The sequence below is a fragment of the Nasonia vitripennis genome, chromosome 1 (assembly GCF_009193385.2).
Source record: "Nasonia vitripennis strain AsymCx chromosome 1, Nvit_psr_1.1, whole genome shotgun sequence".
NCBI lineage: Eukaryota > Metazoa > Arthropoda > Insecta > Hymenoptera > Pteromalidae > Nasonia > Nasonia vitripennis.
The window spans coordinates 20,327,895-20,399,983 of record NC_045757.1 but is presented as its reverse complement, the minus strand read 5'-3'; the positions used below and the strand labels follow the sequence as shown (position 1 = coordinate 20,399,983).

The following is a 72,089-nucleotide window of genomic DNA, read 5'->3' as shown; positions in this document are numbered from 1 at the left end:
CCGAAATTTTAATCTGCCCCCTTTTCTTCATTACAAGCACGCATTTTGTGGTTTGCCCTGGAACTAATTTTAAATGTTTACACTCGGGATTCTGAGCTAATTGGCGATTTATTAAATGATCCAACTAGAGTGATAATATTAAAAAATGAAATATTTACCGTAAAAGGTTACCTTTGCTTTCATTTTTATGATCTAGAAATGTTTCTGATATGATATATTATCGGGGTATAACACTACGGTGCATAATATTATAAAGATTGTAGTGTCCGGACGAAGGTAAGGAAGAAGAATGCTTTCTGGATATTCTCTTTATTGATCGACACGTTGAGTGTTACACAGATGAGCGCTCGATCTGGTCTGAGCTCCTCGCACGTGGGCCTCGCGCCTCGCGGCAGTCCCTTCAGTGGGCGCTGGTACGTAGCGCCATCATGTCTCGCTACTTAGTACTAGTTCGCACATACATAACAATCCTCACGCCTTAATTTGGCAATTATAAATTAAGTCTCTCGGGTGCTCGACGGTTTCGAGTAGAACGTCTCACGTTCTGTGATAGCCCTGTAGAAGCAATAGTTGCATTCGGTTGCTCGTTAATGTTTACAGTTTCCGTACTCATGGGCTCGGATTGAGATGCCGTGGCTTCTTTTGCAATTCCGAATGATTGATGTTTTACAAAGTTGCTGTTCGATATAATAGACGGTTCTTTACAAAAGCTATTAGGTATTAGAAATCCACTATTAACATTGTCGGTTGCCACGTTACTTTGGGCGTACATCGGATTCTCGTACGGTCTCAGCTGATCGGTGTGGCGCTTCCACGTTCGATTATCATTCGTGCTAACAGAGTACGTGACTGGTCCTAGCTTATCTACAACTTCTGCTACTCGCCACTTATCCACCGCGTAATCTTTTGCCATCACTACATTGTTTTTCTTAAATTCTATGTTTCTATTTCCTTTGAAATTCCTACATTGCCGCTCTTGGCTGCGTTCGACATTTTCGCAAGCTACTGAACTTATTGCGCTAAGACGTGTTCGCAATTTTTTACCAATTTGAAGTTCATCCGGGGATACGCCTGTCGTTGAATGTGGCGTTGAACGATAATACAGTAAGTATCTTAGTAACGCGTCCTGGCGTGACAGTTTATCTTTACAAAGTTTCTTAAACTTATTTTTAAAAGAACGCACTGCGTTTTCGGCCGCACCGTTTGATGCGGGGTGGTAAGGAGCAGTTCGGTTGTGCTTTACGTTATTATTGTCCAAAAACTCTTTGGAAGCTTCCGACGTAAATGTCGGTCCATTATCCATTACTAAAGCGTTAGGAAGTCCCCATACACTGAAATACTCCTTAAAAGCCCCGATCGTATTTTTCGCTGTGATATCAGACATTTCCTTAATATCAATCCATTTAGAATGAGCGTCAATTATAATAAGATACATAAAACCATTAACTGGTCCGCAAAAATCTGCGTGAATCCTCTGGTTAGGTTCTTCTGGCCATTCCGAAACGTGCAATGTTGATTTGGGTGGGTTTTCGGCTACTTCTAGACATAGTTTGCAAGATTTCACTATATTTTCAATTTCATGGTCTAATTTAGGCCACCAAAAATAAGACCTAGCCAGAGCCTTCATTTTAACAATTCCCGCATGTGCGCTGTGTAATTCTTGTAAATAATTAAAACGCAACACGTACGGTATAACTAGCCTATAACCCCACATAATACATCCGTTTTCGATTGAAAGTTCAAATTCTCTATTCTTAAACGCTTGTAAATTATCATCTACTTTCTTCGGCCAACCATTAGACATGAATTCATACACCTTCGTTAGTATAGGATCTCTCGATGTTTCTACTCTAACAGTGTCTACGTTAATGGACTGAATGTCGTCGCTTACATAGTTCAAATACGTATATTCTTCAGATTCCTTGTGCTTTGCCTTAAACTTGTCTACTAACACGCGTGACAAGGCATCAGCTGGGCCGTTATATTTACCATTAATGGGTCTGATACGAAAATTATACCCTGACAGAAATATTGCCCATCTCTCTACTCGGCTAGCAGCCATCTGAGGAATACCTTACTTTTTTTTTTTTTACATGGCATTTGGAACTCGAAAGTTCATCGCCTCATCTACGCAAGTCTTCCACGCTGCCCTATCTTGTGTCAACCCCACCCAAGATGCACCTCTCCGATCGACACCCATCCGTCCTATTTCTACTAGATCCGCTTTTACGTTGTCCTCCCATCTACGTCTAGGTCTACCTAGAGGTCGCGTTACCATCGGCCTGCCCTCCATGACACGCGCTACCGTACGGTCGTCTCCCATTCTCGCTACGTGCCCTGCCCATCCCAATCTGCGCGATTTTATTATTCTGTTAATATTTGGTGACGCGTACAGATTGTGTAACTCATCATTGTGTAGTCTCCTCCATTCCCCGGTTTCCTCATCTTTCTTCGGCCCGTATATTTTTCGCAAGACTTCATTTTCAAATACCCTAAAACGGTTGTCCGCCTGCTTAGTGAGAGACCACGTTTCGCACCCGTACAGAACCACCGGCAGTATTATTGCCCTGTATATTCTTATTTTAACGTTTTTAGACAACAGCCTCGACTTAAGTAAATTACTCACGGCGTAGAAGCAAGCTTTACCCGAATGGAGTCTCTTATTTATTTCGACATTAATCTCGTTTCTATCATTTATGGTCGTACCCAGATACCTGAATTCGCTAACCTTTTCAAAAGTAAAATTCCCAACTCTGAGATCTTCCTCCCCTCTGCAGATGCCTAGCTTATCCACAATCATGTACTTTGTTTTTGATTCACTCACTTCTAACCCTGTATACTCCACCGCTTTTATGAGGATTTCCGCGTTTCTTGCTACCGTTTCCCTACAATCCCCCAGTATATCCAAATCATCTGCGTAGCCTAGTATCTGCGTTGTTCCATTAAGCGTTGCGCCCAGCTGGCTAACCTGCATTTTTCTAACGGCATACTCTAACGTTAAGTTGAACAGCACCGTAGAGAGCCCATCCCCTTGTTTTAAATCATCGCGTATCATGAAGGGTTCTGATACATTACCGCCTACTCGGACCTTTCCCGTGCTTCCGTTCAGACATATTTGAATTAATCTCACGAGTTTTTTCGGTACACCGAGAAGTACTAGAATTTGATACATTTTGCTTCGCTTAATAGAGTCGTACGCTTTTTTAAAATCTATAAATAGTTGGTGTATGGTTTCGCAAAATTCGCACTTTTTCTCTAACAACTGTCTTATGGTAAACATTTGATCGCTCGTCGATCTGTTGCGCCGAAATCCGCACTGATAATCTCCTACTATATCTTCCGCGAATGGAGTGAGTCTAGCTTCTATTACGTTTGACAGAACTTTGTAGCACGTTGCTAAAAGTGAAATACCCCTATAGTTATTGCAGTCTGTCTTATCCCCCTTTTTAAAAATCGGTATAATGATAGATTCCTTCCAATTTTCGGGTATCGTTTCATTTTTCCAGATGGCACATACTAGTTTATAGATTTTGAAAGTGCGCTCGACACCCCCATATTTGAGTAACTCAGCTGGTATAGAGTCATTTCCCGCGGCTTTGTTGTTTTTTAGTTTTTTAATCGCGGCCTCTACTTCTTGGTAGCTCGGTTCCTCCACGTGGGGTTCAGCAGTGTGAATTTCGTCCCCTAATTCTTCGCTATTTTCGTGCACGTTTAATAATTTATCGAAATAATTTTTCCACAGCGACAGTAATTCGTTGTCATTTGTTACGAGGTCCCCGTTTTCGCCCTTCATCAATTGCGATCTACTCCTAAAACCCTTTCTGATGGCGTTAATCCCTCTGTACATTTCGCGGAGGTTATTTTCCTTACTGTTAGTTTCTATTCTCCTAATAAGTTTCTTTTGATACTCCCGCTTCTTATTTCTGTAGATCGCGCTCGTCTGTTTCCTTACGTTAGAATACTCTTCTACGGTCCTATCGCTTCTATTTTGTAAGCTATCTAATTTAGCCTTTTTGCGCCTTTCAAACCAGAGTTCGCACTCTTCGTCAAACCATGGTTTGCTCTTTGGCTTTTTCTTTTTACCCAGTACTTTGTTCGCGGCCTCTTTTACCGATTTTTTGATGTCCCCCATAAGCTATTCGGTTCGTCATTCCCCTCCGGCGAAGTGTTTGCTTCTTCAAGTGCCTGAAACCTGTTATTAATTTCTATCTGGTACCTAATTCGCTCTGTTCTATCTCGTAGTTTCTCAATATCGAAGCTTTCTACCTTGTTTGCTCGCTTACTATTTTGATTCGCTACTAGTCTAGCTCTTAATTTGGCTACTACTAGGAATTGGTCCGAGTCGCTATCTGCCCCTCTGTAAGCCCTTACGTCAAGAACATTAGTATGACGTCTTTTTTCAATGAGGAAATGATCAATTTGGTTCTGTGTGGCCCCGTCCGGTGATGTCCACGTTGCCTTGTGTATGTTCTTGTGCTTAAAACACGTAGTTTTGATTATAAGATCTTTTGCCGCCGCGAAATTTATGACCCTAATACCGTTATCATTGCTGGCTTCGTGCAGTCTTTCCTTACCTATAGTAGGCCTAAACATTTTCTCCCTACCTATTTTAGCATTGAAATCGCCTAATACTATTCTTGTGTCGTAAGACGCGAACTGGTCGATTACCTGCTCTAAACTTTCGTAATAGAGATCCTTAGCTTCTTCTTCTTTGTCCTCCGTAGGACAGTGTACATTAATAAATACATATCTATACCATTCACCTTCGATAATGATGTACGAGAGCCTATCATTGACGGATTTGAAACTTTTAACCGAATGTATGATGCTTTTGCTTACGAGAAATCCGGTGCATAGAGATCCCCCACTCCCTGCCCCATACAGGTACGTGAAGTTACCCGATGCTAGTACTCCGCCATCTGGCCACCGCGATTCCTGTATTGCTACCAAATCTAGATTGTACCTATCAGCTTCCTTTACGAGTTCTTTAAATGCACCTGCTCTGTATAGACTGCGAACATTCCAAGTTCCGACCCTTAAGTCCCTTTTGGTTCGGATTTGATTTTTTTGAGCCATGATGTTATGTTAAACCCGCGCGCTTCGGATCCTGTTCCGATCGCAGGTGAGTCCACCGTTCTAGAGGTGATAACCCCCATACCTCTCTAGAACTAAGTATGAGAGCTTTCCGACTTTGACGAGGACAGTGTCAATTCGTCGTCAGACACACTACGGTTTCATTCTCGCATCCTAACGCCCCCCTGCAAGGCAGCGCGCCTTTGCTGGCATCGTTACCGCGTAAGACCAGGTGACGAATCATTCTACACATCCCCTTTCGGGGCAGTTGTCATCGCTCCCGCATCCTCCTCGGCAGCAGGATTTTTGCCCATTTTTGTAATGTGTGATGAAAGAGATAGATTGAGAGATAAGAGATAATGTGAAGTGTTTTTGTTGTTGTGGTGCTTGCGTAGTGTTTCTAGATGAATGCGTTCGACAGTGTGGGCTCATCACACCCACGCCTGTTCCTATCGGCTGTCCGCGGCTGCTTATTCAATTTATTCGCAGCTAACCTCTTTCTCAGGGGCTGTTCCTCTATCCGCAACCTAAGGACGCGCTGTGTAGTGGTGATAGGCACCCACCCGTCCGATCTGGACGACAACGCCCAAGACCCGCTTAGGGTAGCGGCATTGTAACAGAGGAATACCTTTCTTAGAGCCGAGAATAAAAGATAATGGCCTGTGGTCAGTTTCAAGCGTAAAATCACGCCCATAAATATACTGGTGGAAACTTTTAACTCCAAATACTATCGCTAGCGCTTCTCTATCAAGCTGTGAGTAGTTACGCTCCGCGCGCGTCAGTACCCTCGACGCGAAAGCAACTGGTTTTCATCACCATTGGGAAAGATGTGAGATAGGACGGCGCCAATCCCCTTTGGAGATGCGTCACAAGTTACTTTGATCGGAACTTCAGTGCTGTAATGCACTAGCACATCATGTGACATCAAGCATTTTTTTGCTGTCTGAAACGCAGCTTCACACTCTTTAGTCCAGTCCCATTTTACATCTTTCCTTGTCAGTTCACACAGTGGACTCACTACTTTTACAAAATCCTTAATGAATTTCGCGTAGTATTGCTCCTAAAAACGACTTTAATTCCGCTACTTTTGTAGGTGCCTCCATTTTTAAAATTGCCTTGATTTTACTTTCAGACACATGTAACCCTTTTGAATCTAATTCGTAGCCTAAAGACTGTATTTTCTGCTCACTAAACTGACACTTTTCTAATTTCACTGTTAGTCCGGTTTCTTTAAAACGATTTAATACTTGCGTAAGTTACTGTCATGCTCTGCTTGCGATTTTCCCGATATAAAAACATCATCAAAATATACCGCTGTACCTTTAACGCTATCTAGTAGTTTTTCCATTTCTTTTTGAAATAAACCCGGTGCAGACGCGATACCGTAACTTAGCCTGTTGTACCTAAAAAGTCCCTTGTGAGTTGAGATTGTAGTTAGATTTTTTGACGCCTCATCCAACTCGAACTGTTGGTAAGCGTGCGCTAAATCAACCTTAGAAAAAATAACTCCCCCTAGCAATTTACTCAATAAATCTGCTACCTTTGGAATCGGGTGCCTAACTACAATTAACTCTCCATTAACCGAGATTGAGTAATCTCCGCATACTCTTATCTCTCCATTTGACTTAATTACTGGGACAATAGGAGTTACCCAGTCTGAACTATTGATTGGTTCAATAATGTTCTCGCGAATTAATCTTTCTAGCTCCTTATCTAACGGTTTGCGCATAGCGAACGGTACTGGTCTCGGCTTGTAGAAAACTGGCACTGCATTGGGCTTTAAGGGTAACAATTTGCCGCCTCTATAAGTACCAAGTTTGCCTGAGAACACGGAATCAAACTCCCTTAACAAGTCTGACATACTGATGTCGGATAACGTGTGGATAGTGAGTACATTAACCCCTTCTTTATCCCCGTTTACCTGAATCATACCTAGGTGACGTAGCCATTGACGTCCTACAATCGGTGTATCACTATCGCTAGGTAACACAAAGAGTTCTAAAACTATGCTTTTTTTCTTATAAATTACTTTAACCTGTACAGTTCCTAATGGAAAAATTTTTTTATCATGGTATGTTTTGAAAACACGTGGCGTTTTCTCAAGTTTGAGCTTTGACAAATTCTTCGAATTTTTATAAACTCGCGACGAAATGGCTGTAATCGGTGAGCCCGTGTCAACTTCAAATTCCACCATGGCCCCCTCAATCATTATTTGCACACACAATGGTTTAGCGTCGTCATGTTCGTGAATTGCGTTGATTTCCTCTGATACAAAAAATATATCATCGAACATTTTACCCAACGACTCTACTTCTTCTACGTAATTCTGTTTTTCGTCCGATCCCGTTGAATTACTCTTTTTATTTTTGTTAAACTTAGTCGAATTCCGCGAACCCGCTTCCTGAGTATCTCTATTTCTACACACTCTACTAAGATGACCCGCTTTTCCGCAACTGTAACATTTGTAATTCCTAAAAGTACAGTCCGATGCTCGGTGATTCGGTCTACCGCAACAATAACAATTCCGCCAATCGCCGCTGGTCGCGCGCGTTTGTTTACCTGTCGTAACCTTCTTATCTGCTACGTAGTTGACAGTGTCCGCCGCCACCGACGCTGTCGTCCCCATCTCTGCTGCGTCCCGACCTGCTGACTCCAATGACGCTGCTAACTCGATTTCCCGATGATACGTCAAGTCTGTTTCGCCCAGTAGCCTCTTCTTGATCGCCTCGCTTGCCACTCCTCAAACGAACTGGTCGCGAAGGTGACTCTCCAAGTTGCTGCCAAATTCGCAGAATGTCGACATCTTCTTTAAGTTAGCCACATAACCTTTGATGTCTTCACCCTGAAGCCTGTACTGTAAGGCACTTTCGCGCCGTTGCGAGAGTCCGCGCTGAGCGGCACGGGCGCGGGCGCTCGAGTTCCCCCTCTCCGCGGCGGCTTTGGCGCTGCTTCGCGCGAGCGGTTAAAAGGAGCGGCAGCTCGCGCGGAGCGACAGTCGCTCTCCGGCGACCGGACGGTCTGGACGGCAGCAGCCCCGGACACGCTCTCAGAGTCTGGAAGGCCGATAAGCCCCACACTCACCTCGTGCGCCAACGAGTCTGGAAGGCTTAAGCCCCGGACTCACCTCGTGCGCCAACGAGTCTGGAAGGCTTTAGCCCCGGACTCACCTCGTGCGCTAACGAGTCTGGAAGGCTTTAGCCCCGAACTTCGTTACCAAGAGGCGCATCTAGCGGCTTATAGCCCCGGATACGAACCCAACAACCTCGAGCTCGCCCACTTACGACGCGTTTAAACTCTCTTTATTTAAGGAGCCCTTCAAGGATCCTCTTCCAGAAAGCCGCCATCAATCCCTTCACCACTAATAATCGGCAATTGGCTATCGCGGCATATCGAGTCGGTTACCCTGGCGAACTCGCTTCCCAGAGAAATTACTCGACGGCGTAAGGAACCGAAGCTGGAGAGTCTCTCAAGGTCGCAGAGAGAAATTCCCGGCTTCTATAACTCGCGGATAATCTAGATAATTCGAACACAATTCGGTCGAGCGAAAGTTCTCGAATCGTGCTCGGACCGTGCCCTTTCCCCTCTCCGGTAACCGCGCACCTAGCCGCCGTAAGAGTAAGGCCTCTCTCTGAGGTCCGCGCTTCGGGAATAAAAATGAGGCCAAACGCGAGTCGTTATCAGTTTTCGGCAAACAGTCATGCCTGCTAGAACGCGGAAGCCCCAACATCGCCCGGAGGGCAGCGCTTTAAGCGGAATCATCGTAGGACGAGGCAGCAACGTAGACGGGCACGTGCGGAGATTACCCGTGATCGCACACTCGTCTTCGTGCCCGTAACATCGCCCGACGCAGCCCGCGAAGACTCGCCTACCATACAAGTCCGCAGCAAGGTCGTGGTGGTAGATCCCGTCAAGGCCTCGCCTTCGGTCGAGCTACCACCCGAAATTATTGGTTTTGAGGTGCCAAGGCCAACATCTCCGCTACCGACGCCTGAGGAGTCTTTAAGACGATCCCGGACGTCGACACGGGGTGCATAACCTTGTGCGCTTCCCCCGGCGAGGACGAATCTGAGGAACCAGAACCGATAGGGATAACGCGTACGCAAACCCGGCCCAATATCATCGTGCCTCCCGCTCGAGCACCTTTAGCGGAGACACCTCGAATTGCTCGCTTTAAAAAACCGCGATCAAACAACACGCCGCAGAGGGACCCGCGTATCATCAACCAGGCCAAGAGGAGGGTGCTCCTTGTTTCCCCGGGCACTAAGCTAAAAATCATCCAGGCGCACGAGTTGCCTGCGCCCCCAATAAAGAGAAAGCGCTAAAACTACCCTTCAATCAAAACAATCAGCCCTTTTCAGGACTACCAACAAATAACGTAAAAACTTCTCGTTTTCTCCTCCTACTGACTGTCTAACTCGTATCAACCCGTTCGCTGCCTATATTCCTTGAATTTATAGCGTTCCGCTATTACACTCGGTGCTGGTTGTAGGTGGTCTTTCATTATCTTGGCTAGTTCGATTATTGACATGTGCGACGGTATCCTCGGCGTACACAAGTTCCGCAGCAATGTGTACCCGTCCTTTCCAAGAAGCGTGAGAAACAAAGACACATGCTTCTCCGCCGGTACCTCGTTTGTTACACAGTACGGTTCTAACCGCTCGTACCACATTTGTCAATCTTCATCCATCGAGAATTCCGTGATGCTGCCTATTGTACCTCGCACCAACGTCGTGTGTCTTGCATTGCTATTACCTAGCTCAACAAGCTGTCTTGCCGCTTCAAGCTTTTTGTTATCTTCTTTTACCTTTTTGTCTAATGCCTGCAGTTCAGCTATCTTTTGGTCTACCTCCTTCTTTTGTTTGTTCAGCTGCTGTCAAACGTTCAATCTCTTCTTTTGTGGACATCTTGATAGGTATCCGTGATTCCTATTACTGTGTCTCACGCGTTTACGAAGTTAATCCTCGTCGCCAATGTAGTGTCCGGAGGAAGGTAAGGAAGAATGCCTTCTGGATATTCTCTTTATTGATCGACACGGTGAGTGTTACACAGATGAGCGCTCGATCAGGTCAGAGCTCCTCGCACGCGGGCCTCGCGCCTCGCGGCAGTCCCTTCGGTGGGCGCTGGTACGTAGCACCATCATGTGTCGCTACTTAGTACTAGTCGCACATACATAACAAAGATCATCTACTATATACACATATTTTAGGATTTTACAAATCATATTTTATAGATAATCAATCTGATGATGAACTTTAATATTTGTAGGGCAGGTATTTCTACAATCCATAATACAAAGAAGTATTTGGTAAGATAATTAATTTGCGCGGCGCACGAGCATTTATTTTTAACGAAATCAACAAATTTCCTCCGTCGTAACTACTTAAATACTCAAATTTCCAATCGTACACACAGCAAATTAAAATTTATCGATCGCCTAACATAAAAGTTTATGTAGCTAGGTATACTCGAGATTTTCCGCAAACCGTAAACAAGTCTCCAAAACAAATCTCATCTATTTCAAAAAAATTTCCATACACTTCGAGCTCAAAGTAGCAATAAACGACACGAAAATTCGCGCAAAATAAGCAAAGTCCCGGAGCTATCATCCGCGCAGCAGTTGGCACATTATAACTCCGCACGGCGCTCGGAGAGAGCACATAGCGGAGCCGATATCCTTGCCGCACATGTATGTGTGTGTTATCCGCGAAGCGAAGCCTCATAACTCGTCCAGCGATAATGTAACGTACACAAGTCACGCCTAGCTCGGCCCTCCCCCCGCGACCTTCTTATTGCGGGATTATTGCGCTCGCGCGCACTGCTACCGTAACTTACGAGGACCTTCGATAGTATACTTAGGTATAAGTTGCGCAAGTGCAGGGCGTCGAGGCAAAAAGTTCGCAAGAGCGAAGGGTTTAATTGCCGGGAAGGGAAAAAGTGCGGGTGAGGGATGTTACGATTTCGTAAGTGGATGCTGAATTAATGAGATTATAGGGCTCACTGCTGCTGCTCTATCTAGTCTAGTTTATTTTGGAATTATTGTGTAATAGGATCATGCCGAGTATATGGATTTCTCGTGTATGCAGTGCTAGTGATTTAAATGATAGGCCTTTATAGGATGGCTACTTTGTTAGTTATGCGCGTGTGTGTTGAGGTCAAAGGCGTGATTAAGATATGTTTAAATTAGAAAATTATTTGCTATTCTTTTATTTGTATTAGTAAGTATACTGCAAACATATGGGCAAATTTATGTTTTCATTATAAATAATTAATGCTTTTAATTTGATTCAGCTTATGATTTACTATTGTAAGTGTAAAACAAATTTTTTCCGGTATTCACGCTCACTTTGTAACAAATAAAACATTGTTTTTCGAGCATTCGCGAATAGTAACGTAAGCTGCTCGTGATTTAGGTTATCTCTGTATTATAAAAAAATGAAGCATACTAGAGTACAAATATTTAAAATTCTGTACCTATGAGGTCTATCTTGTAGCAGAAAAAATTAACAATGAATTTCATTTGGGTAAGTTTGATAGTATTGCATATTTTATAACATTTTGCAGCTGACAATAAAAAAATACTCGAATTTCTTAAAAGCTCTGGCAGCACTTGAAGCGGAAGGTATCATGGAGGTGATCTAGATGTAATAAATTCATTCTTAGTTTCTATTCAAATATCTAGTTATCCTTCGTTTGTGGAGGTGCATTAATAGATGAAAATCATGTGCTCACGGCTGCTCATTGTTTAATTAAACCAACTAGCGAGTTTATCAATGTTCCGTACAAAATAAAACCTCTTTCAGTAGATCTGAACGATACCGAAAGTGGTATCACCATTGATGTAGATATGATAAAAATTGATAAAATTTATGTTTTGAGATCATATTATTTACTTGATAGCAAACGTGATATTGCTGTTTTGAAGGTAAGTTTTTGATTTTTCAGTGAATCGTTGTCAATAACACTACAGAGATAACTTGCTGATAAAGAATCATTTGGTTGTGGGTGGAATACGCGTCTAGAGTTCTGATATCGAATGTTAAATTACGGCCAATCAGATAATAAGCTGAGATTTGCTCAAGCACAAATTCTCAGTAAATACGAATGTCAGAAATTTAAACGAACAATAAATGATTTTCAATTTTGTGCTAAAATTATCGAGCGCGATAAAACATTACCTCCAGGAACTTGCATAGTAAGCTTTTTCCTTAATAAAAAATATAGATGCTTAATAAGAAAAAATTGCTTATAATAACTTTGAAAACATATGCTTCATTAAAGGGTAGAACTAGTAATCCTCTCGTAATCGATAAAATGGTTGTTGGAGTTTTGGAGATGGATTGGTCGGCAGAGTGTGTCGACTTAAAAGATGTATTTACATACTCCAAAGTATCTGCTTTTGCCTTTCATCGACAATGACGGTGAATGATATTGTCGCCAAAGATATGCGCGTTCACAAATGTTCTGATAAATTTAATTAGTAACAAATTCAATAAATAACGATACGATATTATAATACACTTTGTTATTATAATTAAATTATATACTTGTAAAAATATTGTCATTAAAACCTGCACCATATTTTAAGTTTCGCTGCAAAACTTGGAAACCGCAAATGACTATAATAACTGTGTATTAACAATGTAACTATATTGAAGGACATTATGTAGGTATTTCATGAGTAAATGATCGTAAAAACGAATTTGTGACCTATTAACTTTCTCGATTCGTAGTAGGAAAATTCGTACCAAGTTGGTTCCTGGATAATGTAAGAAAATTTCTTCATTAACTTCTAAGGAACGCGATATTTGCTGAAGTCGCAGGAATGTTTTATAAGATATTTATTGTCACTTGTTCGTGGCTGCTTTTCCTGGCTAACAATGGTAAGAGCTATATAACTTTAATGAAAATTTATCTAATTATTTTAAACAAAACAGAAATAATCTTCTGCCCTTATGCATTTGCAGCATATGTGACTCTGGAATTAGCTGAAAGTCTAATCTTCCCCTTATGTGGTGGCGCAACAATCGACGATCAATTCATACTAACTGCTGCACATTGCGTCATTACCAATGGTTAGTTTATAAATTTACCTTTCAAAATTGTAGCTTCGTGAGATCGACGTGGAGAAGATCTATGCTCACGCAGCTTTCGCACCACCTCCTCTTGTAAATGACGTTGCAATGTTAAAGGTAAATTTTCGATTACTGATGTTCTTTTTTACTCTTGAATCGCGCTATTCAAGGTTGATTTCTTGATTAAAAAAAGGTCTAGGTCTCGGCGCTAAGTCTCCTTTAACGAAATTAAATCTGTCTACATCTGATGAATCATATGTAGATCAGATAGCTGTAATAGGTGGTTTTGGCTAGACTAACGTAAGCGTTATCGTACATCCATTGACAAATAGAAATTATCCATTTGGAGGTGGTCAATCGGATAATGAATTAAGATTCGCTAAGACACGGATTCTTCGAAACAGCGAGTGTAAGCAAACGACTCGGCTTTACAAGATAGCCGATTCGCAACTTTGCGTTAAGATCATACAGTGTGGCGCAACTCTACCAGAAGGCATATGTTTATAATGCTATACTACTGTATAATTACAAAAATACTACTATTACCACTTGTAACATGTTTTGAGTTTCACTGTTACACCTAAAAACATCGTTTACGAGTAATTACGTTTATATAAATTATATATTGTGATTATTATAGACAATGTCTTATTAGTTATTATTCTAAGAGTCTGAATTAAATTTAACTCGAAAAATTTTGTACGTGCCAACACTTTGTGATAGTGATATGCAAGTTTTATATTTAAACCATGTGACGAGATTGGCCGTATAATTTCGAGATCAAAATATTCTCGCCTCGCTCTCGTTGCCTGAGTCGCACTAGAGAATAAAAGCTAATGCAGCTTGTGTATTTATGAAGGTAACGAAAGGGGGAGATCATCTCAGTCAGTAACGTAATTGCCTGTTGGCTGTTCTGCGTGGACGACACAACTGACTACTCGGTTCACTACCGCAGTGCGTACCAAGGCTTAAGCCATATGAGTAGTTTAAATAATGAAACTAAAAGTTAGTTTATGTTGTTTGTCTCAGTGCTTTCATTCATTCTCGTAAGTGAAACGATACAACGCTTATCGAGAAAAATCGTCGACGATGAACTCGAAAATCAAAACATCGTAATATGCCATCTTTTTCCAACACAGTACGAAAGTTAGTAAATAATTTGGTTAGCACTACAAGCAAATTTTTCTTTCTATTTCTAGGTAACACGGCAACCATTGATATTGCAGCAATGTTTGACAAAAGATTTATTTTTATTTTTTCATCGCTGTTTTTTCTGGCTAACAAAGGTAAGATTTTTGATATTATCAACTAAAATGTTTTTAAACTACTATGTACAAGTATAAATATACTTACGCTGTTTTATTTTTACAGCATTTGCAACTCTAGAACCCGAATTTCTCTCAGGAGGCGAATTGGTAACGACAAATCCATATCTCGTCTCCATAAAACTCAGTGCTTCTCCCGTATGTAGTGGTGCAATAATCGACGATCAGTTCATACTTACAGCTGCGCATTGCTTTATTAATAGGAATGGTCGTTTTATAAATTCACCCTTCAAAATTGTAGCTGCGTGTGTGGATTTAAATGACACAAAAGATGGCATTGAGATCGACGTGGAGAAGATCTATGCTCTAAAAGCTTTCGCAGCAAATTCTTATGTGAATGACATTGCAGTGTTAAAGGTATTCAAAATTGTTTAAGTGATTTTCAACCTTTTGATCGTATAGTTTACTGTTAATTTCGTAGTTAAAAAGCGGCTTGAGTCTCGGTTCTGATTTCCCACTGACGAAAGTAGATCTGCCTACATCCGACGAGTCATACGTAGATCAGACGGCTGTAATAGGTGGCTTTGGCTGGAATGATATCAAAGTCGTCGTTCATCCTCTAACAAACAGGAAGTACTCGTTTGGTGGTGGGCCATCAGACAATAAATTAAGATTCGCTAAAGCAAGGCTTCTTCCTAAAAGCGAGTGTGAGCAAATCACTCGACCTTACAAGTTAGTCGATTCGCAATTTTGCGCTAAGATCATAGAACGTAATGCCACTTTGCCAGGAAGAACATGTTTGGTAAAGCTGTTATTTTGTATTGATTACATTATATTCCTTAATTTTTTATCATTTTTACATCATACTGTATGAAGGGCGACAGCGGTGGTCCACTAGTGATGTTGAATACCGTCATTGGGATCTTGAGTACGGGCCCTGGAGGATGCGATGAGCACAACGAAGCGTCCAAATACACAAAAGTATTCTCCTTTTCGAAGTTCATCGAGAATGCCAAGAATGATATCATCAACGATGAAATCCGCGTTCAAACTTGTCCAAATAGATAAATAATAACAAGAAATCATAAATAACAATTAATAATATTGATCAAAGTTAGGACGACTTCAATCAAACATATAAAACACACTACTATATTAAAAAAAGTGACGCTCCTTCGAAAGCAATAAATCAAGAGCGCATCAATAAATAGCGATTCCCCAACACCAAGGCGAGCAGCAAAATCTCGCAAAAAATCCAGAAGCTACAGCAGACGCGCGACTCTAAATAAGTATACACCCTAGCGGAGCCTCCTCGGAAGCTCATATTTCATACATCACAGCAATTCCCGCGCTCTCGCACAAGAAAACCCACACGCCCGATCCAAAAAGCAAACAGCGCGAGAGTTTAACGAAATATCGTCGCTCTCTCGGACTTCCTAGACGCTATGGGCTCTTAGTATCCTTATCAGGCGTCTCGCGCGGTGCACTATCGCCTCGGCTATTACCGATCGCTCCCTTTTTGCTCCTCGCTTCACACAGCAGCGGCAGCGGCGGCAGCAGCAGCAGCAGCTCTTTATACACATCCTTGGGGCCGTTAATACCCGAGAGCGTAGCGCGTAGTAGTTCACCTGCCACGGAAAATAATGAACCGCATTCCCGCGGGCGGTTGGACGTGTTACACGAACGTACCATTACGCACCTACACCCCGATATCGCCGCCGAGTGTTTGCTCTCTCTCTCTCTCTCTCTCGCGCGCGCGCTCGCGCTCGCGAGAGAAATATTTATTGGTCGAGCGGATAGCAGCGGTGTATATAGCTATGCGTGCATGTGTGCAAGCGTGGCGTGGTATATTATTGAGAGAGGCATGGGGGTGAAAAACTCGCGAGAGATTAGAGTTGATGGGTGGAAGGGTAGGGTTTTAGAGCGAGAGACACGGAAAATCGGTAAGGCGTAACGCACATTACCGAGCTGATTTCGCGAAGCTTCGGCTATTAATGGGGGTAGCTGATTAATGCGCGGGGAGCCGGAGTATATCACTCGATTGGGAAGTAAAAATCATAATTTTAAAATAAGATTAATAACGCTGCAGAAGGAAAGGGCAGCAGCAGTGCACAAAGAACGACGCAGTCCGGAAAATGTGGGATCGAAAAATAGAGAAGGATGAATAAGCGGAGGGCATAGTTTATCAAACGAAAAGCTGCGCTACAAGGCGCGCGAGAGGCGGAAGTGCGACTGAGAGGGAGAGAGAGGCTAAAAACAGGTGAACGAATAAGACTACACGAAAGCTCGAGGAAGTGAACACGACATTAGCATAAAAGAGAGACGTTTGGAAATGGCGAAACACGAGTTTAGCTGCGCGTTAAAAGTGCGCCAGTGCGAGGATTTTATTATAGAGAGCCTCCACGGAGAGACCTTTAACTTTATGCGCTGAAACACCTGTTGGCATTTCGCGCTTGAATTTTAATAGATACTGCGTTCCACGCGAGTTATTTATAGAGCGTAATAGAGTTCCTGCGTGTATTTTTAGACCGGAATCGTGGACCGGATTTGTTTGATTTATCGTAAGAATGCTTGTGCGCCGAGTATGCATTTTCCTTTCGTTGATTTTTGTTTTCCCTGTGATAGAATCCGGAAGTTACATCTCGAAGACATTCTCTGTATAATAATGCAAGCGAGGGTTATCGCAGAAAAATTTTCATAAGGACATTCCATGAAATTCGAACAGTAGCAGCGCTGAAACTATCCTTTGTTTACGAGTCGACTTACTATCTCTAGGATAAGGGAAACATCGAAGCACAGGTATGCACTCGAATCGAGAGCGGCAGAGGACGAAGAGCGAAAAAATACGAGCAAATTACGGACTTTGCGTTTCCAGGTTGACACGGACAACAGTAGCCAGAGCAAATCGATCCTGCAAGCAGATAAGACAAGAGAGGTAGGTACATTACCGCGATAACGAGTTTGGTATTTCAGCATTGCGTATACAGAAATCTAATTGAGTCTCGGCCTTTTCTCCTTAAATTGTCCTAGTCGGAAAGGGTCTTCCCTGTTCTAAATTTTTGCCTCCAGTTCTTTCTTCCAAGTTAAGTCATTGTTTATCATAGCAATATCCTTACATTAATCCATATCAGTTATCTTGATTTATATAGGCTCGATAATTCAAGCATTTACATAATTATTCTCTTAATGCAACAAAATTTTCAAGCTTGTTTATCGGAATCCGCATCGTAAACATGAACCAGTGAAAGTGATCGAAGATATCGGTACTAATAGTAAGATGTTAAACACGCATCACGCAGGTAATTCTCTCAATAAAACCATCATTACGAAACGTATTATCAGCGTCATTAGTTTTCATTTCGAAAATTTGCATAATCATTTCCAACAATCGCGCATAAAATCACCGCGGATAACCACACAAATCGTCCAACAGTTTATCGATTCGTGTTGCAAGAAGATGTATTTTCCATCGGATAAGCCAGCCTCGTTCGCGAAATATTTCCCAACCAAATTTTCCATCCCCCCGATCGGCTCGATTACGTAATCAAAATTCCTTCCCCGCGCAGTGTCTCCTCGCATATTCTTATCTCCTCTGTCCAGTGTGCCGCGCTTACGCGCGCGTCCTTCGGCGCAGTTATTGGTATGAATGCGGGGGAATGTCAGTTTCACTCCGATTCTCTCCTTTCCTCGTTCCTCTTTGTATTGTGCGCGCTACTGCTGCTGAATGTCTCGGGCTCTACTGTCCTGCCAATCCAACCAGGCGAAGGCGGCGGTAGCAACGCCCGCTGTGGCTCGCGTGCGCGCTTTAAAATGTGCGAGGGACCGTTTGCGTTTGAGGAGAGAGCCGGCCAGTCTTCTTCCTATCTTGCTTGCACAATGGGAGTGTACGTTATCTCAAGTGCACGTGAGTAGTGAGAGATATTCTTTTTTTTTTGCTTTTCAGCCACGAGTGCTCGACCGAGTATGAGTTCGAGGTCTCAGTTTCGTTATGTAAACGATGAGGGAATCAAGAGATTGTCAGTGTTCTTATCGTAACAAAACGACAATTAAACACTTTCGCAAAATGAATCAAAATTAATCACCAACAGCCGTGAAGATGAGATAAGTCCGAAACTAATAAGAATAAACAAAGGGGAACATGCGTGCTCCTACCATTATCCCCATTTATACAAACGCGTAGTGGATATCTCTCGACTGGCTTTGTACCTAATAAGGTCTCCTCTCCGCGTGTCTGCCGAGGCGAGGGTGAGGGCAGATCCTCTTTCTCGCGCGGGTGAATAGTCTCGGCGTGGAATCCGATCGAGCAGGCGCCAACAATGCCGGACCGCCGCTCGAACTGTCGCGCGCGCGAGCGACGACAACGCGTTAACGACTCGTTTCCATGTAGGGCAACCAACCTGGACTGCTTCGTGTGTATATGTATACATATTTATATATGTATATACCCACCTGCTACCCACACGATGCCAAACGGTAGTCGCGGATATAAATTAATAGAAAGAACGGGGAGGTCGAAAATGGAAAGAGCAGCCGTTGGTGTATACAGTTCAAACGTAGAAATGAAGAGATAGGGAGATATTGAGGAGTGTATAGGACGTTATTAGGAGCAAAGAAGCGAGAGGAGAGTTGGGAATGCGGAGTTCGGGTAGAATGAGGAAGAGTTGGAATAAACTTCTTCTGCGAGACTGACTTTTCTTCATTTAATTATGTGATTAAAACGTGCAAAGGCTGGCAGTGCACTGCGTTAATAAGAGCGACATTTTTCGTAGAATTCTTAGATTGAGATTCTCGTCGTATTATAGATTTCTTGGATTTGTTATATTGATCAAAATAAGGACTGTAAAGTAATTAAACTGAGAATCTATAGTAAATTATTAATAATAAAATAATTAGATAAAATTATTAGATTCAAAACAGAGAATTTTAGACCGCGTATATCGTAGTGCACTATTACAGGCGAACAAGAAAGACCCGCCAGCGTGACAGCACGGAATCAGCCGTAGTATATAGCACCAAATGATAATATTATAGCCAGGAAACAACGCAATTTTCTTTAATCTCTGGCTAGCAAAGATAGGTGGTACATAAACACTTTTCTAGCTTAATCTGTGCTCCAAGTGTATATTATAATAAAGCGGGATCCAACATATGCCAAAGCCGCCGAATAATTGTTGGACCGTTGCTTAGGCTGCTCGTGCTTTAATTAACTCAGTCACCAAGTCCACTGTGACTATAGGTTATAGACTAAAATCAGCAGCAGTATCTTCATCAACTTCTTCGGCAAACTGTAGGACACAATAATTATACTACTAACTATATGACACAATACGCGCTAGTCCATAAACCTCTTTAAAAACTCGAAACCGTTTACGTAAAATCCCACTTTCCATTTCCGCATCTCTGGAAAAAAATGGCAGCTCGACCTTTCCAGCCCTATTCCGAGAAAACTCTTCTCGCTAGTCGCGAGTAAATTATATGGGAAAGCAATCATGGAAAAACGAGTAAAATCATGCAGTCTAATCTGATGAAGCTCACCGAGTGCGTGCTCACGTTTCTCGCACTGATCCTCTCGTTTAAATACCTAAATTACGCGGCGACTCTGATAAGCCATCGACACGTGAAAAGAGCCGAAGAAAGTTTAACACGCAGATAGGATCGCCGTGTGTATACGTGCGTCGTCGAGACTGTGGTGCAGAGAGTCAAGTAGGCCGAATTACAATAAATGACTATTCATAGGAGAGGGTCGCTGAGGCTCGTACGTCACTTAACGACGTATAAAACAGCGATGAATGTTCGGAGCGTGGGTGTCGGCCAATTTGGGTACCGTTAGTACCAAAGTATTATGAGAGAGGACGAGGAATTTTGCGGTTTTTGAGTATAGCTTAGCGGATATTATTGTTAAAGCTTCGATAAGATTTGCGGCTTGGGTGTAAGTATAGTATTCTAACGCTTCTTCTTTTGCACTTAAAATGTGCGCACTCTATAGAATTGGGTACTTTGCATTCCAAAGATCGATAATTCATCGATGAGAATTCGAAACATTTATCTTTTATAAACATTAAATTTTAATAAATATAATATATAAGCTTATAAATTTATCAAATGCTCATTAATCATTGAACCAACTTGTACCAATTTTGTCCTTGCAGCAACCGATCCGCAATTTTACCTCTTTACCTTCCTCACAGTTCTCTTGAAATCCTATTCGCTCATATGAATAACTCCTTTTTTCGTGAGTCTTCGATCAAAGTAAACGTGAAATGAACAAGACACTGTTTCGTAGCGAGTGATTGAAAGACGAGTGGGGCTGTTTATTAGACGTAGGAAGGAGACGCGTACGGAGAGATGAGAGGGGGAGAAAAAATTGAGGAAAGAGTCACTCTCGCGGTTACAAGCCGGTGCAAGATCAAACTCATCCATATTAACCCGTCGACTCGCTGCCGATCTCTGTATCGCTCTTCCGGGTATGTACACAACTCTACTGGTGATTCGACAGATGGACCACCTTCTAGCAACCGTCACCGAGGATGTCGTTCACTTTGTGTATTTTTTCTCTTGGACATCTCATGTCTTCGACTTTCTTTTAGCTTGATAGAAATTTAATGTTCGAGTCAATTCGGTGGGAATCTTGCGAGCTCTTCTGAAAATTTTAATTGTTATTCCAACGCATCAACTGGTGACGTAAATTACGACAACAATACGTAAAAATCATCGTATAGCTTCTATCACCGCAAGTCTTTCTATAATTACCGATCCATCCTCGCGATGTTTCTAAACAATGCAACCTTTTCGAAATGTCAAGCTTATATACCAAAACTTCGCATGTATCGAACACCTGCAGCTATCCACGATCAACTATACGACGATCAATGCCTTCTCTGTGCGCGGTCCCGAGACACCCTGGCTGACTTTCTCGAGAAAACATACACACTCCAAGTATACTGCAGTCGCGCGCGGCAATTTCGCCTCCATCTAAGGAATTCTCCAGAATGTGAAATGAAGCAGTTGCGCAACGTTTTTTGTCCTGCGCGACGCGCACAACACACGGCGACCGATAAATTTAGATAAATTATCGTCAGGGGAGTCATTTGCCGCGAGTAGGCAAAATGAATTCATCGCGCGAGAGAGTTTCTTAGCTCACCGCTGGAGGCTTTCCGCAAGGCATCGATCACCCGATCATCCATTCGTCGTGGGGGTACACGGGAGCGTCATTACTCCCATGGAGTATAGTGTACCGCCGATGGACGAGTATATAGAAACGACGGCATTGATTGGATATAGGTGTATGTGTACGTACTACTGGGCATTAGTCGCCACTGTGCGAATTATCCGGGAGAATCTCAGGCATCATGAACGAGCGCCGGCGGGGAGTCGCGACGGACGCATACACGGCGTGAGAGGAATTATCGTGTATAGCGCGAGAATTTCAAAGGCACTTGGATTGTATTCGTGGGTGCCTATCTGTTCGAGATGTTGCGCAATGTCGCGACTTGCGGCTTATATGGCGGGTTGGAAAATGTTGAAGAGGTTTTCACAATGAAGGATACTTTTCTCGGGATTCCTGTACCTTGTACATTTTTCGTACAATCGAAAAATTCACTTTCTATAATTGCTTCTAATCAGTTTTCTCTCGTCGGCAATAGTATAAATTGAGTACATTTATTTGATAAAAATTGTCAGATGAATTACATAACAGTTTTAGAGTCTCTCTAGGAGAAAGTATACGAACTATTTGAAAAAATTTGCAAAACTTATTATATAGACGCTGTGCCATGAAGAGATGGCATATGCGAGAAATGAAAAAAAGTATCGTCTGGACAACGTGATTTGTTCCGCGTCGGCGCGAAACGATGCATCAAACAAAAGGTTCTAACTTCGCGCGCATAAACGTTTCTTTTTTCTTTTCGTCCACCCTCTCTCTTGTGTTGGTACGCGCGGTTCCGTACTTTTATGACGGAAGCGCGCCTCGTATGCGACCTTTGACCGGCCACAAACTTGGCAGCAGCAGCGACACTCAGTTCTGCAACTGAGCGATGTGCCGTCTCCTACACGAACCTGCGCTGCAAGAAAAAAAAAGAAAGACACGAGGAATGAAAAGGAAAGAGGACTTGCACTCGCGCGCGGGAGAAGAGATGACCGAGAGAGAAAGAGGCAAAGTGGAGAATGAGAAAATAGAGGAGAAATGAAAATGATAAACGGAGAGTCTGTTAAAGAGACAGTGGGAAAAAAGCGAGAGTGCAGTATTATAAAAAGGTTCGAGTTTATCATGCAGCAAACACATTGGTCTTTGATTAAATAGAGATTAAATAGAAAATAAGTATCATCGGGTGGCTGAAAGAAAAATCAAGATTATGATTTTTACGAGGCTGCGCTGTTGTCTTAATAATTGATGCCTGCATCGTTTTAGTTATGCTGACTATATAAACGTTAATAATGTTAAAGGATGAAAGCGATATTTTTGTTCGGCGGAAATTATTGATAAAAATTCATTAATATATTTTGTTTTCATTACTTGTATTAATAATAACTGTTTTTTGTAAATCATAATTTGTTTAATACTTAGTAAATTCTGTTTAATAAAACTTATTGATATTCACATATATTACGATGCTCAAAAAAAGTTTTGTCGTGTAACACCCCGTACAAGCTCAACAAAAAATTTATAAATATTAAATACTAAATTATATGAAACAACATTTTAGATTATACAAAAACATCTTAGGCTCCCCCACTCCAAATACGAAGCTACGCGCTACAGCTGACAGCTGAACTCAAAGCAGCAGTACAACAGCAGCGCCACAAGCCAGCCAGCGGCAACAGCAACAAGCAGCAAGAAAGCGGGGAGAGCGCGCAACACGCGCTTATATCTATATAGCCCGAGCGGCGAGCGCAGCGGCGCAATTATAATGAGAGTAGGTAGGAGTAGAGAGCAAGCGGTGGCGCGGCGCGCGCATTATATTATAAGTGTGTAAATGATTTTTGTATATAGGTGTGAATAAGTGTGTGCAAGTATGAATGTGAGAGTTTTTCCGGCGGCTCGATCCGCACTATCTCCGTGGCCTATAAAAGGACCCGCACAACCCGTACTAGCTCACTAGCCGAAGCGCAACTTAAGCGCCTAGTCCCTGCTCTTGAGCAACTTATGCCTTGAGCAGGTAATAGACTGTTCAGCAAGAACAACGGTGTGCCACTGGTAGTTTTGGCGAGTCGCGACTCGTAAAATTGGTCGCTTACGCGGGACACCAGCAAAAACGACCGAACTGATTCTTTAAAACTGCTGAACTCTACGGTAATCTTGGCTAGTCTTCGTATAATGACGGATTACTGGTGCGAGTTCAGTTAAAATGGCTGTTTTTTTTCAGTGTACTGGTCATTCAAAGGTACAGGGTACTTAGTTCACGAAATATCCACTTGGTGGTTACTGGTTTACATCAGTCGCAAGTGAAGTAGCGAACTGAAAGCTTCGTAAATGTCTCGTCACTTTGGTATTCCTTTCTACAAACAAAAATCTTTTGCCTGTTACTAAATATTTCCGTAGAAGGGAACAGTTGATGACTCTATGACGAATTATTTGTGTACCCGACATCAATTGGGCCGATAATACAACTCAAACAGATTCTTACTTGCATCTTTACTGCATTCCAATTTTTATTCGCTATTTCAAGTGCAGTATTTGATCCAGTCATTGCCTTTTTGACAATAGCTTTACTCTCTAGAAGTAAACTTAACATTTTAATATAGTTTTCCTCAACCGCTAAAAACAGTGGAGCATTCGATTCTGGTGTTTTTCTGCTGATAATGACCACGCTTACCAGCCGCCCGCCCGCTGAACAATTTATAGCCAAATGTGCGATTTTTTTGCGTGGGTAAGAAAATTTTAAGATTAGTGAATTTTTTGACAATATTCGTCACAGTCGGCGAGATATTAGGCAAAATGGACCAAAGCCCGACTTGTGACGGTCACGCTAACCAAGCGAGATACGTTGAACAATGCGCAGACCACAGTGCGCATTCGCTCGCACCTAATCTCTCATCGTCGCTCTTACCTAAAAAAAACCGTTGCCAATTCATTGGCACGTAGCTTCCTCCAACTAAATTTATAGTTCCAATAGAGAAAATATTATTTAAATATACAATGTTAATGCTTTTTTAAATATTTTCAATCTAGATTATTTTGCTGAAGAAGCAATTAAAAAATAATACAAAATATTGTGGATCTGAATAAGTTGGAATTGAGTACAGGGCAACTACAAAAGAAAAGTTTTATTTATATTTCAATTGTATTATTAATATTTTACAATATGTCAATGTTTGTGATTAATATGTTGCATCAAATATCTCTTAGACGTAAATTTTCGATCACAAATGGTACAAACTGAACCACAAGTAGCAACGTGTCGTTTCATTGATCCTTATATATTTTTTACACTTTTCGCACCTCATCCTTTTAGAAGAGTGCACATCTTGCTCATGTTTATATAGATTATGCACTTGTTTACCACATGTTCTGCATGTTTGTTTCTCATTGTCATGAAACTTTATTTGACGACTCCAATTGCTTTTTTTTGCAAATACTTTTTTGCATTTATCACATGTGTACAATTGTTCAACTAATTCATGTACCTTTTTCATATGTTGAGTTAATTGAGTTTTATACTCAAACCGTTTGTTACAGTTTCTTTCAAGGCATGAGTGCAGTTTTCGTTTCAATGGAGTAATATTATAAACAATCGAATTATCTTTACCAACTTCTTTACGCTTATTATCTTTGCAATTACAAACCGGTGAATCATATTCAGCGTTCCAAAGATCGCTGCGGATGTTCACAGCTTCTGCAACAGAACGTTCTAAATTCAAAACAGCGTGGTACACACCACTTCGAATAAAAAATAAATCCCCTGGATATTATTGTACAACAATTTTGTATAATATGCCCCATTTTTTTAATAATGATGGGGTTATCATATAAAACTTGTGCTCGAGGGTTTGAGAACACACACATTTATTTTTAAATTTGGTCAAATGCTCAGCAAACATTTTCGTTAACTTTCCTCTGAAAGCTCTGTCAATTACTATCCACAATTTGGGTTCCCCGTCCAAGTGTACATGGAGACTGCATAAACTATCATCTTCGGTATGCAGTGCAGTGCAACTCTTTTTTAATCCAATGTACAGCATTGAAGTATTTATACCTGGAAGTAGTTCTCTTTCCTTTCGGCTTATAAGACTATTGAGAAAACTAAGATCTTGACATGCTTACCTCAAAAGAGAAGGTATAAGCACTACAGAAGGAAATTAGCGAAGGGAACATAATAGAAGACTCTACGATAAGATCTCTGCGAAAGACGTACGGTGACTCGCAGATTGCAGTGATACGGGTACAAGCTCAGATAGCAGCTAAGATTACTAAGCTTCAGAAGATCAGAATAGAATAAGTAGGATCTGGGTGGCTATCCACATAAACCAGCCGCTTAGGTGTCATAAATGCCTAGATTTTGGCCATATCGGCAGAAACTGCACAGTAACTGAAGATAGATGTAAGCTTTGCTTTAAATGTGGAAAAGATGGGCATAAAGCAAAGGAGTGTAAGAACCAACCCAACTGTGTACCCTGCAAAGAAGTCACAGGTAAACAGAGTGACCACGCAGCTGGTAGCTATGCATGCCCAATTTACCGAGCTGTAGAAAAAGCCACTGACAGACGAAGAAAATAAAAATAGTGCAGTTCAACATAAATCACTGCGCGACGGCACATGACCTACTGAGCCAGTATGTCCGTGAGATAGAGATCGACATAGCCATCGTCTGCGAACAATACAAAGACCAAGACAAACCATCGTGGGATAAGGACAGTACTGGTAAAGCGGCGATATGGGCATGCGGAGACGCCGCTTTCCAGGAAAAAATGACAAGACGTAATGAAGGAATCGTACGCTCTAAGGTTGCAGGCGTACACATTTACAGCTGCTATGCTTCTCCTAACGCGTCAATAGGACAATTCAGACAACTGTTGGACCAGCTAGTACAGGATGCTGTAAGAAGAAAACAAGTATTGATAGCAGGCAATTCCAACGGCTAGGTAGTAGAGTGGGGCAGCCAAAGTACAAACGAAAGAGGACGAGCGCTATTGGAAGCATTTGCCCTCCTTAACTTGATCTGAGTTAAGCGGGGATGCTCTTACACATTACGAAGAGAAGACGCAGGGTCCATCATAGATCTCACGTTTGTTAGCAGCTACCTGATTCGATTGGTAAGATCAAGGACGGTAATCGATCATTACACAAATAGTGACCATCAAGCGATAATAATGAAGATAGGAAAACCAAAACGGAGATAAAACGGGAGTACAAGAAAGAAAAAAGTCGGTTGGGAAACGAAGAATTTTGACAAGGAGACATTTCTGCTGGCTCCAGAAGAAATGCAGCCGTGCGGATCTCCGAATGATAAGGTCGAGAAGATGATAGGAAATATTATCCGAGCCTGCGACGCAACGAAACTGAGGAGAGCGTCCAATAATGGACGACCTCCAGTACACTAGTTCAATGAAGAAATAGACGCTCAGCGAGTGTCATCGAACTAGAAGACGGGAACAGCGGGCCAGGAAGAAATACCACAAGACTGGTAGAGGTCAAGAAGTAGTAGACGCGCGAAACAAAGAAATAAAGGAATAAATGATGCTTAACGGATACTCAAGAAAAAAATCCGAGAAAATAAACGGTGGTGCCCTAAAGACTTGCAGGATGAGATTAAGCTGGATCCCAGTGTGCGACCATACCAAGTAGTAATAAAGAAGATAAAGGGAGGTTATATTTCTCCTCATAAAAGCCTGGAATTACTAGAACGTCTTGTGACTATGCTATTTTTCCTTCAACCAGAAGTAACTGCTTTCCCTGAAGCGAACGCAAATGACGAAATCATTCCAACAACTACCACAGAAAAACTACTGGCTGCATGCAAAATGGTTGGGAACAACAAGGCTTAGTTGGCATAGCCAATATTGTATTGAAACAAGCTATACGCATTATTGGCGTAAGAACGAACCAAGTCATTGGAAAACCAGGTGGACTAGCGAAATATCAATATGGCTTCAGAAAAAAACGTTTCAATCTTGACACCACGCCGTAAGCTTAGTAGTTGACACCGATAGAACTGAGATAGAAGGGAAGAGATGGAAAAGAGGAACCAAAAACTACTGTGCTCTTGTTACACTGGATGTTAAAAAATGCGTTTAACTCAGCCAGCTGGGGCAAGATACACGAGGCACTACGGAAAAAAGAGGTACCCGCATATATAAGAAGGATTATGTCTGACTACCTGAAAATTAGAACCTTATTGTATGACACGAAGAACGGCACAAAAACCTATGAACCAGAGAGGTCCCACAAGGGTCAGTGCTTGGCCCATCATTGTGGAACATCATGTACGCTGGAGTACTCAGGCTAGGACTACCCGAAGGGGTAACATTTGTAGGATTTTCAGATAACATTGCAGTAGTGGTGTGGCAAAGCAAAAGGAAGAGGTGACGGAAATCGCTAACGAGACAGTAGGTATAATCTACGATTAGCTAAAGCAGACTGGACTTGCGCTTGCTAGCCATAAGACGGAGGCTATTTTTATATCTAGTAGGGAGAAAATAAAGACAATAACACTGACAATGGGCAGACACGAAATGGACTCCCAGCCGACCATTAAGTACCTGGAAATCACTATGGACGCCACACTAACGTTTAAGCAGCATCTCGAGAGGGTGAGCAATAAGGTTACAAAAGTCAGTGCTGCACTATCGCGACTAATGTCAAATGTGAGCGGACCAATGCAGGGTCAAAGGTTACTCCTAGCCAGTGCAACTACATCAATTATATTATAAGGTGCCCCAATATGGGCGGACGCCATATTGGTAAAGTCCTACGCACAAAAGTTGTCATCAGTTTATAGGAGAAGTGCATTGCGGGTCACTTTTGCTTACCGAACAGAATTAGAAAATGCAGTGTGTGTTGTCTCAAATATGCCGCCTATGGACCTTCTAGCAACAGAAAGAAAGAATATATACAAAAAGAGCCGGCATTGTGACAATAAACAAAAGAAAGTTTGGAAAACCGCGAAGGAACAAACCCTAGCTAAATGGTAAAGACGATGGGACTCCAGTGAAAAGGAGCATTGAACGTTGACATTTTCATACATCCCCCATTCACCAAGGTGATTGGGGATTCAGGATCAAACTCGTCTTTATTATTCTGCATCGTCCAGCCGTCTGATAACTGCAGTATCTTCTAGTCGTCTACTTCGTGCAGCATCGACCGGTAATTCTCTGGACAGACTCAACCCCGACACCTACGTTCCTCTTCATCGGTCTAAGAAGTGTTTTGTATTTACAACTAAGTGGCCTTAGTCCAGCAACAGTTTTACTCGGCTGTTTTGCCCTATCTTTCCCTTCTTTTCTCTACGTCATTTCTAACCTTCCTGAAAATAGAGAAAAACGTAGTTGTTTACAGCGTACCAACAATTCCATGACGTCAACATAGCTGTCATCATTGACTCAAGTGTCTGAAGGTAACACTCGAGTTTTTCTCGCTCCATTTGGTATCGCGAATAGTCACAGAAGACATGCTCTACATCTTCGTGAGCACCCAAGCAGACTACGCAGTTTAGACGGTCTATTTTAAATCTATTTAGGTATGCCTGAAAGCATCCGTGCCCTGTCGAAAACTGTGTGAGGTCATAATTGACTCCCCATGTCCTCTTTGTATCCAGCCCTCTATTCTTGGTATAAGGCGATGCGTCAATCGCTTCTTATTATTTAAATCCCATCTTTTTTTTCATTGTCTGCTTTCATGCAAAGTCCCAGATTTCATTCTGCGTGTTGTCGCTAATCCGTCACTCCGCCTTGAATGTGTCCTTTCTCTCCATTACTAAAAGGTTAATAAGCGGCATGCTACTATGATGCAGACCACCTCGTCCGATACCATACAGTAAGCCGACGCGACTTTTTATGCCCTTCTCTTATACACTGTCGATATCTTTTGTGCATAACTTTTTACCAACGTGGCATCGGCCCATATTAGGGGACCCTGCACAAAATAATCGATGTGATTACACATGCTAGAAGTAACCTTTGTTTTTACGTTAGTCCTCCTACATTTAGCATCAACCTCGATAAAGTAGCGTCAACCTTTGCTGCTTCATCACTTACTACTTCAAGATGTTGTTTAAACGTTAGTTTCGCATCAATGGTGAGTCCCAGGTACATGGTCGGTTGAGATACAATCTCATATTCGCCCTCCATCAGTGTTTTTTTTTTTTTCAAGTGGTATTTAGAACTCGAAAGTTCATCGCCTCATCTACGCAAGCCTTCCACGCTGCCCTATCTTGTGTCAACCCCACCCAAGATGCACCTCTCCGATCAATACCAACCCGTCCTATTTCTACTAGATCCGCTTTTACGTTGTCCTCCCATCTACGTCTAGGTCTACCTAGAGGTCGCGCTACCATCGGCCTGCCCTTCATGACACGCGCTGCCGTACGGTCGTCTCCCATTCTCGCTACGTGCCCTGCCCATCCCAATCTGCGCGATTTTATTATTCTGTTAATATTTGGTGACGCGTACAGATTGTGTAACTCCTCCATCAGTGTTATCGTTGCAAATTGTGCCCGCATTTAAAAAAAGCGTAGTCGATTAGGATAAAAAAACACTGTCGTCAATTTTTTTTCACAGAAATTCACGCATGTTTACATCTGTTCCTAACCAACCTAACCATCAAAACAGCAGGTTATTCATTAGATAGGTCGCTCGCGCAATTTTCAAGAAAACGATTTTTACATTTTAGCTCTTTAGTTGAAAATCGCTTGATGGAATCGTTTAAAATTTTAACAGTAGATAGCTTTTTTATAGTGAATTACCAAATAAAATTTTGAAGCATTTGACTACATTGTTTTAGAGATATAAGAAATCAAAAAATTTTCAAAAAAAAATTGAAACCTTGATATCTTACGAACCATAGGGGTTTGAAAGCTGTGCAATAAATTTAGCCAAAGCACATAAAATATCTGTTTTTTCCCGAAATCTCAAGTGCAATAAGGCCTTTTTGCGTCCGTAATCGAGGCACAAAAAACTCATCTTTTTCAGTTTTCGATTTATTACCGAAGAAAAACTTAGTAAAAGGAAAAAATAAGTTAATGGGGTATAGTTTGACACGTGACCCATTGACATCATTTTTTTCGCAAGATTATAACGTTTAGTTTCAGAGATATGAATTTAAAAAAAAATCGACTTTTTCATTTTATCTGCCGAACAAAGCGGTCAATCCCGAATACCAAACGAGGAAAAGTAGGTAATTTTATTCTCTTTCAAATGCACTATAGCTGAATTGTTTGTAACAATGGGATAATTGAAAAGAAACGCAAAATAGTGTTTTTCAAAAATCAAAAAATGGCCATAAAAAATATAGTTAAGAAATTAAAAAATAACTGTTTTTCCCGTATTCAGAATCCAAAAATATATTTGCATTCAAATTTTATTGATATTGACAAAGTAGTTCCATAAATATTGCGGTATACACACACACACACACATCCATACGGACATTTTCCAAAAACACTTGATTTGAACTTCTAACACACTAAAAAATATTTTCTAGAAGTTTTGAAGAAACTCAAAATTTTACTATTACTAGACTTGGCGCAGTGCGCTGCGCGCACTGTAGTAGACTATAATTTCATTAACTTACAAAATGGAATATAAATACTTGATTGATATTTTTAATATTTGTTTTCTATCACGGAAATATATCAAACTTTACAATATATGATTCATTTCGCGCTCATATAAATTTCAAAATTGCCGCGGTTTCGTCGCCAACTTCCTTTTAAAATTTTAAGATTATGTCTCGAGAATAGAATAGTCTCGAGAGTAAAATGTCTCTAGAATATTATAAATACACAAATTATAATTTGATATATTATAGTATTATATTACATTTTTAATATTAGAATCAATTTTAGAAATCAAAAACAAATAAAAAAATTCTAACGATACTTTTGACGCATGCGCACTACATGAGCCAATCATATTGACGCATTCTTGGCTTCACTTCATCCGGTCATGACTTTTTTATATAGGGACAAAGCTTCCTCTAGGAGGAAGCAAAAAGAATAAATACATGCATCTATATAAGCGCGCGAGTGTGTGTGCATGCGCGTGGAAAAATACCTATCTATACAAATCTGAATTAAAATTTGGATGTTATGAATTTTTTTTTTTAAATCAGCTATAAATATTAAAGCGTGAATGATTTTCTTTTCTTACGGTGTTATCAATGATTTTTGCACGGTCTCTTAATTCTCTGTTCTTGCTGCGGTTCTGCTGTGTTATCAAATTTTTTTTTTACCGACATTCGTCTATATTTTTCAACGGAGTACTTATTTTTGCAATATCCTTCATCATGCCCCTCTAGATTAATGCAATGAAGTGTTATGTAATTCTCTAACTCTATCAAGGTTTCCTCGGAAAGAAATGTTTGCCAGCTGTCTTTAAGCTTTCTCAAGTCTTTTATCTGTTCTGCATCGGCGCAGTCCAGAACGTGGCAAAAAATTTTGTTAATTTGATGAAAGTAGAAGGCGTGATAAGGACCGGCTGCATTTTTAAAAATTGAATCTATTACATAGAGCATTGATAGTTTGAGAGATTTGTTTACTTTTATCACGTAATCGTTTAATAAATGTATGATGCCTGACGCGCTAGCTTGATCTTTTATGGCCAGACTTGTGAGTTCTGAGATGCTAGACTTGGACGCAGATTGTAAGGTCCTTAGCTTGAATTCAAAAATATCCATTTCTTTAGATCGATAGAATTATTTTCAGGTGCAAAGCTAATATATTTTATTTTTGTATTTATGGTATATATTTACTACGAAACTCAAGCTGAAATCAAGTATAGAAACTTGTAAATAAAACGAACTTAGAGAGTACGCGAACAAATATGCCGTAGGTTGACACTCAGAAAGAGATCTCTGAGGTGTACTTCCCGTGGCGGTCAAGTCGAAACTGCTACTGTCTCCTGAGTCTTGTCATCAGGTAAGAGTTTTATTTTAGATAAGCGCCTCGAAGAGGGACGAAGGCCAACCTCCGAATTATGTAACAATGCCTCTATTCCGGATGTCGTGAGGGCTAGGAAACAACAAGTAGGTATAGGATGAGTATAATTTATTTTACTTTCAGAAAACGACGTCACTGAAGTGATCGGCAAAACTGGCGACAAAAAAAAATAGTGCACAAGTTTACAATTTTGACAACTAAAACTATGTTACAAATATCAGCGCAACCGCTCGAGTCGAGTGCTGGCGAAAGAGTGTCGGTCCCGACGATCGGCCCGCACGGCCGAGGCATCTTTTGGTGACAGCGCCCCCTGCGACGTTGCCACCCACCCGAGCAAGTGTTTTGACCCGCCCCTGCGGAACATAACTCCCTTCTGGGGGTCAGAGGGCAGCCTAGGGGATGCGTGGCTTCCCCTAGCTGTATGGCGTGGCGGCCACGGTGGCTCTTTGCACCCGTGCCGTAATGGTGACTCGAGCCCGTGGGAATCGCAAGACGCGTCCGACGCCGCTCGCGGCTCCCTCCAGCTGCCTGGACCCTAGGCAACTGGCGGCCACAAGCAGTCGCCGGAGGCATCGGTCGCGCGCTGCGAACTTCTGTGCCGTCAACCGTGCGCCCGACCCGCGCTTCCGCCACCCAGACGCTGGGACTCTTCTCGCTTACAGGAATTCTTATTAAATAGCCTTACAAATATACTGACACCATTACATCTACACATTCATCCATACATTTTCTCGTATAAGTCTCATATGCATACACCTTTCTTGAGCGAGCAGCTGCGCCCGCCACCGCACGCGCTTTCCCGCGTGTAATTTGTCGCTATGGTTCTTAAAATTTCCCGTCGGGCCTTCGGGCCGTCGAGGCGCTTTATATCGGACAATAAACTAAAGAAGCTTTCAAAATTTCCCCATCAGGCGTTCGGGTCGGCTAGACATTTTATATGGTACGGTAATAACGCACGGGTACCTAGGCAGTGAGGACTAGCGCTGGCCCTTTTAAGTACTTTATGCCCGCACCAATCCCCCGCCCCCTTAGCCTTGCCGTTGCGTCATCACCGCGTCCCATTGTTTATGCGTTCCCGATTATCCGTCATCTAACCTTCGCTACCTGAGTATATCCGCAACAGCCTCTCATTGGAGAAAATCTCAGACCATAGATGGCGCTGGAGAGAACACAAGATTAGCTCAAAGGTAAAAGGTACTTCTAAGTATGTTTGTGGCCAGGTATAGCGTCATTAAAAAGCAATTAGCTTAGCGTCTGGGTCTAGTACTTAATGACTGCATTGAAACAAGCGGGTAGGGGAGGTGTCGTTGTGTCATCACGCTGGGCTTTAAGAAGAACTCGATAAATATAATGCCCGCACGATAAGCGTACAATTCCCGAATGCCTTTGAATTGTTCTAAGAGCATAATTGAATCATTTTCTATAAAAATTAATCCAGTTTTTTAAGAAGCTCAGAAATACTTTTATAAATGAGATTTCGATGAGAAAATTGGGGCGGCTGTAGATAAACAACTTTAATTTAACACTAATTATATCTTTAAAAATAAAACCTACATTAATAAATTCAGAGCATCAGAGTGGCATACTGCTTAGGTCAATAAGTTATTTTATTAAAAATAATGCTCGATTGGATTTTTAATTTCTTACCCCTCAAAACGATGTTTCTATTTACGCAATAACATGTTATTTTTTAAATCAAATTTGTTTAATGAAAGTAAAATTAACTCTCATAAATACTACAGTCCAGTTCTGCTATGTGCTTACGGGTCTTCTCATACAATTTAAATATTCTGTGTTCATAATTTTACTTGAATTTTTTTTTACTAATCCCTTAGCATTATGAAGAAATAGAGCCCCGTATTTCTTGTTGATAGGTAAAATTTATTTTAAAAAATTCAGTTTGTGCATTGCAGTGACGAAGTTTCCAAGAAATAAGTCGATTTATAAATTCTTGTACAAATATACTGATTTAGACACTGTGTAAACCGTACACTAATAAACCCTACACGAAAAAACTCTACATAAATATTTTTTATCATTTAACACGTGGCCTTAATACATGTATATGACACGGTTTTCCATTGCGCATGTATTTATTTTCTAATGAACATTGCTCAAAATAGACACGTATTTCAGTGTGTCGATTATTATTACTTTTATCTCTAAACCTTTTGAGACAAATTAAACATTTATATCTTCATTATTATGCGCTAACATATGAGTAGTCAAATATTGTTTATGTTTTTTGTCTTTTAAGTAAATTTTACATTAATATAATCCACCATTTATGTGCACATTTATATGATCAACTAAAACAACGAACTATTACAAACAAATTTCTTAATCTAGTATGAGTGTGTAGGTTGGAGAGTATCAAGCTACTTTAAATAAGAACTCGGTGTTCGTTTTGCTTTATTCTTTATTCGTCGGACGTGTGACAGTGGGCTCGTCTCTCGACGTTGACAGATCGAGAGGCGAGGAAGGACTGCCGTCCGAGGTACATCTGCGAAACCAAAGTACCTCGGAAGGTATCGCGGAGAGTGGGAGGCTAATACGCGGTGCAGATGCAGAAAATACGCTCTGGGAAAATGCCGAATATCGCCGGACGTTTTATGACTTAATCCGACGGGCCGCTCGTCGACGTGCCGCGCGGCGTCGGTTGGGGCTTATCCGGGCCCTATCATAAAGTCCGGGCGACGGAACATTTTCCGAGCGCGTCTCGATTTCTGCTCGCCACAAGTGTTTACATGATTTTTTAATTTTGTTTACGTGATGAACTTTGATGAACAAAATTCATATTCATACATTTTTTGTTATAAGTGAAATTATGTATGTACATTTAAGTTTCCTATTTGAGTGAATTGTTTGTTACAAATATCCCAAACAAAATTTTGCTTTCTTCCTATGTTTTGTAATTGTGATTTTTAAAATTTGTATAAAAACATGTTGGAAATGTGTTTTGAAGTATTTTAAGGCGAAAATTGGTGTTTTTGGAAAATGTCTGTATGGATGCACGCGTTTGTGTCTGTGTATGTTAATTTGTGCGTATTTATAGGCTTGTACGTGAGCTTCTACTGAGGGGATTTTGAGCCACCAAGTTTTATTTTCTTTGTTTGTACATAGTATTGTATATAGTACTGTAACATAGTTGAAAAATAAATCGTTTTTACGTTTAAAAGATTTCATTTTATAGTGAGTTATTAGTTTTGAGAGTTTAGTTTTTTTCTGATACAAAAATTGAAAAAATTAACTAGAGATTGAATCATCAAGTTTATATTTTGAATTTAGTTAGCATTATACAGCATCATGATTACTGTTTTTGGGGCTGTTTTTATAACTATTTAGTTTCGAAGATATTAAGGTTCAAAAATTTTTATTTTTCGTCCTGTATACTCTGTTTAACTAAAAACTGCTTTATTTCTATTATAGCTTCTATAAAATAATTGTTTATTAACCTAGGCTTGTTTATTCTGTTTTTGTTTTTATGAATTTATGGAAGACAAGATTTTTTGTTTTACATGTGCATTTATTTTATCGCGATATTTCCTTTAACATCTACAAATTAATTATAGCTATGCGTGCGAGGGAGAGAGAGAGAGAGAGAGAGAGAGAGAGAGAGAGAGAATTATACAATTTTTTGCAAATTTAAATATTGCAATTTAGGTTTAAAAAAATTGATTTTTCTACTATAAATAATTTTTTATAAGTTGAAAAAAATTGTACAATAACGAAATAGTTTTATCATATCATCCGAATGGCTCGCGTTAACTCGTTTAGCATTAACAATTTATAAATATTATTATAATCATAAGAAAAATGTAAACATTTTTTGTAACCAAAATTAATTATATTTGCGCGGCTAATTTTGGCTTTACTCAGCGACAGGCGAAAGCGCAGTCCACTGATTTTCCTGCTACGTTAAGGGGTCAAGCCTGGGTTAAATCCTGCAAAAAAAAAGATATTCTTCTTACCAAAAAATTTTTGATTTGATGTAATTTGAAAAAAAAATTCTATTGAAAATATATAAAATATACACCATTTTTATCGAAAAAAACATCTATATACCTTGTAAAATCATTGACCAAAATTCATGACATTTCACTATATAAATAAGTGTTTTTAGTCACTTGTCATTTGTCATAATTTTATTTAAAGGTGTATCACGGATACACCTTTGAATAAAATTATAACAAATATATAATAAGCCACAACTAGAACTCTGATGCTACAACGCCGAACCGAATGGAAAAATGCCTCTGTGACACTATGCGCGCGCATGCTTCAGAGAGAACGCGCTGCGAACGAGGCAGTGCGCAGCACAAGAACTGGTGCCAAAACAGCACCGGGTCTGTGCTGCATCGGCTTCGCTCAGACCGCTCTCATTTGGCACGATTGTGTGCCCTAATGGCACGCGTATACGCTGTATCAACATAATTCAGCTTTCCTGATTCTGCACACGAGCGCCGGTGTCCCCCCGGCTCACTTTTTTTCCGTGTAAGTATAGGGAAGAGCCGCCGGAACTCACGACTCCGGCGGTGAGCGCGGGGGCTTTTCTGACTGAGAGTGTCCGTCTGTGGTCTCTGCCGTCTGTGAACTCTGTGAACTCTGCCGTCATCCCTGTGTCACGCTATAGAATCACGTTCAAAGGATGTGATAACATCTTTAAAAATTCGTTTATAATAAATATTTTGAATGTTATATTATTTACTTTTTTCCGCGATACAATAGCGCAAGTTTCGTTAAATTAATCATAAAGTATTTTTATACAACAGACAAATATTCAACTTACTATGTATAAAATTCAGACGAAACATATCTTCTTCTATTAGCTATAACAACTTCATTAGAAATTTAACAGCCATAAATTTATTCCACAGTCACACTTACACTCTTGTACCCACTGCGTCAACTTTAATGGCATAACTTTAACTGCAAATCGCGCTGTAAACTACAATCGACGCTCTGGAAGTTCAATACGACGGTAGCAAGCCACAGAAGTGCAACCTATCGTGCATATGAAATTACAAAAACGCCCAAAAAATTCCTGTTTCCCATCAAGCGGCAAACCGCAGCGTTAGCGCAGTTAGCGTTATGGTGTGCTGCTGCGAGCCGCGCATAAGCCATTGTAAATTGTATTGCACTGTTGTACATTTGCATGCGTATTGCGGATACATGCTGGATATGTATACGCCTTAACGTCTCCCGCAAACGCAAAATGTAATTGTCCTGAGCAGCAAGTGGAGTTACTGGAGAAACAATGAGAGGAGGAGAAGATGATGAAAACATCATGCGTGAGAAAAATTAGTCAACTGAAAAAAAACACAACAAAAGCGTTAACCTATACATTAGCACGCATCGATGTTCTAAAATCGTTAATCCAATCTTGGTGTTGTTGTGTTGTCTTTCAATGAATGTCAATGAATACTAAAGTACCTATACCACTACATTATGATGCGATCACTTCATTAAGCAAGTGAACTAGCATCAGTATAACGTTTACCAACTGCATGTATTAAACAGTGTCAAAGTGAATTCAGAGAAGTAACCGGTGCGGAGATCGTATTCGAAATTGCAGGCTGGTCTGTTTCGTGCGTGTGTCGAAAGATATTTTGTAATACGTGCTAGCTTATGCATGAGCTACAATAACTGCTGCTTCAAAGCTTATTGTCTATGCGACAGGTCATTTATTTTACGGTCGTTTATTTGTTTAGAATTTGTGATATTTGTAATCTTTAACAAGGCTGTAGGTTATTCAAAAATTATACAATAAAGCATTTATGTAATGTCTGAGAAACAAGCTTAATACACTGATTTGCTTTAGCTTTGTGAAATAATTCATTCTATAGACATAGGTACATGTTTGCGCAAATTTTTATAATATTATATACTTTTTTGAGATCAATTGATTTGAAAGTGCTGAAATAATTGTTAATGAAAATTACTAAATTGTTACAAAAAGTTCTCTTTTATCGGTTAGGAAAGAACGCATAGATCAGGACCCCTATCAAACGGATTACCATTGTCTAAAGAGCTCATTGACATTCACAGTGTGTGTGGCTACCTTCACATCATAATCGATGGCATAATACCAGCGAAGAAACGCTATTATGAGTTATCGCGCTATTGTTTTTGTCACACTACGATGAGGTCTGCTCGTACAAACATAGCGTATATGCTACAGAGGCTCTTAATGGACTTCTTGCAAACGATATGCATCGTTTCATCGTGAGCACATTGTTATTATCTTTGTATACACATTGCATTTTCACAAGGTACTCACAAAGTATATTTAGGACGCGATACTATTAAGCATAAACATACACGTCTATATGTATATATTAGTTTAATCTAGCTGTATACAAATATGAATTTCTACGACGGTTCAAAGTTGGCACAAAGTAATTTTCAGAGAGTTGTATTTTTTTAAATGTGCTATAAACTTAAGAGACGAACAGAGCACAACAAGAGCATTGGAAAGCGGGTGTAGTCACCGTGGCACTTACTACGCTTGCGACTATAACTCTCTCCTCTTTTCGTGCGCTTGTGACTCTTGCTTATATTTAGTCGGGCCGATCTTTCGATCCGGAGAGTCGCGCGCGCGGGGGTAAATGGAGCGGAGAAAGAGATGCGCCTGCGTTATTTTCGCGCGCGAGCGTTGGAGGAGTATCGAGAGCGTGCGCTACACGTATAGGGAATGAGAAAAGGTGGAGCGCGACGACGATATATAGAGAGCAAAAAGACGCCCCCGCGCGTATACAGGGGGCTATTGTATGTGCGTCGCGTTTCTTTCTCTTCGACGATTCGCATTTAGCTGAGGTCGAAGTCACTTCACTTGCCACGACGGCATAGGTAGGTGGAGAGAGAGAGAGAGAGAGAGAGAGAGAGAGAGAGAGAGAGAGAGAGAGAGAGAGAGAGAGAGAGAGAGGAATGAAATGGGAGGAAGCAAACGGGAAGCGATGCGTCACTGTCTTTCGGGCTCTGGTCAGAGTTCAACGTATCGGAGTGGAAATTCCGCAGGTCTAGTTGGATTATTTTCAAAATTTTCCCGCCACGCTGCCGTGAATTTTTTCGCTCTTGCATTCTTGCGGTTATTTATACCCTCGCGTTTTTTTCTTTACCATATGTTTGGAGGCTGTGATTCAAAGGCACAGGGTGAATTTCTGCATGCCTTATCTCGATCGCAGGAAAGAAAAGAGCTGATGCCCAAAACAAGAGTGAAAAGAAAATATACGGATAATCCCCGAGCTAAGTAATACCTGTCTGACGAACGAGCGAGTGTACCAATTACTGTCGTAAGTACGGCAGCCAAGGCAATCAGTCCCTCCATAAAGCTACAATGCTGTACCACTGTTGCTGCTGAGCGCATCGCTGCCACCGCGAACTGCTACTGTTAGGTGAACTCATCCGCAGCTGTCGTGTTTCTCTCCGGAACGTATACAGAGGGATCTCTCGTTCCTTCTTTGTTTCATCAATGATGCTCCTTTTTCACGACAGCATAAACTTTTTTCGAATTCCAGCTTCCAGGCCGCGCTATGAGTGTAAACAGTTTGTAGTTTACGCGAGATACTCTCGCATCGGAGAATAGAAACTGATATTGGACGAAAAGATGATATTACAGCTTTATTTATCCAAGCTGGCGCTTTTTGTTGCACCTGGTTTACGACGTTATCGGCGGAAAGAAATTTAAAGCAGCCAATAAAAAGGGCGCGAATCTTAGCTTCTGCGAATCCCGCAAATACCTGCGGTATTCGTCTCGCCTCGAAGTAATACACGCCGGACGCCGATAGTTAGTAGTACATAAAAGCTGCGCTTATAAAGCAATTGCAGTATCGAGCTATAGTCTACTCTCCCGGCCGTATATCCTCGCGTCGCGCGTTAAATCTGCAATTTGGTAAATAATCGAAAGCCACCATCACACTTCACTTTATAGCCGATATTTACATCCGGAGAATTGTGTTCTTTGTGGATCCTTATGTGGATACCTCTTACTCTCTCATAAACGATTCCAGAAACTCTCGCTTCCGCACACCCCTCGCTTTAAGAGACCCATTACGCCTTGTATAAATATTAGAGAGGGTATAATATACAGTAGGTGAAGAAACGTTTGAAAATAATAGCACCCCCCGTAATTTCTCTTTCTCGGTATAGGAAATCGCCGCGACGACTAAGTGTCAGCTGAGATTTGCTCGCGGCCTACGCTGCGTTCCTTCGACTTCCGTTCGACGGCGGGGAATTCTTTTTTCCGCGCTCGAGAGCGTTTACGTATGGAGAAATGCCGATTGCACTTAGTGCCGGGAGAACAGTGATACATGTATAGTCGAGAGAGGCGAGCTTTTTATTTCTGGCCTCGCGGAGATAGGATAATGATATTGTGGGATTGCTCGCGGGCCATAAATTATTGAGTCCCGTGACACACACACACACATACACACACACCCGAACACACGTACCGCATTTTTACTGGGACTGGGTCATGTCATACGGTGCTGGAATTTCACCTTTACTTTTTTGTGGCGTATGCGTATGAATAATGGTGAGATACCACTGCCGACGTCTTTAATGGGAGCTTGTAGTTTGCAGCTGTATTAAACGTGGAAGGAGATGTACAGTGTTATACGCGCGATCTGGAACACACAACTTTATTTGTAAACTGCTCAAAAATAACGAATTGAATAAAAATAATCACGCTCATAAGCGGTACGAGAATCCACTTCATCACGCGCAAGCACTTCTGCATACCTATACGCTGCGCAGGAATTAAACTTCCTTTACATTTCTTTAACCTTTTCTGTCCCACGCTGACTTTGAATACCGATTCTCCACCAGGCTCGCACAATATTACAAAACCTTTCCACATTTTTCCATTTACATACAGACAGAGGTAGCTCAACGTATATCAAAGCGTTCGCATCCATCCTCACCTCTGGCTCCATTATCGGCGCCGGCACGACCCTGCAATTACTCAGCAGAGTAGCAACAGCAGCAGCGCATCGGGCATAGAGCGCGCAACATCTCAATACGTCGATTCTTATTATTTGATTAATGTAACGAACGCGTGATTTACGATCCGCGAGCTACGCTTGAGCGCGAGAGAAGAGAGCGAACGACCGGCCACTCTCCGTTTCGTGGATCAAGCATCTATCGCCATCGATCATTCTCTCTCTCTCTTTCTCTCTTGCTTTCGTACAACTCTCTCTCTCTCTCTCTCTCGAGAGAGAGAGAGAGAGAGAGAGAGAATCTGCCTCCGCGATCGGTACCATAAATCCTCGCGAGAGAGAGAGAGAGAAAGAGAGACTCACATCTTCAGACGGCAAGCGACTCGCAAGTGGTCGCCGTCGCGGCTTTTCTTAATTGCGTGTAATTAAAAGGATGCCCGACCGGGTCGTGCGGACGATTGAGAAGCAGTTGATGTAAGAAGCTGCATCGTGGTTTTTTTGTTTTACTGTGTCTTACTACAATTTGCTTTCGCGCGTTCGATTGTTTTCAGCGGGCAAGGGTAAAATATTCTTTACGAGGAATACATCCATCCCCTCCATCGTAACGATCCGATTAAATCTGGCGATACTTTTCTGCAAATCAACTCATCAAGAGCATATTAAACAATTTTTAATGCTCGAAGTATGCAGGTGCCAGACAAATTTATAACATATAAAATTCCCGCGCCGCTGCACAGAAGCTTTCATTATCTCGCGTTCGCTTTATTTATAAACATTACAGACTCATCGCTATTACTCACTGTCCGTGCCAAGCTCGCATAAACCGTCGAATAAATAAAAATCAAAGTACGCATAATTGACCGTCTGAGAATTCAGCGTATAAACGATCGCCGCTAGTTGATAAAGCATTTTTATTGAGCCCGATGAGCCAGATAATCCATGTTGCCGCGCAAGTGTCGAGAATAGAATGCCACTAGCGCAGTCTTTGTGCCAGGAAAAAATCGTGGACGCCTACGCGATCAATTTGTTTGCTGCCGCACTGACGGCTGCGAGAGCTACCACGAGAGAGAGCCAATTTAACCGACAGTCTGGCGAGACATTAAAATTCAATCGCCAGACTTTCTATATACCTGCATTAAATAACTGTCGCTCACTGCCAATTAAAATTATTGTTGCAGCGAATACTTATTGCCAAACGCACCGACAAATCATCGCGTTTTTATTCAAATGTGATTCCGATTTGAAAAGATTTATTTACTTAAATCGATACTATGTTTTTTCAGGGTTTCGAGTCGCATCAGTCATCTCGACTTCTCGAGTCAATCGTGCGCGTCTTCATTCTTCGCTCAGCGGAATGGAAGTCGGTCGAACCGTCGCCGAATCGAGACACTAGACGAGAATGAGAGTCTTGAACTGGCGCCAATTCCCCGAAAGAATCCGTGGAACGAAAGATCGAGTCTCGTTACACTCCCACCCACCCTTGGAATAACTCCCACAACGACGTTCCGATGTTCCGAATCAGAGAAGATGGAAATCTTTTATCGTCCCTCTTATATTGAGCCGTTTGCTCTTATTTTCGCGACACTTTCCACTGCTTGCATGAAATATTTTTTTAGCATTTCTATGCATCGATAAGAAATCGAATTGAAAACCCCTGCCAACTTCATTAACAGTATGATTTCCCCAAGAGATCTGATGATTAGAAGAATCATTTTTCTTTAATAAAATGATTCACGCGATGAAATTAAAAAACATACTTTACTTTAGTTAAACCGCTTCAAATAAATACATACATACAGACAGACATACATTTTTCAAAAACCACTTTTCCTGACTCAAGAACCTCGAAATCATCGAAATCTTTTAAAATCTTTAATATTGAAATTTTCACTATTTCAAAGCTTTCTCTATTGAAGAAAGCAACAATCGGACCAGAATTCACACTGTATGCGCAGAATAAAAACGGGAGCGCAAAGAGACACGAAAGAAGGCAGAACAGAATCCGATAAGTGATCGAGGTAAAGGGTAGCAAGCGCCTAGCAGCGAAAAAAGATCGTTATCGGCCATCCAGCCGGTGTACGCCGTATGACATCGGTAGCAACGGTGGATTCGAGGTATAACGCACGGTTAACTGGCTTCCGTTGCAGCTGTCTCCTACGTACGTGCACAGAGTACGCGTCTTCTCTGGATAGGTAAGTACATAAACGAGAGAGAGAGATCGGCGTATATTTTCTCAGCGCGGAAGCTTCCCACCGCGACGGATCGGCCGGCGATAAGGGACCAGGCGACACCGTTACGTCGCGAAATTCAATAAGTAGTGGTCGTTGCTTGCTTGCGTTGTTTCTCGAGGACGTGTGCTTGATGCCTCGTGATTAGAGTTGAGGAATTCCTGATAAATCGGCTTATTAGTTGTTAAATAGATCTAAAATTGCAAAAATCGAATAAATCACAACACAAACGCTCGGTACAGCTCAATCCCAGAAACGAATAACTCAATTTAGCACGTTTCCTCCTCGCACGTCCAGCTGGGCCATAGTATACGCAGTTACACATTCTCGACAGCTTAGGATCTTCACCCCCATAACTTATATTGAACTCTCGCCACCGCATCCATTCTCTCTTCATATACAATACACAAGTAACACGCCATATCTCATACGAAGTTCAATACACGCTGGCGCATTCCCGCTGCAGCCTCGCCTCCTGGACTTCCGGCACTTCCGCGCTACACCTCCCGCACATCAGAGACAGAGACGGAGGGCAAGCAAGTGAGCGAGCGTTTGGCCATCTCGCGAATCATGCATGCCCCTATCTTCACGGCGGATCGGCACGAAGATATCCGGGTAGCTATAGTAGTCTCCGGAGGCATGTGGCGCGATAACGGTCGGTGCCGAGGTGCGGGTGTGTAATGCAGAAAGAGAGAGAGAGAGAGAGAGAGAGAGAGAGAGAGAGAGAGAGAGAGAGAGAGAGAGAGAGAGAGAGAGAGGAGAACTACTCGTGCTGCTGCTTCGAGATTAATCGTACAACGTGCGAAATGCTGGATGGACGCGATGGACAGCTCCCGTTTTGAGACCGATATGAAAGAGGTTCCTGAAGTGCCTTTTTGCGGTGGATTGAATGATTTTGGATTCTCGTTTTGCTTTCTCAAGGAGGAAGCTTTGTAACAACGCAAATCGTATTTAAAATATTTCCATGTTTATGAGGTTCCTACGTTCAAAAAACAAAGGTTTTAAATAATGTATGTCTGTGCGTACGTATCAACGCACCGCAGTAGTTCTATCTCTGACCGCTAGCTAGACACATTGCCAATCAAGCATTGCATGTCGGAAACTCACAATACAATACATTTCACGAGACTACTTAAATAGAGCAAAATCAAATTTTTATTGGTTTGGATTACTTTTTTCTCAATTTTATTTTTGCTCTCATTTGAAAACAATCATACCTGGAGAGCTGAAATTTTGTATCTTAATTTGTATTGGCATGTTGAAACAATACATTGAGTTAAATTCATTCTAACTGATGAATTCAACTTTCATCTATAGAGCTACCTGCATTTTTTAACGCCGAAGCCATATAATTCAAGGTGAAAAGCCGAACCAAGACAGTTAAGTAAAAACTGACATGGCAGTCTGTTTCTAAATAATTTAACAAGTCTTAAAACTTCAATATCATGGATTTACCATGATTATGAGAGATTTGGTGGTTGATGACAGTAACTGCGGCTCTAACAGTGTATTCTTGGGGTATTATAAAAATGCAGGGCAAAACAACGAAATAAGCATCAGTTGCCGTCGATGGTATCGGCAGTTCCTCAACTATCTATGTAGGACAGAATTGAATTTGACACAAATGAATCTTTTGATGTCTTCCCAATTGATTTTGCTTAAGAAAAACGTCAAAAAATTCAATAAGTTCTTAGACATTCGATACTCGATGTCTGACTTCAAAAATAGTTTTATTTTATTTCAGAATACTTTCAATACAGAAGAATTCAACAAATTAATCAACGAAATATAATATATTCAATTATATCAACGAAAATTTACTAAATTATTTAACATAAAAAATTCTACAGCATCCTTCGCCGACTCCCGACTCTAGATCCAGGATCCGATGAAGACTACTTCAGGAGAATATAACGTCCGCTTGCTCTCGGATCACGCCCGACCGATAGCCGAGAGTCACGCGCCGCTTCCACTCACACAGCTCTCTCACATACACACCACTCTCGCCGCTATCGTTATCTCGCTCTCGCGCGCGTTTATCCGGCGCTCGTGGAAATTATAATAAATTACGGGGTGAGATGCTGCTGCCGGTATACTCGCGCTGTTGGAATTTCGTTTCCGAAGCGTAATAAATATTATTAGCCTATAGCCGTGCGCTATATATACGCGCGTACAGCGTAAGGGGGGAAAGAGGCAAAAATTCTTAAAGTGTATTAATCGATACGCGGATGCGAGATACACATTGTGATTATTATTTTTGCGTCGAGGGAAACGCGCGACTTTTTTTCTTGTGCATCTGCGAGAAGGGGCTCGTATAATATACGCGGACGCGGAGAGATTAATGAGCGGCGCAAGGAACCTTACGAGTTAGCTGCTGTTTTTTTTAGGAAATAAGAGCGCGGGGATTAATCGATTAGAGTGCACGGGGCGTGTATACCTGCTTCGGAAATCTTTATATCGGGATCGGGGTATTTCTGGCAGAAAAGTCCGCTAATTAATGTCTGCAATTATACAGCTAGCTTGAAATCTTATAAGATTTTATAGCTGCGCGCTGGGGTCAGCCTGTTTATAAAACACTGAGCGATTCTTGCCGTGCCTATGGTTTAGATCCAATTTTAGAAATTCGCTATTGGTAGATTATGTACGCAGAGAGGCATTCGTTGCAAGCAAGCGCCTTACCTTATCGCGAGCGAAATTTAACCATTAACCTGATCGAATATAAACAAAACTTCTGCAAAAAAGTCACCAATTTGCTATACTGCACATTTTCAATAACATAATGCACCATCCCGGGCAAAATCAGCGCGTAATGCTAGGAAATACCGAAAAACGACGCCAGTAGGAGCCTTAAGTAGGAGCTTATAATATAGCCAACGTCGCTGCGGCATTGTAGAGGAGAAGAGACATAAGGAAGCGCGGCATTCGTCAGCGAGTCCACGTCCATAAGTTACTCATTGGCGCAGATGTTGCGCGGATTTATCGCTGAAAGAGAAAGAGCGCGCGTATATATACATGTGCACAAGTGTGCACCGAGAGGTAAGTAATGTCTTCAGTGCGTATGGTTAGGTTCGTTATGGATAATTATTCATTGGAGGTCCGATGGTTCTCGGTGTATAAGGCTCAGGCTGATTGAGTTGAAGTGTACAGGGTATACGATCGGAGCTTATTGTTTTTCTTCTCCGCTGCTTTTTGCTTGCTATATTATAGGTACCTTCGTAAAATGCCTACTGTGTATTGTCTCTCGATGAAAAACGCACCCGGATGCGATTGGTGGAACCCAATCGCAACTCAAACAAAACACCCCCGCGAAGTGAAGTTTATTTTCTCCAGCAACCGATGGCAAAAACGGTAATCATCAATAGACCAGAAAAAACAGGCATATCCGTCCGATGAAAGCCTGCACATAAAGTTCAGCAGAAGAATACTCTCTCTCTCTCTCTCCCTCTCTCTCTCTCTCTCTCTCTCTCAGCCATAACAAGTTGTCCCTCGCGGCGGCAACAGGTGCGATACGGTCGCTCCTCTGGTAGCGCATATCCGCGCGCGCGTCTAACAAAACGGATCTCCTCTGCGCTCCCTCAGCAGCCTCCTCTTCCGAGGCGCGAGGCTTAATTGCCCCGCGGGCGATTCCCCGATAAGCATCGAGTCTCTCTCTTTCTCCCTTGAGAGTGTACATAAGCGTTCGTACGTCTTTTTAGACGGAAACGAGATTCTTGGTGGCGCGGCGGTGTTTTATCTCGCCGAAGCGATTTACAGCTCAATGCGAGAGAAAGAGAGAGAGAGACTTGCACGCAATATTGCGAATTCGCAGCGCGTTGTCCCGTCGAGCCATACCTTTTGAAGGATTAACGTGCGCGGCGCCCGATAGCGAGCGCTGCTCCGTATGTGTGCTTTCTTTTATCGGAAGGACGGATCTGGGGTTTCGTTTAATTTAGCTCTTGTTTTCTTGAGCGCTTACAACGCCATTTAACTCTGATATACGCGCGCTGTATCTGGCGCGACTGACGGAGGAGAGAAAATGTATCGGATGCTGGAGATTTCGGTGGGACGAGATCGGTAATAAATCGGTTCGATTGAAATTTCTTTTTAAGAGGATTTCTCGAGACAAGAAGATCGAAGAGCCTAGAGATTGAGAAGCATCACGCGTGCGCAAATAAAGCAGAGTGTCTTCGTGTAAAAAGTGCCGATCTCTCGGTGAGGACTGGACTATAAACGTCAACTTTCTCGTTGATTAAAAAAAGTCAATGGCCATTATATCGTTATTAGTATTTCGCATCTTTACTGTTACTGTTATCGTTATTGCTACTTTAACGACTATCGGCCGGCGTCCGCCGCCATCCCGTTAGCCACTGTGTGTTTGGCCAATTCATCTTCCACGCACACTTGGGTTATTAATAAAATTCAATCGATACGCTCCTCCTTCTCTCCTTGACGAGTCGCACCGCGAATGAATAATTTCCCGAAAAAAAAGCAATCGATTGCGACGAAAAAAGCGCCGCTGCTGTCGTCACAGGAGCGTTTATATGATACTCCTCTTATATTCTCAAGAAAGCGTATTCGTCGTGCGGCTTTTCGAAACCGGAGCACATAATGCAGTTCTCCTTCCAAGAAGACCCCCGGCAGCCTACGCATTATATACAGCCGTCCCCTCGCTTCTTGGTCGTTGCCGATATTACCGCAAATTGCCACCCTCGAAAGCCGCGCACGCGCGATATTTTCCGCAGTGCCGGTAATCGGGCAATTTCGGCTGCTGCTGCTGCTGTGCCCGAATAAATCCACGGTTAATGCCGGACAAGAGAGCGAGAGAGAGAGAAAGAGAGAGAGGAGATCGTTCTCTTTTTGCACTCGCGCAGCACCACCCCGGTTTTTCATGTCCTCCGTGAGCTCGCGTGCGGCTAAGTGGACAAGAGAGCAAGAGAGAGAAGAGGCTCACCCACCTGTCTGCCGGGCAATCTTCTAGTAGCCTTGGGCTACCAGCTTCGCGGCTGCTACCAGAGGCTACCAGTGTATATTCTCTTCCACGCGTCTCCTCTGCCACCACTGGAAGCCTCGAAGAAGAGCTGCTGCGAGGGATTGTGTGTAGCCGACTGCGCGAAGAGAGAGAGTGACGTTTTGGGCGAGGCTCTGGTGTTGCTTTTTTTCCGTTGCACACTGGACGATGGCAAGCGTATTTTTTCGCCGATGCATAGTGTGCTTTTATCGGGGGTTTAAGTATAGATCGGTAAGCGCGCGTTTTGGGAGAAAGTAAGAGTGTACGAATCGGAAGAGTCATAATTTCACAGAAGAGTAACTCTCGACTACTCGTCACTGGCAATTACGCGCGGGCAGTATCAAGCCCGTATATTTAAGGTATTAAAATGCGCTTACGACTCGCGGTAAGTAAATCACGAGTGAAGGAACCTGCTATAATCCCGACGCGAGGAGTAAAATTGCTCGAGACGCAAAACGAGAGCAGGGACATCCGACACCCGGTTAGGTAGGAAAACGATCGAACGCATTTTCATACCTCGGTGTACCAGAAAATTTCATGCAAAAAAAGTGCGACGTAGATAGATCGACTACACAACTCTACGATTGAGTTACATAATTCGATTCGTAGTCTTCGATAAACAAATATCCAGCGCTGTAAACAATATACGAATGTAAACCGACGCTTCCCTCTTGAACGCGAATCAATACAAAAAGCGATTTCCTCCTCAAAAGGCAATCCCGTATAAAGTGCAGGCCACGTTAACCATAAAACATGATATTTTCTCGAGAGCAGCCTCTCGCCCGCAGGCGAAGGAAGGAAGAGGAGTCGTGATGCGCACAGTAGTGCATGAGCGCGACCGGCGCATTTTATCGCGACGACTCATCTCAACGGGCAAAGCTCGCGGGCGGTGCCTTTTGTGCGGGCCTATGCAAATTATGAAGGGCGACCGGCTATAAATTACGTTATTGACCGTAGCGCGCGCGCGCGAGAGAGAGAGAGAGAGAGAGAGAGAGAGAGAGAGAGAGAGAGAGAGAATGAGAGCCGGGCATGCATTAGCTGTACAGTCTTCGGTAAGAGTATGTTTTTTATACCGATTTCCCTCGTATATGTGGCTCTTTAATGATTGTCTCGCGTATTTCGCTGATGTGATCGGTAGCAAACTTTTGGTAATTTTCGTATTGCATATGTACGGTAAAACATAATCTAAATACATACTTGCGATCGGAATTTTTTGACGCAAACGACGTATTATTAAAGTTATAAATAATATAGGCATTTTATGGTATAAACGCCGAGCAATTTGTAAGCCTCGCGACAGCAGCTCTACATCAGGGAAAAAAGTATCACCCACGTCTCGTACATTGCGTGCGATATTACGGTGCGCGTATAGTAAGTAATTCCGTTCACGTACGCGAAATCAAAATTTCGCTCGAGTACTTAAAACTGAACGATCAGATAACGATCCTGAAAATCGAGCCGCGTACACACATCTCCCCCAACTTCCAGCGGCTATATATGTATACGCATAAGCGAAACGTATATCTGCATACATACGTGGGCGACCTGTCAGTTGCTTATCTCCTCTGCGTTAGCCCCACTCCGCCGTGTATCGTTTCTTTTTCGCTCAGCGGCGGCGGCGGCGCCTGTATAATACGCGCGTGAGATACGTACCTGCTGAGCGGAGAGTGACTTCTCGTGCTTTTTATTCCTGGCGGTGATGTCCTCGCAAGCTTACTCCTTTTGCTCTCTCGCTCTCTCGTCATATAGGCGCCGATCGTCCTCTAGATTTTATTGTCGCGATAGCGCGCTTGCCGTTTCGTTTTAACCTGGACTCTCGTGTGTCCTTTTGCCGTTGATGCGTGGGAGATAAGAAATTGCGGATGCGTCGTTAATACGCGTACTTTATAAGCTTGCGCTCGAGACTTTATGTTTTTTGACGCGAGGAATTATGTAACGCTGTTTTGAAAGGTTTTTTTATAACAAGGCCTTTTGTTCGGTTGCGAAATTTTCTTTGGTTTTCGGTGCAGCCACTTATAGCTCTATCGAAGAAATTTAATAAACATAGATAACGTTAATTACTGGCTTTTAACACTTCAGAGCGAGATTAGTTTCTATAAATCTTTTTCCCACGCACATATACACGAGCCAGATGATTGATACGGATACACAAATTAAAGTAACATACATCTCGTTCCACGCGCGGTATAATAATAACGATCACTTCCAGCATCAATTAAACATTGAGAAATGTAATCCGCGATCTAACAGCGCCGACGTTTCTAATACGCGATAATTACAAGTTTTATAATATACGCAAATATTATACAATACCTGTGCGCACTTTTCACCGGCTTCCAAGCCCACGCGCCAATAATAAACGTCCAATTCTATTAGCCGAAGTCTTCGTTTTGAAACTTCCTCCTCTGATTTACGCGGGCGCAACTTGCAATTTGCGTGATAATGAGCGAATTAATAAATCGATCATTTAATTGTCGTGGGAATCAATTTATTACGTTTTATCGGGAAATAAATATGTCGATAATGAGAGCCGTTAAATTTTATTGAAATGTTCGTCGATTTAATTGCGCCCTGCGACGGCTCAGAGCTACACCATAACGAAACGACGCCGATGTAATTTTTGACGAAATGCGGGCCTCGTAAATTGTTTTAAAAAAGTCCAGGCTATTGAAAACGAGTGGAATATGTTTTAATTAAATTTCACGCTAAAGCTCTCAACGAACTCGAAAGCCGTCGTCTTGCGAATACCTCATAGCACAAAACTAATACACTCGTGTTCTCTAGCGGGTGAAAAGCCTCGGAGGTTCATTACGCGAAGCTCATTGCGCGTTCTCGGAAAAGCGGCAGCTTCGAATTTATCCTTTTTCCAGCTAAAACCCTCGACAAAAACAATCCTGGCGCGATGCAAATGACTGCGCAACATCGCGCGAGACAAAAGGCGGCTGCAGCTTCCGTCTGTCGCGCATAGCGTTGGTGGCATACGTAGCGTCGACGAATCGCGGCTCCGGGGATTTACGGCCAAAACTGACCAGTAAATCAATTTGGATTAGCATACGGCGCATTAGCCATAACTTACGCGAGCTGCCGCCGCAGTTGGGGCTCCTGTGCCTGACGCTGCAGTGAGTAGCGTTTGCGGAGATGAGAAGTACACACATACACAGAGAATGAGCCGAGCCGGCTGTGTATACGGAGACGAGGCTTTCTTTGGTTTGCCATCTTGGCTATACTCGAACGGACGACGCCGGTGATTCACGAGCGAGTAATTAGCGATGAGTGCGTGAGTTTTGTACGTGAATTGGATTTTCTGCATTTTGTCGGAAAAGTCCTCATTCGATAAATCAGCGCGACTTCGGTGAAAAAAGCTGAGACTGCGAGATGACGCGGCGCATAAATCGACTTCATGAAAGCAGATCACTCTTCGCGCATAAACATCGCGGAACCTGATAAATCAGCGGAGAATCGAAGAAATCAATCTAATCAGAAAGAAGTTAGCCGCTCTAACAGGCGTTTATTGAGAGATAACGTCGACGCGGAAGCCGCAAAAAGCCTCCCTCGCAATAGAAACTCCACCTGCCAGGTCTGACCATCCAAGTCTATTTCAACTGTCGCGTCAGCGCGATGCTCTGAATTCATTGTCTCGGCGCTTCTTACCTCCCGTGTCCGTATCATTTTCACTCTCCTACACGAGCCGTCTGCCTTTTTGCCCTCTTTCTCTTCGCTTCGCCGATCGAGATGCGTCTCACGCAACTGCGGAGAAGAACCGGGGATCGCGCATGAGCAGAGGAGGGAAGACATGTACGAGTCGCGCGCGAGCGACGCCTCTCGCCTTCCATACGAGATGAGCTATAGAAGAGCGCAGAGGCCCTAATTGGCCCGCGGATGCTTTCGCGCGTCTCATTAGACATGCGACTAATTATTAATTACATCGACGCGAGCGCACAAATTAATCGGGGCCTCTCTGTCTTGCTGTCCTATAGTGGTGCGCGTGTAGAGACGAGGGCCGCTGCGGGAGGCGAGAGTTTATGCGGCGAGTCTGGATTTTCAGCGGGAATCTGGTTTGCAAGGGGGGAAAAACAGCGCTGCGCCGAGATTGGATTTCAGACGCGCGTGGACTGAATGCGATCGATTTAGAGGGGAGAATTGAAAAAATGATCGCGAGGTAGGTATATTCGATGACGTTACTTATCTCGTATCATCTACATCGTGGAAATACGAGGAGCCCGAAAGTTTTCAATTTCCAGCTGATGACGTGAGCTTCAAAAGGTCGTCCTTGTCGCCCCGGATGATTCGCGTGCGGATAATCGGTTCGCGGCATAACTTTCGATTTTTATTCGACGTCGTCGAGGGCGCATTGTTTATATCCCCACAAATTCACGATACCGAGGGATATTTATGTCGCCTCGTTACACACCCGGCGCTCAGAGCTATTTTTTTCACTTTCACTCGCACGCTAAGAGCTCGCCACGCGGATACGCGCGAGTTTCGCGTTTTCTGGAAAAGTTTTTCAAGGGGGTACGAGCATCGAAATGGAGGTTAAACGGTCCCGATCGCCCCGTAAATCGTTCGATTTAATTGTGCCACGCGGCAATTATTTCTGATTTAATCAATTATTGCCCGGTTAACTGTAGGCAGTGGAAAACTTTTAGTAAAAGTCCTCATTTTATACGCGTGTGTATGAGTACTATAAAATGGTATCGGATTACTTGAGCCCGCGCGTTATGCAAGAACTCGTATACCTGTATTTTATTGCTTTAGAATGGTTCGACTTCAGCTCCGGGCGCATTCTAAAGACAAAACGGGGGACTTTTTGAAATACCTCGAGGAAATGTGAACCTCGATCAGTTAATACAGTCCGCGAGAACGAAGCCATCGTCAAAGCGCAACAAGAGGTTCTATCATCTCCGAAGAGCGTATCTCCGATGATGATTTTGTTAGCCTCTTTATTCGGTTCAGTTCCTCTACTCCCGGGTTCTTTTTCTTGCGTCAATCGGCTACCGAAAGTCATCCTACGTGTGCGATTCGATTTTACATCGCGATAGCATTGGGAACATTATTTGCGCAGGCCGAACAATCAAAATAAAATATAATACCTTTCATTTATTTTAAGTGTATCAGTTATGTGTGCTGCTCTTTATGCAGTACACGCGGGAGAGCCGAACCATATAACCGTTTATTTATTCTTTTCTCTCCCTCGATCGATTCGCGCAAATTTATTAACCACCTCTTAATTATACAAAAGTTATAAGTACGTGCACAATTAGCATATATATCAGGCGTTCGAGCGACAATTAAAGTTCGATATATTTGTCTTAATTACGCGTTCGGTTATGCACGCACTCAGCGAAACGTCGCGCTGTACTAATAGACGCAGCGGAAATATCGACTTATAAATTTCGACTAACTGGTCTTGGAATCGTCGACAGACCGAGCAGGTACACTTTTACTCACTGCACCAACGCACAGATACAATTTCGCGCGAATATTTAACGACGATCGTCGCGAGCTAGTCGTTCTTGATGGTCACAATTGTACCAGCGAACAGCATCTCTCTGCCGCACATTATCGTAAAACGCGATGTGCCCTCGGCCACTCAAAAATCACAGCCGGAGAGCCTCACTTTCTTCCAATTTCACCCGTAACCGGGAGAGTTTCGCCTCACGCGATTCAGCAAATCGCAATCAGGTGTACTTATATACATACAGGGGGCCACACGTCATCTCCGCGCGCGGAAGTGAGAAAAAGGAAGCGCACGAGAATAAACGGAGGGTGTACGTACGAGAGAAGGAAGCGCGAGCGATAAAAAGGACGCGCTTATACCAAAACAGAATCGGGAGGGAGAGAGACGAAGAAACAGAAGGACGCGTTTGTGTGTGCGAGAGAGTGCAGAAGGATGTGCGTGCTGCATGCCGCGCACGTATTGCGTGCAGGAGAGTAGCTGGACAGGCTATATCTTCGTTTCTTTCGTTCTTGCCTTCTTTCTCGGAGCTTCTTCTTCTCTCGTCTTTGCTCCTATAAGAGTATATATAAAAGTGCACGGCTGTGCGTGTGCTCCTCTATCTATATGCGCTGCTTCTGTCTCCGTCTAAACACTCTCCGTTGTTGACTCCCTGTCTTCTTTTGTGTGCGGCCGTGTTTTTGCCCCTCTTCCTCTTACCTTTTCTCTGTCACGGTGTTGCAGTTTAGTTGTTTCTCTTGGCTTTCGATTTTTTTCTGAGGGGAAGCTGTATTTAATCTTCGGATATATTATTTCAACTCTGTGTATCTCGGGAGCTTGTGACTTGATCGTTCAATTGTACGTATCAACAATTATAAAAGAATACGTTTCCCTCTTAATAAAGTAGTCTTTCAGTCAACGAACTTCTTTCCAACAGGTATATACGGAAAATCATCACGCAACAACCAAAAAGCAAGCAATATAAACTATAAATTACACGGCGTGTGCAGCACGCTTCCTTAACCTCAGCAGATCATTAATTATAAATTGAATTGTACTTTGGCAGGCATCGTCCCGTGCCTATAAATACCCAGCAGCACAGAGCAGCTCTATACAAACACACGACTGCCAGCAGCAGCAGCTATCAGAAGCTGAAGCAGCAAGAGAGAGAGAGAGAGGCTACACCTCACCGCGAGTGTAGTATCTTCTTCTTTATCGAAAGCAGCGGCGGCCGCAGCAAGCGAGAGAGGAAGATTCGACTCGGAGCTCCCACCCACGGAAGACTACTACAACCACCTGTGGTCAGACAGAGAGAAGAAACGCCGGCCTCGCAACAGGTGAGAGGGAGCTTATATCTCGCTCGAGAGATACAACTCTGTGCGCTCTCGTTGCGTGAGAGACGCCGCGCGTGCGATCCCCCCCCCCTCTCTCTCTTTCTCTCTCGTGCGTGCGTGCACGAAATATCGAAAAGTACGAGTCGTTTCCTCCTTCCACTCGGCGAGGAGTCGGTGTTATTATTTGCTGTTCCCTTTGCTCGCGCTCTCCGCGTGTCTTTGTTGCGCTCGTGTGCGCGGGTATGTGGGTACGCATACGAGGACTCGCTGTGGATATTCATTCTTGGCTTTGGGAGAGGAGACTCATTCAGCTTTGCACGAGCGCGACAATAAGGCCAGAGGCTTGTATCGCCGATACTTTTGCGGTCGCTCCAGGAGGGTGGCTTTTTTATCTGCTGCTTCGCGATGCTTCAGGCTGCTGGATTTTATTATATGTGGAGCACTTTTTGTAGTTGCTGCAGGCTTTCAATAGTTCGTTGGGTTCGAATTTATAGTAATAATAATTTTTAGAATGCTCTCTGTACACCCATACAGAAACATCAGTGTGTATGAATTACGGGGACGATTAGTCGCGAATCTCTTTCAAGTTTGCTTTCGAAAAATTAGTATATTCTTGAATACGCGTGTATAACAAGTAACATTTATTATATACTTTCTCGAGATCGCTCATGACCTAAACAATCGCACAGTAGAAGCTATAGTTTCCAATAATAACAAGAGCAGAAAACATTCTTCAAACCGTCGAGGACGACGCCCGCGAACTCATATCAAGCGCGTGTGGAGAACCGGTTCCCTGCGTACACCTATATCATAATATATACTTCTGTCGTGTAGTGCGCAGCACACGTCCGTGCATTTCGGCAAAACCACAGGAGAACACTTGGCGGTTCTCCAGAATTTCGTAATTCACCCCGCGCATGCAGGAGCTGCGAACGAGCCGACCTCTACTGCAGCATCACGAGCGTGATTGGCCCTTATCGCCTTTCTCATCGATGAATTGGAGCGTCGACGACGATGATGATGATGATGCTTCGTAGGCGGCAACGTGGACGATCTCGCAAACAGCCGCTGCTGCTTGTAAGCAGGAGTCCTCTTACCGAGTATTTTTCAAACGAGTATGATAAATCAACGAAAAGCTGTTTAAAACGTTTTTATGCTCTATACTTGAAACTCGAAAAGACTCCGAACTACTTCGAAATACCTCTCGTACACCAGAAAACTCATTCGAGCGCTTCCTCCCGAAGACTCTAATTTAGCGCATCCGTCAATAAAGAATCGCTTCGGGGCGTCCCATTGATTCCCGCGTGTGCGCGCCGTTCGCGCTCCGCGTATAGCTATATAAATGAGATATATCGACTGCGAGCCGCTCGCGTGGTCACCTGAGAAAGTGTTGTCCGAGCGCTGCACGACGCCTGCGCACCTGCCTCCGCGCGCGCCATTCAATTACACGAGTGTAGCTGTAGCTTATATTTTCCCCCGACTGAATTTGCGAGGGAAGGATTTTTGGCTTTCGGGATTTATGCTTGTTAGGCGTGCGCGGAATAATTATTTCTTGTTGCCTTGCTTTGTTGCTCTTATTCGAGAGGTTTTAGAAGCCGAGTTTAATGGTTAATGGCTGTACCGTATATGCCTATAATGGCGGTACGGAGGTATAGGCAGCTGAAAAAATGGATTTATGGAGGGTGACATAACGAAGTATGCCAGTTGTAACGCGGATAGTCGAGGCGGTGATTAGGCGTAAGAACTTGTTGCCTTTGCGTCACTTTCAGCTGTGGGCAGCTTGTTTGTAGTATTTTGGACTGTTGTGCGACACAAAAAACTTTTATAAGGGGTGGGTGGATCATTATTAGAAACTTCGTATTCAATCAAACTTGTACAATGGTGGAATAACTGTGCATCTGCTGCTTCTTATGGTTACCCTATACGTTATTACTCCTATAGCTATCAGCCTTCATTCCACATACGTTCGTATACGCCTTTAATAAACACGCGTATAGAGATACATTTTCAACGCTTCCGTCATTAATCATGAAAGGGATTTCGTTGCAGGTTGTACGTGGGCAGCATCTCGATTCGGGAGTGGAATATCGGTGCAGCGCTATTACCCGATTGAAACAGCAATATTGGATAATTTGAAGGGATCGAACAGGTATGCGCCGAGCGTGATGATGCTCGCGCGCGATTGTTTTCGAGCGCGCGATGCCCTTCGCGATCGGCCTGCAGCAGCCTTATAGTCTTATCGACTATTGCCGATTGAATTTCGTGTTCAACCGAATACATACAACGCGCTCTGTTTGCCGTTGCTATTGATTTGCTGTAATGGAAAGAGTGTGTTTTAAACATCGAGAGTCGATAAAAAAGTGTGCTTTGATATATCATCATAGTTGCATGATTACAATTGGAGTAAAATCTAACAACTTTGACGACGTTCGAAAGTTGTTTAAACATTACACGATGCGCTCAAAAACGAAACCAATGCACCTCAAACTGGACCACGCGGCCACTCCCACTATGAAATCAGGTTCGCCATCATCTCTAAAGTTCAAAAGAAAGAGCGAATAAGAGAGAAATAAGGTAGATACGAAGACAGATAGCAAGATGAATAAAGGAAGCCGGCGGAAAGAAGATGAAGTACCGGAGGAGAATGGTGATTGATCATCGTATTATGTCTGTTTTTCGGGCTTTATTATAGGTGAATGCAATTTTTATCGACCACTACTAACACTGAAATAACTGTTTATACGATGATACGATTATATTTTATCAGGTATTTTAATTCATCTCTTACTTCATCTCACCGTTCGAACCTCCAAGTTTCGGCAAATTAAGTTTGAATTAGACTCTCGAAACAGTTCTCCATAATAATGTTTAATGGTAGGTATATGTTCAAAATGTACACTTTACCATTTTTCTGTCCTTTATTCTTCCGAAACGTCCCGAATCGCCGAGGGACTATCTCTTGGGAGAAAGAGACAATAACGGAATACATCCACAGAGACAGAAAAGTGGCGATTTCCGGCTACCGAAAAGCAAAGAGCTCAGAGCGCCGCCATTGACGTTCTTCGGCGGCTCGTTAAAGTAATTAAGTGTAATGCCGTTTGGGTGGCGGCGGCCCGATTCTTGCGGCCGGCGGAGAACTGATCATTCGCGCGCCGCGCCACGAGAAATGTGGCTTCCTCCGCTCTCCGTTCTTCTTTCGTGTTGGTATACGTACACGTGGGAATGTTTTTGTCGTGCACTGCCCCGTGACTTTGCTGCAGCTTCGGATGCTTCTCGCCGCTTGGTGCGTGTACGTGCGCGTCTCCGCGTGAATGCGTGGGACGAGAAGGGAGCTTGACTTTCGGCGGTTTGCTGCCTCTCTTCAAGGAGAAGGGCTTTGCGGCTTTCGCTCCGTTGTTCGATTGGACTGCCGGAATTTCTGAGGTTTATCGCGGGCCCAGTTCTTCTGAAGATTTTTTATTTTAAGAATAACGATAATTTGCGTCCAGTATTATTATTATTATACGATAATGCACAATCGTTTCGAAAATCAGTATTAGACTCACCGCAGCTTTCGAAAAGCCCGCGAGAAAAGAAAACAACTGCGGAAAGAATTATCCAGCAGCCAGCAGTGAGGAGATACAGCTTGATTGGGTAGTAATCCAATCGGGTTGGATTCCGGGCCTGATGTGAGAAAGGGCCCAAGCTGCATTGAGTCTGACGTAACGCGAGGTCGAAAGAGGATCGTCGTCCTCCGCCTCCTCTTCCGCAAAGCAGATCGAATTCTCCACTCGCATGCAGTGTCTCCGCGAGAGATGAAAAGAGAGAGACACGCCGTTCTTGCTTACTCTCGAATTACCATCTGGGTACTTAAGTGCCCCCCTTCTCGCATCAGGAGATGTATAGAAAGAGAACGAGTAATAACATCGTTGTACGAAATGTCGAGAGATGGAGGTGTGCGAGTAAGAGGCAACGATCAATTATTATAGACTATTGAAAGCGTATTTTCCGTATTTTCTAGTGTGTAAGTACGAATGGGATATTTATGTATCTAGGTGAGTATAGGTCCAACGCTTTCTTATCCCCACTCGCGTAACTCTCTTTTCAGCACGTAAGTGCGTATGTATGTATCAAAGGTCCGTGAGTCTGTGTGTGTATGACGCGTATATAAGCGGCGTAAATATCGGTCCGTCCAGCAATATTGTGTCGCATCTGCTGTGAACAGGTCTTTGGGCTGCGCTAAGAGTGGTGGATAATTTATACCGTGTATTGTACCGAGTATAGAAGACTCGAGGTGAAGGTGTGAGTGGTTAAATAAACGGAAGCAATTATCAACGAACTTGAGTCATTTATTTGAGCCTATTCTACCTAAACATTAAAAGGTTATGGGCCCAGGCTCGCGACGAGAATAGACGGAGAAATACGTGGCAAGTAAAGTTTTGTGAAGTAATTTATCAAGAAATCAAGATGTCTCAAGAACACTCCAATTATCATTTTACCAAGTTCGATGGTACAAACTATCAGGTTTGGAAATTCCAAATGCGCGCAGTGCTCACAGCAAATAGCGTATACGACATTGTGCTCGGGACGAAGAAAAGAGTGCGCAGCGGCGAAACTGGCTACGATCAAGAAAAGGAAGAGAAATGGTTAAAAGACAACGCCAAAGCCATGTGCATACTCTCGTCTGCGATGGAAATAAATCAGTTAGAGTCCTGTATTACATGCGAAACTGCCAACGAGATGTGGATGAAAATGACTCTCATACACGAGCACAAGTCGGCAACAAATAGATCGACGCTATTGCAAAAATTTTATACCTGCAAAATGGAAACTAGTGAACCGGCTATAGCATTCGTTACAAAAATTCAAAATATGGCAAGGACGCTAGAAGACTTGGGTGAGAAAATTTCAGAAGCCGGCGTAATCGCAAAAATTCTCGGAAGCTTGCCGTCGAAATACAGCAGTCTTATTACAGCTTGGGACAGTGTTGATAGCGACAAGCAAAATATTGATAACCTTCAAGAGAGGCTAATAAAGGAAGAGAGACGGCTAAGCGAGACGGAAGAGAACGAAACAGGCGCATTTACGGTTTCGAATGTGCGACATGTAAACAAGGCAAGTAGAGAGACTGGCAATAATCAAAACACAAGACGCGAGGGCTATCGAAATTTATCGCAGGTAATATGCCACAATTGTAAGAAGCCAGGCCACATCATGAGATTTTGTCGTCGTAGAAGAAACACGAAAGGTAAACAAGCCGATACTCCAAAAGACAAATCCGATCATGTAAGTGCTTTCGTTACCACTATCGATGATAATTTCTCGCGTGAAAAAGCCGCTACACACCAAGAAATTGAACGGCTTATGAAATCGGACTCGTCGGAGATCTGGATTGGCGATAGTGGCGCATCGCGACATATGACTTACAGGCGTGATTGGTTTTCTTCTTTCACCTCAGAACATGGTGCCACAATTGTACTTGGAAATAACAAGGTGTGCGACGTAAGAGGCTCCGGTACAATCATTATTGAGAAATTTTTAAACGGAAAATGGCATCGCGGTCGAATTGAAAATGTATTATACATTCCGGAATTAAAGAAAAATTTATTTTCCATTGGTGTATGTACGGCCCTTGGTTACGAGGTATCCTTTTATGACAACGTTGTGAAAATATGTTTGGACGGCTCCGTGGTCGCGCAAGGAGAAAAACAGAATAATGAAATTTATCGAATGTTTTTTAGATCTGTTGCTCAATGTGAAGCTCATCTCTCGGCCAGCAGCCTTCAACAATGGCATGAACGAGCAGGCCATGTGAATAGACGAACTCTTCAAGAGATGATAAAAAATGGCGTCATTGAAGGAGTCAAGATAAGCGACGTAGAAGATTTTGTATGTGAAGCCTGCCAGATGGGTAAAGCCCATATTCTACCCTTCAAGAAGGAAGTTGAGCATCGACAGTGGAAAATGGGAGAGTGCATCTACAGCGATGTATGCGGGCCGATGTTGACAAACTCCATAAAGGGTGCTAGGTATTTTGTGCTATTTAAAGATGATGCGTCCAGTTACAGGCTTGTGTATTTTATTAAGCATAAGTCAGACGTTTTTGATAAGTTTAAAGAAGTAGAACGTCTTATTTATAATAAATTCAACTGTCGTATCAAGGTGCTTCATACAGACAATGGACGAGAATATTGTAACGGACAAATGAAGAAATTTCTAGCGCAAAAAGGCATCAGGCTGGAAACGACTGCGCCATACACACCCCAGCAAAATGGAAAAGTTGAGAGAGAAAATAGAACCGTGGTCGAGAGTGCTCGAACCATGATGCTGCATCGCCAGGTACCGAAGTATTTATGGGCTGAGGCTGTAAATACAGCAGTATACGTTCTCAACATGACAGCCACGAGTAAAAGGCCAGAGACAACGCCCTATGAGTGCTGGATAGGCAGGAAGCCTGATTATTCGCATCTCAAAGTTTTTGGTGTGCCGGCTTATGCACATGTGCCAAAGATGCTTCGAGATAAGCTGGATGCGAAGGCAAAGAAAAGCATTTTCGTTGGTTATCAGGACGAATCACGGAATTATAGATTGTACGATTATAAAACAAGAAAGGTATTTGTTTCCCGGAATGTTACATTTGTTGAAAATGAAAATTGTTGTGCCAATGAATATCAACAGGTTCAAGCCACTTTGCCATTGCCTTCATGCGACGGGGAAGAAATGGTTGAGAATCCTGTTGACAATGCATATCAAAGGATTTCCAGCGATTCAACAGAAGGTGCTGATGAATCTACTGCGGACGTAACCCAAGAAGGACCAACAACTATGAAGAAAACTGTCAACAAACAGACTACGAGAAAGAAAAACGACGCAGTGGATCCTTCAATTTTCTCCTCATGTCGCCAACTGAGAGTAAGAGAAAATATCAAGAAACCCGAACGGTATGAAGGAAATGTCACAGAGTATGAACCAGCAACGTACCAGGAAGCGATAGAATCTCCAGATGCTACAAAATGGACTCAGGCTATTCAAGAAGAATTGCTCGCCCACGAAAGAAATGGTACGTGGACTATTGTACCTCGACCGCAAGGACGAAAAGTCATAGATTCGAGGTGGATATTTAAAGTACAAGATCCGAAAGCTGGAAAAGAAAATCGGTACAAGGCACGTCTATGTGCGAGAGGTTTCAGACAAGAGTATGGCATCGATTTTAACGAAACCTTCTCTCCAGTAATCCGTTACGATGCACTCCGAGTTATGCTTGCGATAGCCACTCATCGGGATCTTGAAATTGTACAGTTTGATGTGACAACGGCATTTCTGCATGGCAAGTTAGAAGAAGAGGTGTACATGAAGATTCCTGAGGGACTACAAATCAACAGCGGTAAAGAGGAATATGTGTGCCGGCTCAATAAGTCCCTATACGGCCTGAAACAAGCGTCCAGATGCTGGAACGAGACTTTTAAGAATTTTTTGTTTAGTTTAGATTTTAAATGTAGTGATATAGATAGCTCGATCTTTATAGCGGTAAAGAGAAATGTAAAAGTGTTTTTGTTGTTATTTGTAGACGACGGTTTAGTTTTAACAGAGGACAAAGATGTATTAAGTGAAATTTTAGACTCTCTGCGAAATAAATTCCAGATTACTGTAAGTGATGTCGATAACTTTGTCGGTCTTAAAATTGTGCGTGATAGGGTAAATAAGACAATGTTTCTGCACCAAGCCGAATATGCAAGTAAAGTCTTGGAAAAGTTCAACATGACAGATGCAAATTCTGTAAGCACACCTATGGAGAAAAATGCTATTTCGTCAGAGGTGCAGCAACATTCTCAGCAAATCGAAAAATTGCCGTACAGAGAGCTAATAGGCTCTCTAATGTTTTTGACAGTTGTATCGCGTCCAGACATAGCCTATGCTGTTAATGTATTGAGCCGTTTCTTGAATAATTTTAATAGAACCCATTGGGAATTAGCAAAAAGAGTTTTAAAATATTTGAAAGGCTCTTTACATATGGGAATCCTATATACATCTAACGAAAGCGAACCACTACTTGTTGGCTATTGTGATTCCGATTTTGCGGGCGATCAGCTGACGCGAAAATCGACGTCTGGTTTTGTTTTTAAAATGTGTGGGGGTCCAATGACCTGGAATGTAGGTCGTCAAAAAGACGTAGCACTTAGCACAACTGAGGCTGAATATGTAGCCGCGAGTTTAGCATCGAGAGAGGCAATTTGGTTGCGAAGATTATTGAGTGGCGTCGGATGTCCTTGTGCAAGTGCGACAGTTTTGAATGTAGACAACCAAAGTGCAATCAAGTTAGTCAAAAATCCCGTAATGCACAAACGCACAAAGCACATTGACATCCGATGTCACTTTATAAGAGAAAAATATGAGAGAGGAGAAATTGATGTAAAATATGTATCAACAGAGTGTCAACTCGCCGATGTATTCACAAAAGCACTAACGAGAAATTGTCATGAGAGAATGTGCAAGGGGATAGGGCTAGTACACCTTAGCGCATAAAATCATTTTGGTAAAATACGTAAAAAGGGGAAGTATTGAAAGCGTATTTTCCGTATTTTCTAGTGTGTAAGTACGAATGGGATATTTATGTATCTAGGTGAGTATAGGTCCAACGCTTTCTTATCCCCACTCGCGTAACTCTCTTTTCAGCACGTAAGTGCGTATGTATGTATCAAAGGTCCGTGAGTCTGTGTGTGTATGACGCGTATATAAGCGGCGTAAATATCGGTCCGTCCAGCAATATTGTGTCGCATCTGCTGTGAACAGGTCTTTGGGCTGCGCTAAGAGTGGTGGATAATTTATACCGTGTATTGTACCGAGTATAGAAGACTCGAGGTGAAGGTGTGAGTGGTTAAATAAACGGAAGCAATTATCAACGAACTTGAGTCATTTATTTGAGCCTATTCTACCTAAACATTAAAATAGACTATACACGCGATCCCCGACGAGACGATAGAAAATGACTTTTGCTACATGGCTGTGGTGTATCATTGTTGGGTGTACAGATAGGAAGAGCGCTACGCGTGGGAGCCGCTGGAGATTAAGAGAGTGCTGCAGAGGATAGGAAAGTTAAACACAAGGAATTTAATGAAATTGCGCGACGTGGATGTGGTGTACAGTCACGTGCGTCCGAGTTTGTTTTTGAAATCGTTGAACTCCTTCCACTTTCACAATACTAGTTTTTAATCTTCGAAATAAAGCCAGACCCGGCCTCATCCGGGAGAATTAATAAGAGCAAAGGACGAAACGATCCGAATCAAATGTCCCAGCCACTCAAAAGTACGAGAACTCAAGCAAAAGGACCGCCGACTTTCTCATTTCGACCACTTCATCCGTAAAATGTCTTCCGACAGGCTTCCGTAGCCCCGTCTTCCGTTCCCATGCTAAAACGCAGTACCGACCCTCAGCTCTCCCTCAATCTCCATCCGCATCTCCAGCGTATACACTCACGAGAGCGACTAATCGATCTTATTCGGCTACTAGGCGGCGATTCACTACGCGCGGCCTGTCCTCCTCGTGACCAGTAGTCGCGCAGGAAGAGAGGAACGTGCAGCGGCTCTCCACAACAATCGCTTGGTTCGATCGGGAGCCTCGCGGGCTCGCCCTGAGTGTCGTAAACAAACGATCCTCGCCGAGAGGAGCGAACAATCAGCTTCGCGTTATCATAATACAAATTGTCTGCGCGCAGGAGAGGAGGGTAGGAAGGGTTATCGGTGATGTAATTGTTTCGTTCGCTCGATGTGTGTGCTGTAGTATGGATATGTTTGATGAATGCTTTGCGTCTGTTTAAGTTACATACGCTTCTTTGTAATAGATATTGGCAGTGGCTAGTTCCCGCGTATTCTTTTACTTTTCCGAAGAGAAATTCACTTTGTAGGCAATGCATGTTTACGCAAAACGACGATAAATTACAGGATGAATTATATTCTGAAATTTTTACAGCTGAAATATGATTTATACCGCACTCACATTTCGCGAAGAAAGCTTGGATTTCTCTAAAAATGAAAACGGAGTGTGTCAACGCTAAATATGCTAAACACGACCTCCATCAACCCGCAAGTCGGATAGCGTGTAACTCAGCGAATAATTCCTCTCCCATCAGCCAAACAAAGCACACAAGGCGATCGTCTCCTTTTTTCAAAAGCAGATACTTGTCGTCGTTGGTATCTCGAAAATTTCTCACAAAATCCATTCGCGAACTCGGATATCATCGTTATACACACGGAAAATCCATGGCCTATCGGAGCGAAGCGCGCGTGCACCGATAAGACCGTCATTGTTCACCTCGTCAGTGCAGTGCGTTTCATTCCCAAACGGTTATTCAGATATATGTATACCGGAGCTCGCAAGCTCGGTTCCTAATCTGTATGAATGCAAAGTAGATTTGTCAAGGCGCGTACCGCCGTCGTAAATCTCGGTAGAGTTGAAAAATCGAGGAATTCCAGAACTTTGGCTTTTTTCAACCATTGTGTGGGAGTCGAGGCTGCGACTATTAGGACTGTACGACGGGGTAATTGAAATTTCTCCGCAGTATCTGCGGATTGCGGCTTGCATAATAATATCGCGTTGTGTAATTTAGGACCGCGTATTGATATGCGCGCAATTGTGTACTTAGCTTATCACTTGCATAGCGTATTCGGAATAGTGAAATGCTTGCGTTGCACTTATTTTAATGTAAAACGTTATGTGACCTATACTATCTTAATTCATGCAGGCATGGAACATTATACTCGTGATTATTTTGTTTTCAGAATCCATACGATAATAATGCGAGTTGCAATGCGGATCACGAATTCATCGATGCCTCCGCACGAGCGGGCGCAGTACTCGCTCAAGCCACAAACGAGCAACCTTCGGCGTCGACTCGTCGCGACGAGCCGCAGGCAAACTCAGCGTCGACAGCTGGCAAAAATTGCGCCGACCATTACGTCTCTCCTTGGAGAACCTCGAGCACCGCAGGTGTGACGGAATGTCCGCGCGCGCAGCCGCTCGTCCGGAACTATCCTGAGAATGTGGGTGTCTTCTCGACGACCGAATCGGGAAATTGCTTGCGCCAACTCGACGCGCTCGTGCGGCTAAGGTGATTTAAGAGTGTTTTGCGAGAGCGACGTATGGCACGAAATTAATGGACGCCTTCGCGTAAACGTCGATTCGAGAATGTGTGTGCGCGTATTTTCCGTGCAGGAGAGGTCGAGAATTTTTTTGCGGGTGTCTGGAGGTACGTATAGTAGGCTGCAGTCGCACAGCTGCCGAGTTTTTTTGCAAGAGTGAACGCATGCGTACGGCTTCGAGTGTGGTTGCGAAATTCGTGAATCGTCAATTCGCGAGCAATTTTTAATTTTCGAAGCTTTAAGAATTGTACTATGCTCGACGAACCCTATACACACAATGGATCTCGGCAGAATTATGCAGCAAGCATCCATCCATCGTGCGCGTGGCGAGTTTGCCGAAAAACAAGACAGCCAAGCAAACAGGGAATTAAAATCGCGAGAGAGTGAGAGAGAGAGAGAAACGGAGACGAAGGACACGCGAGCAGCTCTCTCCTCTCTCTCTCTCTCTCTCTCTCTCTCTCTCTCTCTCTCTCTCTCTTGCGCGCGCGCGCGCGCGACCAATCAGCGCCGATAAGCGATAAATCTCGCGCTTGGCTTGGCGGCGTCGGTTTCTTGCGAACACGCGTGCAGTACACGCGTGTTGCCGCAATTAGTGTCAGCTGGCTCTGATCGATCGCCCGCGACATCCACGCGCGCGCGCGAGCTCTAGCTAACGGAAGACGCGACGCGGATGGACAGACGGGCGAGCGCTGTGCCGCAGTCAATGAAAATTCTTGCCGATTCCTGCACGGGTATAGACGCGAGCTCTGTATGTGTGTGTGTGTGTGTGTGTGTCTCGTTTGCCACTTGGCGAGATCGAGGCCGATTTGTTATGCAGCGATAGGCTCTTGGTTTGTGGGAGTGAGGGGGGTCGGGGATCCGACGAATCGGTGTGTATCGTGGTTAGGGAAGAGAGCCGTTTTTCAATGATAAATGAATCTTGGTAATATTTTTTTTCGTTAAGACAGTCTTTGTCTTCCTATAGATATATATTAATTATCAGCTTTCCGATCACATGACTGCCAGTCAGATTAATACGTTTAGATGCGAAAAATAATGGCCATGTGAGAGTCAACTGACTTTACTGAGCAGTGATAGTTTTGTCTGCTACACGCGAATCCTATAAGCATGTTTGCCCTGCAAGCTCAAGCCAGATGATGCCAGTACGCGTCTTGGCAGTCAGGGCTGTCGCACCAATAACATAGCTAAATTCATACCTGTATGAGTTTGCCATGAACTCACGTGCCTGGAGTAGAGAACGCAGAAGAGGATAGTCAATGTGATCGTAGAAAAGGATTGTCAGTATCACTAGAAACAGAAAATCGTACGCAAAAACAAGAAAAGGCTTAGTGGTGATAAAATTAATTGAAAAACCGATGGTTATTTTTAATACAATATACCAAACCCACTGAAAGTTATAAATATTTTTCTTTAAGGAGTCTAACGAAATAAATTTTAAAAAAGTTTCTTAGTATATAGGGGTACATACTTACGACTTCTACACATGTATTTTCCCATAACTTCTTTAGATCCCATAGATCTTTAGAGTACTTTAGAGTACTACTCGATCCACTGCTTAAAAACGCTTGCAAAACTCAATTTTCACTCTACTTTTTAAGTAGCGAAAAAAAGTGTTTTCATACCCTGTCTATATCCCGTGCAAATGGCCATTCGAACCAAAGGCGAGGACGGCAAACACGAGATATAGGCTATCCAATTTCGTCCCGTGTTGCGTATATTTTTCCTCTCCACGTACCCACGAAAAAGCGTGGTACTTTTTGAGCACTACAAGAAAAAGCTCTTTTTACTACCTAAAAATGGGAGCAAAAATCAAATTTTATAACTGTTTCCAAGCATCGAAGCAAAGTACTTTTCCCGTGCTACGAAATGCTTTCTAACAAGCGCTTTAATATATTCTCTCTTCGTGGCAATCCTCTTTAGGCACTGCAGTCTGCTGGGCCTTTTGATGCATCTGATGGCGCTGCAGTGCCGTCCACTGAAATAAGCTCTGGTTAAACTTAGACATCAGCAATTTTAAATCAGAGATCTCTTCACGTTTCCAGAAGAAGTCGTGGTCCAGAGCTTCATTGGCGTCGATATGTTTTATTGGATCTAGAACCAGCAACTTGTCTAGCAAGTCATAGGCATAGCGATCCTTTATGTAGGGTTGTAAACGTTCGACAACCTGTGAAAATTACACAAATTACATAGTTATGTTTTCTTTTAAGAACAATAGATATAAACAATGTTCAATTTGCTATAATATAATTAATACTTCCAACACAGCAACATTATTTTACAATATCCTGAGATGACATTGTCATTATTCGTGTCTGATCAAAGGCTGTTCATATAAAAAGCATATTCTTATCCTTTTTCTGTGATTTTTTGAAAATTCTATCTGCCATAAAGTGGCAGATTATTCACTCCGGGCCAGACTGCAGGAGTGATTGCTCCGCAGAGGTAACTAATGAAGTTTAGCTGCGCTTGTTCTGATTTGCCTGGGAGAATCGGTGTTCTGTGAAATTAAATATATTATTGTGTCATAAATATGTCACTGTTACCAATGAAACAATAATTGGCAATTCAACAAACAATGATTTACCTTGTCCACATTTCTGCCAATATATAACTAACGCTCCACATGTCTATTTCTTGTCCGTAATTCCTCTCTCCGAGAAGAAGCTCCGGCGGCCGGTACCATAATGTCACCACTCGATTGGTGTACGCATTTGGCTCACCCTGTAAGGCCGAGCTAGACCAAAATCGGTGATCTTGAGAACTTCTTCTTTATTAATAAGTACGTTCGCCGGTTCGAGGTCCCAATGCATAAGCTGTAAAAAGTACATTAAATGTTAGCTCCTATTTGTTACTATTCTATAATATAGTGCATATAAGTTTTGTATTTTAAGAAGCTAACGTACATACCTTGTTTACATGCATATAGTATACCCCGTCAAGCAGTTGGTAGAGCACTTTTTTATCTCTCCAACTTGGAATCGGACATGCTTGGCGCTTAGCAAGCCCGATAAATCATGCTCGCAAAATTCTAAAGCTAAATAAAAGCATCATTAAATGCTCTTGTTGTTATTGCCTGACATAGGAGGTGACCAAACTACCTCGATGAGGCGCACGATATTCTCATACTTTAGGTGTTTTAAAATCGTCACTTCACTGAACGCCGTCACTTGCATCTGCAAATAGATACAGTGGTTAACTTTAAGTTTTAAAAGAATATAGGTTATACATTGAACAAAAAAATATAGGTTATCAACTTACTCCTTCAATTTCGTTGTTCATCAGGATTTTTTTTAAGGCCACAATGATGCTCCGATCAGTTTTTTCTTGGGCCTTGAACACCTCTCTGCAAATATGATCGAAAAATTAATTATAAAAACTCAGATAAATAATATCCAGGAGCGCGGTAGCACCCCGATTGCAAGTGTAAGTTTTAGACACTATGCCGTCAGGCACACCGCACCGCCAGCGGCGCCCTCGACTCCCACTCGTGCTCAATCATCATCCTCGCTTGTTGGGCAATACATTTTCTCAAGTGTAAAAAAATATTCTCCAATAGAAAATACAGAAACCATTCTTGCATTTGAACAGACCGGTGCTTGTGATGCAGGGGGAACTCTCATGAGAGAAAACCTGCACTATGAATATTTATAATACGTTGTCAACCTTTGAAACTAAATAACACAGCGGCTTGCTTAGAATCGCAATGGAACTGCACTTCTTCAGGCGGCTACACTCCGAGCCAGCCCATTCCGTGGCTATCAGGTCACAAAGATGCTCGTTGCTTCTTTGCCCTGAACCTCTTTGTTTAATAAATCCACTGCTCAATTGGGGAAGTCAAAGTTGCGGTCCCGTAACAATCCTCTCGATTGCCGTCCACGCACCTATACGTAGCAATTCTTCAATCACTACGGTGGAGCATTTAGCTGTCGGATTTTGCGACTCAAGACTGACCCCCGATGCATGCGGTGACAGAATGGAACGATCATTCTGGAAAATCTTTAAAGAAGTGATATCATCCCGATTATAAGGGATTTTCTTCGGGCGAACATAATGAGCATATACGGAAGACATTTATTAATTGGATTGCCCTTTACCAACAATGGGTTGGTTTGAGCACGACTACACTGACTTGTCACAGTTTTTTAACCTCCCGACTATCATGAGTTTGCACCATTATCACGACTGCCTGCTGACCTTCAGGGTCCTCAATGACATCGTCTCTTGTGGCGCTATTTCGGAGAAATTTCGTTTTAGGGAGCTAGCGTACTCCCTCCGCAACCATAGACCTCTACTTGAAGAATCCTCCTCGTCTAATTAAGGATTCTTCTCGGTAAATAGATTGAGAAGGTCATGGAATACCCTTCCGCGGAGTGTGACCGAGACCTCCGCACTGCCGCAATTTTAACAAAGTTCTACAATTTTGACTCGTTCGTTATTTTCGTTTTTTGTAAATCTTCATACCTTATGTAATAATTCTATTTTGTAAAAGGGCCTCTGGCCCGTATAATTTATCAATAAATAAATAAATATCCTTCCTTGTACCATACCTTCCTTGTCTTGCTCCACACAAGATCGTACTTATGAGAGATATTATACAGTATATTTATTATCTACAGATACAATAATTATATAGAATTATCTTCTATACCATACTATTGATATTATGTACCATTCAGATACACGCTGGCAATAACAATCTTGTATCTAACTGATGTAAAATTGTTAAATACCTTTCCAAGAAAATGTAAGATTATTAACATCTTTCGCTGACTTTCACCACGAACGTATCACAAGAGACGCTAACACATAATATCCCTTATCATCGGTAGCTAAACTTTAATAAATTATCCTGCCTAACTTGCGGCAATAAACTTGTACACCTCATCAAGAGTAGATTAATAGCTCGTTGAGAAAATTTCGAAACCGCTAACATACCTTCGAGACGCAAAAATAGTTTACAATCAACAAAGTGTCATGATATCAGCCATAAATGACTATAATACTTACCTAAACCGCACCAGATAAACAAACTGGAAATCCCACAATAACTATAAACTCTAATCAGCTATACGGACCCATAACCCTCGTCACGAAAGAAAACACCTATACGATCAATAAACCTTCTTACTTATCAAACAGCGCACCTCATAAATTCAATGCCTCTAAGGCCGCTTGGCGCGCTCGACGGCAACAACCACCCGCGCCTTATCTCTCGAACCTGAAGCCCGTCAATTCCAGTCCACTTCTCGCTCCGGATTCTCGTGTACACTTTCTTCCTCGATCTGCGAGGGAGAGAAATTCTCGGGCACAATGCCGCCGACGCTTCCCGGTAAAAGGTGCGCGCTCGCGCCGAGCCGTATTTAGTCGGTCGTTGTCGTTGGAAAAGTTGCGCGCATTGTTGCGCACCACGCGGGCTTCTGGGAACGCATGGACGCGAGCCTCGCAAATTGCATCGACGTGGACGAACGCGTAAAGCGGACTGTGTGTGGGAGAGCCGAGAGAATGGAAGGTGGACGCTTTTTACGGAACTCTGCGAGCGTACATTGGTTTTGGATTC

The 72,089-nt window shown here is 42.6% G+C and overlaps 3 protein-coding genes, 1 non-coding gene and 1 pseudogene across 6 annotated transcripts; 2 read left to right on the top strand and 3 right to left on the bottom strand.

The window, feature by feature from the left end:
* Window positions 1–490: 490 nt before the first annotated feature.
* Window positions 491–1,627, bottom strand: LOC116416359 (uncharacterized protein K02A2.6-like). Its single transcript, XM_031924420.1, has one exon. The coding sequence runs from the start codon at window positions 1,625–1,627 to the stop codon at window positions 491–493; it is 1,137 nt and encodes a 378-aa protein (XP_031780280.1).
* A 4,480-nt stretch (window positions 1,628–6,107) lies between these two features.
* On the bottom strand, window positions 6,108–7,699 carry LOC103316819 (uncharacterized protein K02A2.6-like). The gene is made up of 3 exons (XM_031924422.1): window positions 7,633–7,699; window positions 6,394–7,119; window positions 6,108–6,301 (listed from the first exon to the last, which is right to left on the bottom strand). The coding sequence occupies exons 1-3, from the start codon at window positions 7,697–7,699 to the stop codon at window positions 6,108–6,110; spliced, it is 987 nt and encodes a 328-aa protein (XP_031780282.1).
* A 6,249-nt stretch (window positions 7,700–13,948) lies between these two features.
* LOC100678269 (cationic trypsin) lies at window positions 13,949–15,523 on the top strand. 3 transcript variants are annotated; one of them, XM_016988921.3, is made up of 6 exons: window positions 14,006–14,099; window positions 14,175–14,257; window positions 14,345–14,431; window positions 14,517–14,827; window positions 14,892–15,212; window positions 15,287–15,523. In XM_016988921.3, exons 3-6 carry the CDS (start codon window positions 14,374–14,376, stop codon window positions 15,476–15,478), a joined length of 882 nt encoding a protein of 293 aa, XP_016844410.1. In that variant the 5' UTR covers window positions 14,006–14,099; window positions 14,175–14,257; window positions 14,345–14,373; the 3' UTR covers window positions 15,479–15,523. The 3 variants fall into 3 exon arrangements, with proteins under 3 accessions (XP_008212977.1, XP_031782300.1, XP_016844410.1); XM_008214755.4 differs by having other exon boundaries at window positions 13,949–14,257; XM_031926440.2 differs by having other exon boundaries at window positions 13,949–14,257; window positions 14,892–15,142; window positions 15,287–15,514.
* An 8,366-nt stretch (window positions 15,524–23,889) lies between these two features.
* On the top strand, window positions 23,890–24,006 carry LOC116417671. Its single transcript, XR_004227919.1, has one exon. It is a non-coding gene; the product is annotated as a U5 spliceosomal RNA (small nuclear RNA).
* Window positions 24,007–68,417: 44,411 nt separating this feature from the next.
* On the bottom strand, window positions 68,418–70,034 carry LOC100117380 (annotated as a pseudogene).
* Between the last annotated feature and the right edge of the window lie 2,055 nt (window positions 70,035–72,089).

Excerpts from the sequence above, each read along its gene's own strand:
- LOC116416359 (XM_031924420.1), bottom strand. The coding sequence starts at position 1,627 with ATGAAGGCTCTGGCTAGGTCTTATTTTTGGTGGCCTAAATTAGACCAT.
- LOC103316819 (XM_031924422.1), bottom strand. The coding sequence starts at position 7,699 with ATGGGGACGACAGCGTCGGTGGCGGCGGACACTGTCAACTACGTAGCA. Across the intron at positions 7,120-7,632 it reads AGATAAGAAGGTTACGACAG|GAACTGTACAGGTTAAAGTA; the intron begins GTAAACAAACGC and ends TTTTTCCATTAG. Across the intron at positions 6,302-6,393 it reads ACTACTAGATAGCGTTAAAG|AAACCGGACTAACAGTGAAA; the intron begins GTACAGCGGTAT and ends ATCGTTTTAAAG.
- LOC100678269 (XM_008214755.4), top strand. The coding sequence starts at position 14,374 with ATGTTTGACAAAAGATTTATTTTTATTTTTTCATCGCTGTTTTTTCTG. Across the intron at positions 14,432-14,516 it reads GTTTTTTCTGGCTAACAAAG|CATTTGCAACTCTAGAACCC; the intron begins GTAAGATTTTTG and ends TTATTTTTACAG. Across the intron at positions 14,828-14,891 it reads ATGACATTGCAGTGTTAAAG|TTAAAAAGCGGCTTGAGTCT; the intron begins GTATTCAAAATT and ends TTAATTTCGTAG.